Here is a 55,670-nt window from a genome sequence, read left to right on the forward strand (position 1 = left end):
ACATGCACAAAACGCCTCAAACTCATACCATCATGCATTTAGCTCAATCAAAACATGCACACAAGCTCCTAGGGGTCTCAAACTAACTTAAACCCCAACTACAACACACATACACAAGCATTTGCAAGTCACATTGTCCATAAACTCAAAAATCATCAAAGCTCACTAAAAACCTACACATGCATTTCTACCCATAGATCTTGCATAAAAATTATTTAAAACATACAATGAGCTTAAGATCGGCTCTTACCTCTTGAAGATCGAGAGAGAGACGACCTAAAACTCGAAGGTGGGAGAGATTGGATTCTTGAACCTCCAAGCTCCAAAACTTTGCTCAAAAGCTCAAATCTTCAAAACAAAGTTCAAACAAATGAAAAAATTGAAAGATCTTGAGGAAAAACATCAAAGATCGGTGAGGGACGGCGGAGAGCTCACCTTGGCAGAAAATGGGGAAAAACTCGACCATTTTCGGCTAAGGGACCCTTTTATAGTGGCTGGCCAGGCCACGTTCGGGGGCCGAATGTGCCTCCGCATGCATGTCATGTTCGGCGGCCGAACTTGAGGTTCGGCGGCCGAACCTGGACTTCCCTCCATTATGCTTTCGGGGGCCTAAAGCACACCCGCAACGCATGCATGTTCGGCGGCCGAACCTGAGCTTTTCTCCAAGGTTGTTTTTATTCAAAAACTCATTTTCTTTTCATTCAAAATCATCAAAACATTAAAAATTTTCATGAAAACATAGTTTTACCCCTTCTAGATGTCTCCGACATCCGAAATTCCACCAGACGGTAGGAATTCCGATACCGGAGTTTAGCCGGGTATTACACTTTGTATGGAAGGAAGTGCAGGTCGCCTGTCTGTTGGGAAGAAGTTGGAGAAAAGGCCTTAGCAGGGACTGAGCTAGTAGAGATCACCAGCAGTGTAATACCCGGCTAGACTCCGGTATCGGAATTCCTACCGTCCGGTGGAATCTCGGATGTCGGAGACCTCTAGAAGGGGTAAAACTATGTTTTCATGAAAATTTTTAATGTTTTTGATGATTTTGAATGAAAAGAAAATGAGTTTTTGGAATAAAAACAACCTTGGAGGAAAGCTCAGGTTCGGCCGCCGAACATGCATGCGTTGCGGGTGTGCTTTAGGCCCCCGAAAGCATAAGGGAGGGAAGTCCAGGTTCGGCCGCCGAACCTCAAGTTCGGCCGCCGAACCTCAAGTTCGGCCGCCGAACATGGCATACATGCGGAGGCACATTCGGCCCCCGAACGTGGCCTGGCCAGCCACTATAAAAGGGTCCCTTAGCCGAAAACGGGCGAGTTTTTCCCCATTTTCGGCCAAGGTGAGCTCTCTGCCGTCCCTCACCGATCTTTGATGTTTTTCCTCTAGATCTTTCAAGTTTTTCATTTGTTTTAACTTTGTTTTGAAGATTTGAGCTTTTGAGCAAAGTTTTGGAGCTTGGAGGTTCAAGAATCCAATCTCTCCCACCTTCGAGTTTTAGGTCGTCTCTCTCTCGATCTTCAAGAGGTAAGAGCCGATCTTAAGCTCATTGTATGTTTTAAATAAGTTTTATGCAAGATCTATGGGTAGAAATGCATGTGTAGGTTTTTAGTGAGCTTTGATGATTTTTGAGTTTATGGACAATGTGACTTGCAAATGCTTGTGTATGTGTGTTGTAGTTGGGGTTTAAGTTAGTTTGAGACCCCTAGGAGCTTGTGTGCATGTTTTGATTGAGCTAAATGCATGATGGTATGAGTTTGAGGCGTTTTGTGCATGTTTGAACCAAGTTTCTGCCCTTTGGGAGAAACCAGGTTCGGCAGCCGAAGGGACTTTCGGCCGCCGAACCCTCTTGTGGAAGAAGCCTTCGGCTGCCGAAGCTTGCCCCCGAAAGAGGACTTTCGCCTCTGTCTGGGAGTTTCGGCCGCCGAAGGTGCCGCCGAACCTGCCTGACTCTCGGCTCTGGAGGGACTTTCGGCCGCCAAACCTGCCGCCGAAAGTGCCCTGTCCAGGCCTCCTTTGCATGTTCTTCTATGGTTGTGTCATGATGTTTTAGGGGGTTTTTGGGAGATGTTTTTAGAGTTATGTTCTAGTTGTTTGGTCCCTCATTTGAGTCCACCTGTGTAGGTTCGGACCCGAGGAACCGAGGACCTCAGCAGTGAGTCAGCTGCTTCAGTTAGTGTCGGAGCTAGCCAGAGGTGAGTGGAATAACTCTTATGCTTTTAAATAAATAAATCAGTTTTGAGCATGTTCATGCATCACGGATGCCATGTGATATTTTAGGCTGTTTGCATTAGAAATCACGAATATGTTGCATTGCATAAAATGTTGTTGATGTGGATGAATGTTGAATGATCCATTAGCCCTCATATGTTATGACATGATGATATGATATGGAAGTCCAGATGTGGCCTGCACTATGCCCCTGGCACTATGTAAGAGAAAGACCGGACGTGGCCTGCACTACGCCCCCGGCACCATGGAATATGTATGTTATGTTATGTTATGTATAAGAGAAAGACCAGGTGTGGCCTGCACTACGCCCCTGGCATGATTGGATTATGTAGAGGGCTAAATGGTGACAAGTTCATCCTTGATATGATTAGTTGTGATGTGATGCATTCCATGATAGCATGTGTTTTAAATGCTTTATGATTCTGCTCACTGGGCTCTAGTAGCTCACCCCTCTCCCAAATTCCCCAGGTTTGCAGGTACGGGTTAGACAGAGAAGTCAAGAAGAGTAATGAAGTCTCATGTATGTAATAGTTAGAATGTGGACATGACAGACTGTATTATGATGTATAGATATGTAATGTATTGATATTGAGGGTAGAAGTGTGCTTGACCATAGTATGATGTAATCCCTTTTTGAAACATGATCTTAATGTTATTGATATCTATGTTTAGCCAACTCAACACTTATTATGCCACCCATTGGGGGCATTGATGAGATCCCACAGAGGGGTCAAGTTTATGATTATGTATTGTGCATGCACAGGTTGAGTTTGGCGTATGATAGAATGTATGAAAGGAAAAGTTTTAAATTTTTATGTATGTTGTTGATCATGTATGGGATTAAACAGGTTTACAGGTAACATGTCAGGCTTGCTACGGGTCCCGGCGGCCTTAAGCCGATCTGGATCCTAGCGCCGGTAGCGGTCCGATTTTCGGGTCGTTACAAGCAGAGTGGTGCCCATAATCAGAGAAAGGATCAAGACTGCTGCAAGCAGGCAAAAGAGTTATGCAGATATCCGCAGAAGGCAAGTAGAGTTTCAGGAGGGGGATTTGGTATTGCTCAAGGTGTCTCCGATGAAAGGGGTGATTCGGTTCGGGAAGAAAGGTAAGCTAGCTCCACGGTACATCGGACCCTTTGAGATCTTGCAGAAGATCGGGAATGTATCGTATAAGTTGGACTTACCTGCTTCTATGGAGAGAATCCATCCGGTTTTCCATGTTTCCATGTTAAGAAAGTTCGTGTCAGATCCGAGCAAGGTTTTTAGTGAGCCTGATGTGGAGATCCAAGAAGATCTCACCTATGTGGAGCAGCCAGTACGGATCCTAGACACCCAGATCAGAAAGTTGAGAAACAAGGAAATCCCGATGGTGAAAGTCCTTTGGAATCACCACAACATTGAGGAGTGTACCTGGGAGACACGGGAGTCCATGCTCCAGCAATATTCTCATCTCTTCTAAGGTGAGTGTTATGTGTTTTTGTTGTATATTCATGTTTTATGCCATGCTATGTTTGTTTGGTAAACATTCGGGGACGAATGTGTTTAAGGGGGGAGAATGTAATACCCGGCTAGACTCCGGTATCGGAATTCCTACCGTCCAGTGGAATCTCGGATGTCGGAAACCTCTAGAAGGGTAAAACCATGTTTTCATAAAATGTTTTAATGTATTTTATGGTTTTAAGCAAGAAAGGAAATGAGTTTTGTATGAAAATAACCTTGGAGGAAGACCCAGGTTCGGCCGCCGAACCTCAAGTTTGGCTGCCGAACATGCATGCATTTCGGGAGTGCTTTAGGCCCCCGAAGGCATAAGAGAGGGAAGTCCAGATTCGGCCGCCGAACCTTATGTTCGGCCGCCGAACATGGCATGCATGCGGAGGCACGTTAGGCCCCCGAAAGTGGCCTGGCCAGCCACCTATAAAGGGGTCCCCATGTCCGAACGGGTGAGCTTTTCTCCCCGTTTTCGGCCAAGGTGAGTTCTCCGCCGTCCCTCATCGATTTTGAGCTTCTTCCTTCGAATCTTCATGATTTTCTTATGAGTTTTCACTTGGTTTTTGAAGATTTCAAGCTTAGATCGAAGTTGTGAAGCTTGGAGACCTCAGGAACCCATCCTCCCCAAATCTCCAAGTTAGATCACACTCTCTCTCGATCTTCAAGAGGTAAGAGTCGATCTTGAGCTCATTCTATATTTAGACGAGTTTTATGAAAGTTAATGGGGGTAGAAATGCATGTTTAGGTTATTATTGAGTTTATGGGTTTATGTTGAGTTTTTGAGCAATGTGGGTTGTTTATGTATGTTTGATGTGTTGTAGTTGGGGTTTAGGATAGTTTGAGACCTCTAGATGCTTGTTGGCTTGAGTTTGCTTGTTGTAGAATAGGTAAATGCATGTTGAATGAGTTGGGAGGCTTTTGTGCATGTTAGAGGCTTAGTTTCTGCCCTTTGGAAGAACTCAGATTCGGCAGCCGAAGGCCCTTTCGGCCGCTGAACCTGCCTGTGGTAGCATGTATCGGCTGCCGAACCCTGCCCCCGAAAGTGGACTTTCGGCTCTAGAAGGGAGTTTCGACCGCCGAAGGTGCCGCCGAACATGCATGAGTTTCGTCTCTGGAGGGAACCTTCGGCCGCCGAAAGTGCATGACTTTCGTCTCTGGAGGGACTTTCGACCGCCGAACCTGCCGCCGAAAGTGCCCTGTCCAGCCTTTCTTTGTATGATTTCTATAATTGTTTTAAAGTGTTTTAGGGGGTTTTTGGGGAGTAATTTAGAGTCATGTTCATGAATGTTTGGTCCCTCATTTGAGTCCACCTGTGTAGGTTCGGACCCGAGGACCCCAGTAGTGAGTCAGCTGCTTCAGTGTCTTGTCAGAGCTAGCCAGAGGTGAGTGGAATAACTCTTTATGTTTCAAAGCAAATAATGAAAGTTTTAGCATGATTCACGCATCATGAATGCCATGAGATACATTAGGGTACTTGCATTAGAATTCACGAATATGTGCATTGCATATTATGTTGTTGATGTGGATGAATGTTGAATGATCCATTAGCCCTCATATGTTATGACATGATGATATGATATGGAAGTCCAGGCGTGCCTGCTCTACGCCCCTGGCACTATGTAAGAGAAAGTCCGGGCGTGCCTGCACTACGCCCCCGGCACTATTGGATATGTATGTTATGATATGGAAGTCCAGGCGTGCCTGCTCTACGCCCCTGGCATGATTAGATTGTATAGAGAGCTAAATGGTGACAAGTTCATCCGTGATGTGAATTGTTTGTGCTGTGACGCATTCCATGATATCACATGTTTTAAATACAATGTTTTATTATTCTGCTCACTGGGCTCTAGTAGCTCACCCCACTCCCTTAATCCCCCAGATTTGCAGGTACGGGATAGACCAGGAGGCCAGCTAGAGTAAAGTTATGGTCATATAATAGCTAGTGGTGGACATGATAAATATTGTAATGTAATGTATCGAATAGTTATGTAATGTAATGGTGTTATTGAGGATAGAATTGTGCTTGACCCTAGTATGTTGTTAATCCCCTTTGAGTACATGATTCTAATGATGTTTATGTAAACCAAACTTAAGTTATGATATGTTACCCCATTGGAGCAATTGATGAGGACTCCAGTATGGGGTTGATGTTTATGATTATGAATAGTGCATGCACAGGTTGAGTTTGGTGATTGAATGAAAAGAAAAGTTCAAAATTTTTATGTATGTGTTGATCATGTATGGGATTAAACAGGTTTACAGGATGAATGTTCGGATTGCTACGGGTCCCGGCGGCCTTAAGCTGATCTGGATCCTAGCGCCGGTAGCAGTCCGGTTTCCGGGTCGTTACAGCCAGCCTCTTCCAAGGCTCCCTCTGCTCCAAAGGAAGTTTCTAAGGAGCCTATCGCAGTTAACGAGTCGGCTGAGAGCAAATTTGAAACGACCCAAAAATCGGACCGCTACCGGCGCTAGGATCCAGATCGGCTTAAGGCCGCCGGGACCCGTAGCAAGCCTGACATGTAACCTGTAAACCTGTTTAATCCCATACATGATCGACAATCATACATAAAAATTAAAACTTTTCTTTCATACATTCTCTCATACACCAAACTCAACCTGTGCATGCACTGAACATAGACATAATCATAAACATTGACCCCTCTGTGGGATCTCATCAATGCCCCAATGGGCGATACAACATAAGTTGAGTTGGTTTATATAAACATCATAAGACATCTAAGATCATGTATTAAAAGGGGTAACAATACCCATAGAGTCAAGCACAACTTCTAATCCTCAATATCATTATACATAACGTGACTATTCAACTTTACATCATCTTACAATTTATCATGTTCACTTTCTATCTATTACAAACACATGACTTTACTCTTCTTGACTTCTCTGTCTAGCTCGTACCTGCAATCCTGGGGGATTAGGGAAAAGGGGTGAGCTACTAGAGCCCAGTGAGCAGAATAATGAAAAACAACATTTAAATTCTCATGCCATCATGTAATGCAACACATCACAACAAATCACATCTCGGATAGTATTGTCACCAATAGTCCTCTACATTTCAAAGTGCCGGGACGTAGAATGGGTACAACCGGTCTTTCTCTTAACATAACATATCATAACATTCCAATGTGCCAGGGACGTAGAATGGATACAACCTGGACTTTCTCTTACATAGTGCCAGGGACGTAGAATGGGTACAACCTGGACTTCCATACCATATCATGCCGTAACATCATCATACCATATGAGGACTAAAGGATCATCCAATAACCAATCCACATCAACATCATAAATGCAATGCAACATATTCGTGAATTCTAATGCAAACAACCTAATTCATCACATGGCATTCATGATGCATGAACATGCTAAAAACTTTATAATTTATTTGCTTTGAATCGTAAAGGTTTATTCTACTCACCTCTTGGCTAGCTCTGACAATGACTGAAGCAGCTGACTCACTACTGGGGTCCTCGGTTCCTCGGATCCGAACCTACACAGGTGGACTCAAATGAGGGACCAAACAACTAGAACATAACTCTAAAAACATCCCCCAAAAACCCCCTAAAACACCTCAAAACAATCATGCAAAAACATGCAAAGGAAGGCTGAACAAGGCAGGTTCGGCGGCACCTTCGGCGGCCGAAAGTCCCTCCAGAGCCGAAACCCAGGGCAGGTTCGGCGGTCGAAAGTCCCAGACAGAGACGAAAGTCTCTTTTCGGGGGCAGGCTTCGGCAGCCGAAAGGCTTGCCTCCCCAGCCATGTTCGGCGGCCGAAAGTCCTTCGGCTGCTGAACCTGGTTTCTGCCAAAGGGCAGAAACTTGGCTCCTCTATGCACATTTGCCTCCAAAACTTCCAATCATGCATAAACCGATTCTACAACACACATACTCAAGCATACAAGCTCCTAGGGGCTTCAAACCATCTAAAACCCCATCTACAACACATCAAACAACACAAATCCAACATCCATAGCCCATAAACCAACAAAAACCCAAAAACTCATAAAACCCTACACATGCATTTCTACTTCAAGAATCAACTTAAAACTTGTTAAAAACATATAGTGAGCTCAAGATCGGCCCTTACCTCTTGAAAATCGAGAGGAAAATGACCCTACCTCGAAGATGGGAGAGATTTGAGTTCTTGAACCTCAAAGCTCCAAAACTTGCTTTAAACTCGAAAATCTTCAAAACAAGATGAAAACTCATAAGAAAAACATGAAATCTCGAAGGGAGAAGCTCAAAACAGAGGAGGGGCGGTGGAGAACTCACCTTGGCCGAAAATGGGAAGAAAAGCTTGCCCGTTTCGGCCATGGGGTCCTTTTATAGGGCTGTCCTTACCACCTTTCGGCGGCCTAACGTGCCCCCACAGCGCATGCAAGTTCGGCGGCTGAACATGAGGTTCGGCGGCCGAACCTTGGCTGATTCAAACAAGGCTTTCGGAGGCCTAAAGCGCTCCCAAAACCTCCTCACGTTCGGCGGCCGAACACGACTTTCGGCGGCCGAACCTGGCAAAGTCTCCAAAGCTCTCTCCACTTAAAACTTGGATTTATTTTCACTTAAAACCATAAAATACATCAAAATATTTTATGAAAACATGGTTTTACCCTTCTAGAGGTCTCCGACATCCGAGATTCCGCCGGACGGTAGGAATTTCGGTATCGGAGTCTAGCCGGGTATTACAAAATTGGAAGAGGGAACCAGCTCTGCTCTCTTAGATGTCCCACCCATTAAAGCTGTGGGCGGTATTACCATCAAAGGCAAGCCCGCTAAACGCGCCTCGACTTCAGAACCCTCATGGGCAGCCCCTTCTCCTCCCATTGATAAGGGAAAAAAAGTGATAGAGTACTTATTGTCTATCCCGGACAACGAGCTGTTGAACGCGACCGAGGTGACCACTGAGTTGATGCCAGCTTTCGTGGCTGAGATGCTGCGCAGTAAGATGTTTTGGGGGGGTCCAGATGCTTCTGACCCTCATTTTCTGGCTCTTATTAGTCATCTGACCTATGCCATCAAACAGCAAGCAGCTTTTAGCTCGCGCTCTCTAGAGGATCTTGGGACAGTATGAGGGAGATATTCCTCATGGTAAGTTGTTTGTCTTTTTTGAAAGTGTTTTTGAGTTTCTAGTTTTCCTGACTTTATTTTTTCTTTTCTATGGCAGTCTGTTGGCATATTTATGGAGATCGATGCTCGAAATCAATCTCTCCAGAGCTCAATGGACCAATTTATTGCGAAGGTGCATCAGGACAAGAATCTGGTTGCTATAGGTGAAGCTCATGGGCACATTATCGTGTTCCAGGGGCAAATTGAAGACCTCACCAAGCAGTTAGGGGAGATGAGGGAGGAGGTTTCCAAGTCATCCCAATGGGTCTCTGATCAAGCCAAATTTAAACCCATTTTTATGTTGTTATTAATGTTAATTTACATATTTTCTACCTAAATTTATGGTTTTGATCTTATTTTGCAGAAAATGGTGTAAAAAGGTAATTTGGTGAAAATGGCCTTAAAACTGCCTAAAAGAGAATAAAAGATATCAAGCTTGGTTTGCCTAAGTTGTTTGCCCAAACCAAGTTACAGCTGAAATGAAAGAGGGATGAGGAAAGCACATACTTGCTGTTTGACCAGATTGTTTGCCCAAGCAAATTGGGCAAACAGACCCACAGGACAGAGGCAGAGCGCAGACAGCACCCAAAACAGACTGTTTGACCAAATTGTTTGCCCACACAACCCAGGCAAACAGGGCCTGCGACAGCAGATAGCAGAGATACGGAAAAACTTAAATTTCAATTTTTCAATAAGTCTTTTCCTTCCCAAACACGTGAGGACAGCTCAGCAAATTTTCAAGACACCTCAGCACTCAATCCCACATATCTAGGAAGCCAAATCTCAGGAAGATTCAATTACCTCCAAAGATTTCAACTCCAAATAGGAAAAGAATTCCAACAAATCAAGGGAATTTATGGCAGCCTATTCAGCTATAAAAGGATAGCAAACTAGCAAGAAAAGGAGGATCTATCATCATCGAAGATCAACATCAGCAGCCGCGCGCCCTAGCCGGCTCTTCCTCTTCTTCTTCTTGCTTTCTTTCTTTTATTTTTATTTTATTTTTAGTCATAAGTGGTTGAAATCCTTTTTCTAGTTGAAGATTAGGTGAAACTTATTAGGAAATCTAGAGATTTACTGCAACCCAAACACACAGCGAAAAAATTAAAAATCTTTGTTTTCCTTCCCGAGATCTGTGTGCTTCGTTTATTTCAAAAAGAAGGATACGAGACTAACCTGTTAGACTCGACGAGAGGATACTATTGTGGACTGATGGTACTGCTTTTTCAACGAACACCCTCTATGGTATCCACACTAACGTCTTCTATCCTTCTAGAGTGCTAGCTCTCTCAAGATGGATAAAATATGTGCTCCCGATCTACAACTCAAAACGAATTCTCAAAAAACGTTACTTCCACTTTCCAGAAGCGATTTTTATTCGTTTTTAGTCTTTTATTTTTCCACAACTGTTTTCGTAAAAAAGTTGTGTTCATAACCTACTATCACGATCTCGCAGATACTCAAATATCTTATGTGATAAAATTGTGTTCATAACCAACTATCATAATCTCGCAAATACTCAAATATCTTATGTAATAGAGTCTTTTATCTGTAACAGTTACAGATAGACTGCAGATCTTTTTAAATATTATTATCTTATAATAATAAATAATTAATATTAATAATAACACTTTATTATTATTAATTATATTAATGGGCTTTGGGCTTTTAGCCCATTAATATGACATAGCATATCAACAACGTTCTTTTGTGTGTGATCCAATAGGCTCACATTAATCCTCACACCCAACTACTCAAAAATATTCATACTCACTCAACATACATAAGGGACATAGAAACTAGGTTATTCCCCAACAACCAACAACAAAAACACAAAAGGGAACATTTATCATCAAGACTAACACAAACCCTAAAACTCATAGATCTAACCATTTCATGCATTATTAACCCTTAACCCTCTCTTAAAACTTATTTAAAACATAGGAAAAGCAAAGATCTATACTTATCTCTTGGAGATCTAAAGGTGACAGCAACCCCAACGTGGAGATGAGGTAAAACGGTCGCCGGAGGTCTCCAAGGTTTAAAAACTTGGATTCAAGTTCAAATCTTCAAAAACGAGGGAAAACTCATGAATTTTCTAAGAGATTTGGAGGAAAAACATCAAAACCATAAAAGGGAGGGCAAGGACTCACCTCTGCCCGAAAATGGAGAGAAAAGCTCTCTCATTTTCGGATTAAAGGCCTCTTATAGGTGGCTGGAAGGACCACCTTCGGCAGCCGAATAGGAACCTCCTTCGGCAGCCTGAAGTAGCCTCCCTTCGGAGGCCGAACTTGAAGGTTCGGCGGCTGAACCTGAGGTTTTCCTTCAACACTCTTTTCTTTCTTTTTAACATAAAACTCTATGAGAAAAAGTTTCAAATTCATTTTATGAAATCCTTATTTTAACCTTCTAAAAGATTCCAGCCTCGAAATTCCGAATTCCAACGGGGATTCTGTCGAAAGGTTGGAATTCCGACGCTGAAATTTAGCCGGGTATTACATTATCTATTAACTGAGAAGCAAACATCAAAATATAAAAAATTACGAAAAAATTCCATACGAGAACTAAGAATTTTTGTTTCCATAAAAAATAAAATGTCTGGCTTGTAACTAGGAACTAAATTCTTCAATACTGTAATGACCCAGGAACCGGATCGCTACCGGCGCTAGGGTTCAGATCGACTTAAGATCGCCGGAGCCCGCAGCAAGCCTACTATATATCCTGATAAAATCTCATACATGATCGTATGATATAACAAAAACTTAAACATTTCCTGAACCAAGGCGCGACCTGTGCATGTATCAAACTGAAAAACATAAACCCATACTAGAGCATTTGATGTCCTCATCAAATGCTCTAGTATGGTAAACATCACATGCCTCAAGCTTATTTCGAACATAACTCATAAATAAAACTTTTACATAAGGATCATAAAAATAGGGATTACAAGACAACCACTAGGGCAAAGCACAATTCTAAAACCATAACAAATAATACATGTCCACATCTATACTATTACAAAGGACTATACCAGCAACTCAACCGGCTTCCCTGAACTAACTTTGATCGTGCAAACCCAGGGTTAGGGGAAAGGGATAAACTACAAGAACCTAGTGAGCAAAACGTAAAAACAGTTTAATAAACATATGGTCATATGAAATGCATCACAACACAAGTAATTCACATCAAGATGGATTTGTCACCAGTAACCCTCTACAAATTCCAATAGTGCCCGGCCCACGACGAGTGCTCCTCAGGACTTCCTCTTAAACATAACATAACATAAAAAAATCCATAGTGCCAGGGGTGTAGAATGGGCCTCGACCTGGAATTTCTCTTACATATTGCCAGGAGCGTAGAATGGGCCTCGACCTGGACTTCCGTATACGTCATAATACATCATACTCGAGGGCTAGTGGGTCATCCAACATCCATCCACAACAACAGTAAATTATGCAATGCATCATATTCGTAAAATCTAATGCAAACAACCTAATACATATACATGACAATTGTGATGCATGAGCATGCTTAAAAGGCTTGATTACTTAAAACAATAAATTAGTTTAGTTCTACTTACCTCTAGCCGACGCTCGCCTAACACTGACGCAGCTATCTCACTGCAGGCCTCTACGGTCTCCCAAGTCCGATCCTCTTAAGGACAAAGGGTACACAGCAACAATAACTTGGAGGGAAAGGAGGAAATCGTTTTCCAATGGTTCTCTAAGAGGTACAACTTGAAGTTTCAACTTGAATCTTCAAAAACAAAGTAGAAACTTGTGAATTCTTCAAGGATTTGAAGCACAAAACGGGAAGAACATCAAGAATAGAAAATGGCTTACCTCCGCCTGAAGATGGAGAAAAATTCTCTTGATTTTCGGGCTGGAGGCTATTTATAGGTGGCTGGAAGACCACCTTCGGCGGCTGAACCTTTTAGTCTCACTAAAACTCAAATTTTCACCTTATGAAAGCTCCATTTGACCCTTCCAAATATTTCGGTATCGAGATTTTGAATTTCGATGGAGATTCGATCGAAAAGTGAGAATTCCGACGCCAGAATTTAGCCGGGTATTACAAATACAATAACTGTCTGAGAATTGCCGTCATAAATCTGCCAAAGAGATCTGCATATTCTGAAAATTGATTGGATTGTATGTAAAAAAATATTCACACCATATAGAAATCATAAGTGACGATCGGAATATCTCTGGAACTCTTAATAGAAACAACATCTTTTTCATTGACAGTCAATTGACACAGATCGTCTTCCATGGGAATGAGAAAAAAAAAAGTTAAATTTAAGAAAGAGAAAAAGATGAGAGTATCGAGTCACACAAAAATACTACAGAAGAAAACTTACGTAAAAATTTACTTAAATTATATAATAATTATTTATTAATAAAAATAAAACACTCAACCAATTTAATATTACGCTACTCATTCGATGTAAATTTTGAGTATTGAAATTTTAAATTTCATTAAATTGAAAGGTGAGAATATGTTTATAAAAATATCATTTTTCAGAGTTCACAAAATTGAGTTATTTATTTTTACAATTTAATTTTAATTTAATATCTTTTTAAGTATCTCGATAGGTTATATATTTTGTTATTACTTTATTTTTTAAATTTAACGGTGGATACAAACATAAAATTTTATTTAGTTATGGCAGTTCAGTTAAGTAATTTAAAGTTTTTAAAAAATTAAAACTTATTTATGCTTAATTAGTATTTTTTTAATTTTTTATAAATCTAAGATTTTTTTTAATTGAAAAAATAATTTACTTAAATAATTAAGTTATTTTAAAGTAACAAAGCTACCGGAGGAAAAAAAAATCTTTTTTTAGAGAATAAAAAAAAATTACTTATTTTTTTAAATGAAAATTGAAAATTAAAAATTAAAAATTAAAAATTGAAAGAGTAAAATATAAGATCTCTCAAATTTACTTAAATATATTTATTATCGGATTAAGTTTGTAAGTTCTAAAAAAAATTACTTTGAAATACTATTTAAATTTATTTTATTATTTTAATATTCTATAACTAAATTTAATATTTAATAATCTAATTAAATTCTATATTACTAATATATATTTAAAATTATTTTAATTAATAATAATCCTAAATAAAGATCGAATATTTTTAAATATTTCGAATCTATTAATCTTAATAAAATAAAAAATAAAATTTAATAGTATAATAGCTTGAATTTAAAAATTTATATTTATTGCAGATTCAAATTTTATATATTAAATATTTATTTTTTAAATTTATTTATATAAATAATTAATTTAATATAAAAATAATTATTTTTTAATAATATTTATAAATTTTGTATATATTTTTATTTTAAAATTAAGATATTTTTTAAAATATTAATTTTTAAAATGAAATTATTAATAAAAATTTTCTTTAAATAAATTATTAATAAAAATATAAAAATTTAAACGAGTTTAAAATTTATTTAAATAATAATAATAATTAAATTTAAGTTCAAATAATTTAAAATGAATTTGGACGGATTTATATATTAATTAATTTAAATGTAGATTAAAAAAAAATCGCAACACTGTGACCCTTGATCAATATGTTGAGGCAGTTTTGACATTTAGAATTCCCTCTAAGTGTGAAGACCAGACGCTACCAAACTGTGCGATGCTTGCTGTTCCTGAGTCGGATGGTAGCGTCTGGTCTTTCTTTTACGAATCACGAAGAACAAACTTAAAAAAGAAAAAAGATTTAAACAGTTAAAAGTAATATTGTAGGGTCTGGTCTTTCTTTTGTTGACTGTTGAATTGCTTTTTGCATGATGTTAATTCGCATTGAACACTTTTTTTTCCTTCACAATAATATCTAAGCGAGCTTTAAAAAACATAATTTGTCATATTGTGTTGTTTCTCGGGATGAGAAATCCATGCATGGTGCCTTTTCTGTTTTTCTGCCTCATGGCTATGAGATTGCAAAAATTGTCTGGTATATCGCCATAAGCTTTGGTTGGAAATCTTCATCTTAATGGGGTATTATTAAAGATTACGGGCCCAGAAGACAATCAGATCCTTTACAAATTCCAAACTTCATGATGGGCTCCCAATAGGCTGTATTGAAACCAATACTTGAGAACCGAGCAGGCATAAGTCTTTGGTGCTCCATGAAGCTTTTCAAGAGAGGTCCTCCGGAGTCGGAAGTCCTGGGGGAATGGGATTTGGTCAGAAAGCCTAAATTTAGCTATACTCCATGCATAATTTTAGAGGTATTTGGGCTTCAGAATGTAGCAACTTGAAACTATATGCACGACCATCCATTCTCTGTGTAAATATAGGCTTTTTTTTTTTACTATTTTATTACCAGATTTTAAAAATAGGAGTGGATGTCAATGCCAGAAATTCAAGGAACTTGGATAACCATCCAATAATCTTGAGGTTGACAAAGAAACGTTCTTTCGTCCACCGTTATGGCTGGGAGTTCGTTGGCCTCCCAAATATATATATATTCAATCCATTTCGCCATCTTTCAATTGTAATCTCACCTCTGTTCTTTTGTTATCTCAACGCTATAGGCAGCGTTGGGTGTCTCCCAACTTGGCTTAGTCAATAGTCTTGCTTTGTTTATAACAAAAATGAAGATCGCCAGCTCATTCTCTCCACTCTATGTTCTCCTCTTCTCTTCCCTTTGGCATCTCTCTTTATCTTTATCTGATTTTGAAGTCTCCGCAATTGCTCATCGCCAACTCTTGTCTCTTAAACAAAATGATGACTTGACCCATGACTTTGAATATTCCATAAAACTTAATATTACCTTCGCAAATAACAGGCTTAAAAGAGCATACATTGCTCTTCAAGCATGGAAAAAGGCCATATATTCTGATCCATTCAATTCTACAACAAATTGGGTGGGTTGTGATGTTTGTGCTTACAATGGTGTCTTTTGTGCCGAGGCTCTTGATGTTCCTAAGCAAACAGTCGTTGCTGGGATTGACCTTAACCATGATGACATTGCTGGCTTTCTTCCTGTAGAGTTGGGCCTATTGACAGAGATTTCATTATTCCATATCAACTCCAATCGTTTTTGTGGCATTATTCCCAAAAGCTTCTCCAAGTTAGCCCTTCTGTATGAACTAGATGTTAGCAACAATCGATTTGTTGGCTCATTCCCAACAGTTGTTTTATCGTTGCCTTCACTCAGGTACCTTGACCTTCGGTACAACAATTTTGAAGGTAAATTGCCAGATGGGCTTTTTCGGAAGGAACTTGATGCTTTGTTCTTGAATAACAACAGATTCACATCAACCATTCCTGAAACTCTGGGTTCATCTCCTGCTTCTGTTGTGGTGGTCGCCAATAACAACCTCACTGGCTGCATTCCATGCAGCATAGGAAATATGGCTAATACATTAAATGAAATAATATTTTTAAATAACAATCTTTCGGGTTGTTTACCATCTGAGATTGGAAAGCTTGGGAAACTAACAGTTCTTGACGTTTCTTCAAATACATTTACTGGGGCATTGCCCAAGTCTTTCAAAGATCTTGGAAAGTTGGAGGTATTTGATGTTTCACACAACATATTAACAGGTTTTGTTCCTGAGAGCATTTGTGGCTTGCCTAACCTGGAGAACTTCACATTTTCATATAATTACTTCAATGGAGAGGCACCAGTATGCCAGAAACCAAGTAGGAAGGACTTTATTCGGGATGATACAGGTAATTGTTTACCTGACAGACAGAAACAAAAGCCCCAAAAAACTTGTCATCCAATTGTAAGCAAACCAGTCGATTGCAGCAAGGCAAAGTGTGGAGGACCATCATTGGGACATTCTCCAGCAACCAAGCTACATCCGCACCCTTCACCAATACACAAGAAATCACAACATCAAGATCATCATCATCACCATCACCACCACCATCAAAGTCACCACCGTCACCACCACCATCAAGATCACCACCGTCCACCTCTAAGTCACATCCAGTCACAACCACCATCAAGCTCACCACCAACCACACCTAAGGCGCAACTACCAACACCAATGCAGGTTTCTAGTCCACCCATAACAGTAACAACACCTCCGGCGCCAACACCAAGTAGTGATCCTCACGAAGAGGCTCCCTATGGTCACATGAAATCTCCACCCCCAGCAGTCCACTCTCCACCACAAGCAATACAATCCCCACCATCCGCTGCCCAGTCTCCACCGCTCCAAACACAATCCTCATCTCCTCTTCAATCCCCACCATCTAGCCAATCTCTGCCAAGTGCAGCACAACCTATATCATCTCAAACACCTTCAACACAATCTCCATCTCCTGTTCAATCCCAACCATCTAGTCAATCTCCACTAAGTCCAGCACAACCTACATCATCTCCAACACCTTCAACACAATCTCCATCTCCTGTTCAATCCCCGCCATCTAGCCAATCTCCACCAAGTTCAGCGCAACCTGTGTCATCTCCAACACCTTCAACCCAATCCCCATATCCTATCCAATCCGCACAAACTGGACAATCCCAACCAAGCCAAGCACAACCAGTCTCATCTCCAACACCTTCAACACAATCCCCATCTCCCGTCCAATCCTCACCATCTAGCCCATGTCCACCAAGTCCAGCACAAGCTGTGTCATCTCCAACACCTTCAACACAATCCTCATCTCCTGGCCAATCCTCACCATCTAGCCCATCTCCACCAAGTCCAGCACAACCTGTGTCATCTCCAACACCTTCAACACAATCCACATCTTCTGCCCAATCCCCACCATCTAGCGAATCTCCACCAAGTCCAGCGCAACCTGTCTCATCTCCAACACCATCAACACAATCTCCATCTCCTATCCAATCCCCACCAAGTCTAACACAACCTGCATCATCTCCAACACCTTCAACACAATTTCCATCTCCTGTCCAATCCGCACAAACTGGACAATCCCCGCCAAGCCAAGCACAACCTATCTCATCTCCTATAACTTCAACACAATCTCCATCATCCGCACAATCCCTACCATCGGAAGAATCTACACCAAGCCCAACACAACCTCAATCATCTCCAACACCTGCAACACAATCTCCACCAAGCCAAGAACAACCTACATCATCTCCAACACCTTCAACACAATCCCCACCATCTAGCGAATCTCCACCAAGTCCAGCGCAACCTGTGTCATCTCCAACACCTTCAACCCAATCCCCATCTCCTGTCCAATCCCCACCATCTAGCGAATCTCCACCAAGTCCAGCGGAACCTGTGTCATCTCCAACACCTTCAACCCAATCCCCATCTCCTGTCCAATCCCCACCATCTAGCCAATCTCCACCAAGTCCAACGCAAACGGTGTCATCTCCAACACCTTCAACACAATCCCCATCTCCTGTCCAATCCTCACCATCTAGCCAATCTCCAGCAAGTCCAGCGCAACCGGTGTCATCTCCAACACCTTCAACACAATCCCCATCTCCTGTTCAATCCCCACCATCTAGCCAATCTCCACCAAGTTCAGCACAGCCTGCGTCATCTCCAACACCTTCAATACAATCCCCATCTCCTGTCCAATCCCCACCATCTAGCCAATCTCTACCAAGTCCAGCGCAACCTGTGTCATCTCCAACACCTTCTACACAATCCCCATCTCCTGTCCAATCCCCACCATCTAGCGAATCTCCACCAAGTCCAGCGCAACCTGTGTCATCTCCAATACCTTCAACACAATCCCCATCTCCTGTCCAATCCGCACAAACTGGACAATCCCCACCAAGCCAAGCACAACCTATCTCATCTCCTGCAACTTCAATACAATCTCCATCGTCCGCACAATCCCCACCATCAGAAGAATCTACACCAAGCCCAACACAACCTACATCATCTCCCACACCTGCAACACAATCTTCATCGCCAATACAATCTCCATCCAGCACAGCACAACCAGTCTCATCTCCAATTCCTTCAACACAATCTCCATCTTCCGTCCAATCCTCACCATCTAGCCCATCTCCACCAAGTCCAGCACAACCTATGTCATCTCCTACACCTTCAACACAATCCCCATCTCCTGTCCAATCCGCACAAACGGGCCAATCTCCACCAAGCCAAGCACAACCTGTCTCATCTCCTATAGCTTCAATACAATCTCCATCGTCCGCCCAATCCTTACCATCTAAAGAATCTACACCAAGCCCAGTACAACCTACATCATCTCCCACACCTGCAACACAATCTTCATCGCCTGTACAATCTCCACCAAGCCCAGCGCAACCAGTCTCATCTCCAATTCCTTCAACACAATCCCCATCTCCTGTCCAATCCTCACCATCTAGCCAATCTCCAGCAAGTCCAGCGCAACCTTTGTCATCTCCAACACCTTCAACACAATCCCCATCTCCTGTCCAATCCTCACCATCTAGCGACTCTCCACCAAGTCCAGCGCAACCTGTGTCATCTCCAACACCTTCTACACAATCCCCATCTCCTGTCCAATCCCCACCATCTAGCGAATCTCCACCAAGTCCAGCGCAACCTGTGTCATCTCCAACACCTTCAACCCAATCCCCATCTCCTGTCCAATCCCCACCATCTAGCGAATCTCCACCAAGTCCAGCACAACCTGTGTCATCTCCAACACCTTCAACCCAATCCCCATCTCCTGTCCAATCCCCACCATCTAGCGAATCTCCAGCAAGTCCAGCGCAACCTGTGTCATCTCCAACATCTTCAACACAATCCCCATCTCCTGTCCAATCCCCACCATCTAGCGAATCTCCACCAAGTCCAGCAGAACCTGTATCATCTCCAACACCTTCAACCCAATCCCCATCTCCTGTCCAATCCCCACCATCTAGCGAATCTCCACCAAGTCCAACGCAACCTGTGACGTCTCTAACACCTTCAACACAATCCCCATCTCCTGTCCAATCCCCACCATCTAGCCAATCTCCACCAAGTCCAACGCAAACTGTGTCATCTCCAACACCTTCAACACAATCCCCATCTCCTGTCCAATCCTCACCATCTAGCCAATCTCCAGCAAGTCCAGCGCAACCTGTGTCATCTCCAACACCTTCAACACAATCCCCATCTCCTGTCCAATCCTCACCATCTAGCGAATCTCCACCAAGTCCAGCGCAACCTGTGTCATCTCCAACACCTTCTACACAATCCCCATCTCCTGTCCAATCCCCACCATCTAGCGAATCTCCACCAAGTCCAGCGCAACCTGTGTCATCTCCAACACCTTCAACCCAATCCCCATCTCCTGTCCAATCCCCACCATCTAGCGAATCTCCACCAAGTCCAGCACAACCTGTGTCATCTCCAACACCTTCAACCCAATCCCCATCTCCTGTCCAATCCCCACCATCTAGCGAATCTCCAGCAAGTCCAGCGCAACCTGTGTCATCTCCAACATCTTCAACACAATCCCCATCTCCTGTCCAATCCCCACCATCTAGCGAATCTCCACCAAGTCCAGCAGAACCTGTATCATCTCCAACACCTTCAACCCAATCCCCATCTCCTGTCCAATCCCCACCATCTAGTGAATCTCCACCAAGTCCAACGCAACCTGTGACATCTCCAACACCTTCAACACAATCCCCATCTCCTGTCCAATCCCCACCATCTAGCCAATCTCCACCAAGTCCAACGCAAACTGTGTCATCTCCAACACCTTCAACACAATCCCCATCTCCTGTCCAATCCTCACCATCTAGCCAATCTCCAGCAAGTCCAGCGCAACCTGTGTCATCTCCAACACCTTCAACACAATCCCCATCTCCTGTCCAATCCTCACCATCTAGCGAATCTCCACCAAGTCCAGCGCAACCTGTGTCATCTCCAACACCTTCTACACAATCCCCATCTCCTGTCCAATCCCCACCATCTAGCGAATCTCCACCAAGTCCAGCGCAACCTGTGTCATCTCCAACACCTTCAACCCAATCCCCATCTCCTGTCCAATCCCCACCATCTAGCGAATCTCCACCAAGTCCAGCACAACCTGTGTCATCTCCAACACCTTCAACCCAATCCCCATCTCCTGTCCAATCCCCACCATCTAGCGAATCTCCACCAAGTCCAGCGGAACCTGTGTCATCTCCAACACCTTCAACCCAATCCCCATATCCTGTCCAATCCCCACCATCTAGCCAATCTCCACCAAGTCCAACGCAAACGGTGTCATCTCCAACACCTTCAACACAATCCCCATCTCCTGTCCAATCCTCACCATCTAGCCAATCTCCAGCAAGTCCAGCGCAACCGGTGTCATCTCCAACACCTTCAACACAATCCCCATCTCCTGTCCAATCCTCACCATCTAGCGAATCTCCATCAAGTCCAGCGCAACCTGTGTCATCTCCAACACCTTCTACACAATCCCCATCTCCTGTCCAATCCCCACCATCTAGCGAATCTCCACTAAGTCCAGCGCAACCTGTGTCATCTCCAACACCTTCAACCCAATCCCCATCTCCTGTCCAATCCCCACCATCTAGCGAATCTCCACCAAGTCCAGCGGAACCTGTGTCATCTCCAACACCTTCAACCCAATCCCCATCTCCTGTCCAATCCCCACCATCTAGCCAATCTCCACCAAGTCCAACGCAAACTGTGTCATCTCCAACACCTTCAACACAATCCCCATCTCCTGTCCAATCCTCACCATCTAGCCAATCTCCAGCAAGTCCACCGCAACCTGTGTCATCTCCAACACCTTCAACACAATCCCCATCTCCTGTCCAATCCTCACCATCTAGCGAATCTCCACCAAGTCTAGCGCAACCTGTGTCATCTCCAACACCTTCTACACAATCCCCATCTCCTGTCCAATCCCCACTATCTAGCGAATCTCCACCAAGTCCAGCGCAACCTGTGTCATCTCCAACATCTTCAACACAATCCCCATCTCCTGTCCAATCCTCACCATCTAGCCAATCTCCAGCAAGTCCAGCGCAACCTGTGTCATCTCCAACACCTTCAACACAATCCCCATCTCCTGTCCAATCCTCACCATCTAGCGAATCTGCATCAAGTCCAGTGCAACCTTTGTCATCTCCAACACCTTCTACACAATCCCCATCTCCTGTCCAATCCTCACCATCTAGCCAATCTCCAACAAGTCCAGCGCAACCTGTGTCATCTCCAACACCCTCAACACAATCCCCATCTCCTGTCCAATCTTCACCATCTGGCCAATCTCCACCAAGTCCAGCGCAACCTGTGTCATCTCCAACACCTTTATTACAATCTCCATCTCCTGTCCAATCCCCACCATCTAGCCAATCTCCATCAAGTCCAGCACAGCCGGTTTTATCTCCTACACCTTCAACACAATCCCCATCTCCTGTCCAATCCGCACAAACTGGCCAATCTACACCAAGCCAAGCACAACCTGTCTCATCTCCTATTACTTCAATACAATCTCCATCGTCCGCCCAATCCCTACCATCTGAAGAATCTACACCAAGCCCAGCACCACCTACATCATCTCCCACACCTTCAACACAATCTTCATCGCCTGTACAATCTCCGCCAAGCCCAGCGCAACCAGTCTCATCTCCAATTCCTTCAACACAATCTCAATCTCCTGTCCAATCCCCACAATCTAGCCAATCTCCACCAAGTCCATCGCAACCTGTGTCATCTGCAACACCTTCTACACAATCCCCATCTCCTATCCAATCTCCACCATCTAGCGAATCTCCACTAACTCCAGCACAACATGTGTCGTCTCCAACACCTTCAACACAATCCCCACAAACTAGCCAATCTCCATCAAGTCCAACGCAACCTATGTCATCTCCCATGCCTTCAACACAATCTCCATCGCCTGTTCAATCCCCACCATCTAGCGAATCTCCACCAACTTCAGAACAACCTGTTTTGTCTCCAACACCTCCAATACAATCTCCATCGTCGGTCCAATCCCCACCATCTAGCGAATCTCCACCAACTCCAGCACAACCTGTGTCGTCTCCAACACCTTCAACACAATCCCCATCTCCTGTCCAATCCCCACAAACTAGCCAATCTCCATCAAGCCAAGATCAACCTGTCTCATCTCCCCCGCCTTCAATACAATCTCAATCGCCTGTCCAATCCCAACCATCGGAAGAATCTGCTCCAAGCCAAGCACAATCTACATCATCTCCCGCACCTTCAACACATTCCCCATCACCTGCGCAATCCCTACCACTTAGCCAATCCCCAGCAAGCCTAGAGCAACCTACATCATCTCCCACACCTTCAACACAATCTCCATCGCCTGTACAATCCCCACCAAGCCAACCAGAACCAGTCTCATCTCCAATGCCTGCAATACAATCTCCATCGCCTGTCCAATCCCCACCATCTAGCGAATCTCCACCAACTCCAACACAACCTGTCTCATCTCCCCCGCCTTTAATACAATCGCAATCGCCTGTCCAATCCCAACCATCCGAAGAATCTACTCCAAGCCAAGAACAACCTACATCATCTCCCACACCTTCAACACAATCTCTCTCGCATGTGCAATCCCTGCCACTTAGCCAATCTCCAGCAAGCCTAGAGCAACCTACATCATCTCCCACACCTGCAACACAGTCTCCATCATCTGTCAAATCCCCACAATCTAGCGAATCTCCACCAACTCCAGTACAACCTGTGTCATCTCCAACACCTTCTACACAATCCCCATCTCCTGTCCAATCCCCACCATCTAGCGAATCTCTACCAAGTCGAGCGCAACCTGTGTCATCTCCAACACCTTCAACACAATCCCCATCTCCTGTCCAATCCTCACCATCTAGCCAATCTCCAGCAAGTCCAGCGCAACCTATGTCATCTCCAACACATTCAACACAATCCCCATCTCCTGTCCAATCCTCACCATCTAGCCCATGTCCACCAAGTCCAGCACAACCTGTGTCATCTCCAACACCTTCAACACAATCCCCATCTCCCGTCCAATCCCCACCATCTAGCGAATCTCCACCAAGTCCAGCGCAACCTATGTCATCTCCAACACCTTCAACACAATCCCCATCTCCTGTCCAATCCTCACCATCTAGCCCATGTCCACCAAGTCCAGCACAACCTGTGTCATCTCCAACACCTTCAACACAATCCCCATCTCCCGTCCAATCCCCACCATCTAGCGAATCTCCACCAAGTCCAGCGCAACCTGTGTCATCTCCAACACCTTCAACACAATCCCCATCTCCTGTCCAATCCTCACCATCTAGCCCATGTCCACCAAGTCCAGCACAACCTGTGTCATCTCCAACACCTTCTACACAATCCCCATCTCCGGTCCAATCCCCACCATCTAGCGAATCTCCACCAAGTCCAGCGCAACCTGTGACATCTCCAACACCTTCAACACAATCCCCATCTCCTGTCCAATCCACACCATCTAGCCCATGTCCACCAAGTCCAGCACAACCTGTGTCATCTCCAACACCTTCAACACAATCCCCATCTCCCGTCCAATCCTCACCATCTGGCCCATGTCCACCAGGTCCAGCACAACCTGTGTCATCTCCAACACCTTCTACACAATCCCCATCTTCGGTCCAGTCCCCACCATCTAGCGAATCTCCACCAAGTCCAGCGCAACCTGTGACATCTCCAACACCTTCAACACAATCCCCAACACCTTCAACACAATCCCCATCTCCTGTCCAATCCTCACCATCTAGCCCATGTCCACCAAGTCCAGCACAACCTGTGTCATCTCCAACACCTTCAACACAATCCCCATCTCCCGTCCAATCCTCACCATCTAGCCCATGTCCACCAAGTCCAGCACAAGCTGTGTCATCTCCAACACCTTCAACACAATCCCCATCTCCTGTCCAATCCTCACCATCTAGCCCATCTCCACCAAGTCCAGCACAACCTGTGTTATCTCCAACACCTTCAACACAATCCCCATCTCCTGTCCAATCCACACCATCTAGCGAATCTCCACCAAGTCCAGCGCAACCTGTGTCATCTCCAACACCTTCAACGCAATCCCCATCTCCTGTCCAATCCTCACCATCTAGCCAATCTCCAGCAAGTCCAGCGCAACCTGTGTCATCTCCAACACCTTCAACCCAATCCCAATCTCCTGTCCAATCCTCACCATCTAGCGAATCTCCACCAAGTGCAGCGCAACCTGTGTCATCTCCAACACCTTCTACACAATCCCCATCTCCTGTCCAATCCTCACCATCTAGCCCATGTCCACCAAGCCCAGCACAACCTGTGTCATCTCCAACACCTTCAACACAATCCCCATCTCCTGTCCAATCCTCACCATCTAGCCAATCTCCAGCAAGTCCATCACAACCTGTGTCATCTCCAACACCTTCAACACAATCGCCATCTCCTGTCCAATCCTCACCATCTAGCGAATCTCCACCAAGTCCAGCGCAACCTGTGTCATCTCCAACACCTTCTACACAATCCCCATCTCCTGTCCAATCCCAACCATCTAGCGAATCTCCACCAAGTCCAGTGCAACCTCTGACATCTCCAACACCTTCAACACAATCCCCATCTTCTGTCCAATCCTCACCATCTAGCCCATCTCCACCAAGTCCAGCACAACCTGTGTCATCTCCAACACTTTCAACACAATCCCCATCTCCTGTCCAATCCTCACCATCTAGCGAATCTCCACCAAGTCCAGCGCAACCTGTGTCATCTCCAACACCTTCTACACAATCCCCATCTCCTGTCCAATCCCCACCATCTAGCGAATCTCCACCAAGTCCAGCGCAACCTGTGTCATCTCCAACACCTTCAACCCAATCCCCATCTCCTGTCCAATCCCCACCATCTAGCGAATCTCCACCAAGTCCAGCGCAACCTGTGTCATCTCCAACACCTTCAACTCAATCCCCATCTCCTGTCCAATCCCCACCATCTAGCGAATCTCCACCAAGTCCAGCGGAACCTGTGTCATCTCCAACACCTTCAACCCAATCCCCATCTCCTGTACAATCCCCACCATCTAGCCAATCTCCACCAAGTCCAACGCAAACGGTGTCATCTCCAACACCTTCAACACAATCCCCATCTCCTGTCCAATCCTCACCATCTAGCCAATCTCCAGCAAGTCCAGCGCAACCGGTGTCATCTCCAACACCTTCAACACAATCCCCATCTCCTGTCCAATCCTCACCATCTAGCGAATCTCCACCAAGTCCAGCGCAACCTGTGTCATCTCCAACACCTTCTACACAATCCCCATCTCCTGTCCAATCCCCACCATCTAGCGAATCTCCACCAAGTCCAGCGCAACCTGTGTCATCTCCAACACCTTCAACCCAATCCCCATCTCCTGTCCAATCCCCACCATCTAGCGAATCTCCACCAAGTCCAGCGGAACCTGTGTCATCTCCAACACCTTCAACCCAATCCCCATCTCCTGTCCAATCCCCACCATCTAGCGAATCTCCACCAAGTCCAATGCAACCTGCGTTGTCTCCAACACCTTCAACACAATCCCCATCTCCTGTCCAATCCTCACCATCTAGCAAATCTCGACCAAGTCCAGCGCAACCTGTGTCATCTCCAATACCTTCTACACAATCCCCATCTCCTGTCCAATCCCCACCATCTAGCGAATCTCCACCAATTCCAGCGCAACCTGTGACATCTCCAACACCTTCAACACAATCTCCATCTCCTGTCCAATCCTCACCATCTAGCCCATCTCCACCAAGTCCAGCACAGCCTGTGTCATCTCCAACACCTTCAACACAATCCCCATCTCCTGTCCAATCCCCAAAAAGTATCCAATCTCCATCAAGTCTAGCGCAACCTGTGTCATCTCCTACACCTTCAACACAATCCCCATCTCCTGTCCAATCCTCACCATCTAGCCCATCTCCACCAAGTCCAGCACAGCCTGTGTCATCTCCAACACCTTCAACACAATCCCCATCTCCTGTCCAATCCCCACAAAGTATCCAATCTCCATCAAGTCTAGCGCAACCTGTGTCATCTCCTACACCTTCAACACAATCCCCATCTCCTGTCCAATCCCCACCATCTAGCGAATCTCCACCAAGTCCAGCACAACCTGTGTCATCTCCAACACCTTCAACACAATCCCCATCTCCTGTCCAATCCTCACCATCTAGCCCGTCTCCACCAAGTCCAGCACAACCTATGTCATCTCCAACACCTTCAACACAATCCTTATCTCCTATCCAATCAGCACAAACTGGCCAATCTCCACCAAGCCAAGCACAACCTGTGTCATCTCCAACACCTTCAACACAATCCCCATCTCCTGTCGAATCTCCACTATCTAGCGAATCTCCATCAAGTTCAGCACAACCTGTGTCATCTCCTACACCTTCAACACAATCCCCATCTCCTACCCAATCTGCACAAACTGGCCAATCTCCACCCAGCCCAGCACAACCAGTCTCATCTCCAATTCCTTCAACACAATCCCCATCTCCTGTCCAATCCCCACCATCTAGCCAATCTCCACCAAGTCCAACACAACTTGTGTCATCTCCAACGCCTTCAACACAATCCCCATCTCCTGTCCAATCCCCACCATCTAGCCAATCTCCACCAAGTCCAACGCAACTTGTATCATCTCCAACACCTTCAACACAATCCCAATCTCCTGTCCAATCCCCACCATCTAGCCAATCTCCACCAAGTCCAGCGCAACCTGTGTCGTCTCCTACACCTTCAACACAATCCGCATCTCCTGTCGAATCCGCACAAACTGGCCAATCTCCACCAAGCCAAGCACAACCTGCATCATCTTCCTCGCCATCAACACATTCTCCATCACCACCACTAGTCCAATCTCCACAGCCAACAATGCAATCCCCCTCACCTCCTGTCCAATCTCCACCACCATCTATGCCCTCCTCTCCTGTAATTGAGTCACCACCACCTCTAACAGACTCGTCGCCACCTTCCCCAACTCAGTCACTCCCTCCTCCTGCTGAATCTACCCCATCCTTCAATGTCATACTTCCACCTAACATTGGCTTCCAATACGCGTCACCACCACCACCAATTTTTCCAGGATACTAATTGTAATTTTATTTATTCTTTCCAAAATTCCTTACATTTATGCTTGTAACATGGTTGTTGTTATTTCTTTTTATTAAAAATAATTCATTTTGACAAAGGTGGATTTCCTTTGTTTGAAAATAAAAGATAAAAGCATTCTTGTTAGTTATATTTTGTTGGCAGTATATATTTTTAATTACCAAATTTAATTCCAATGTCATTAATATCATATTTTCCTTGATATATTTTACCGATTATTTTTTAAAAGAAAAAAAAAATTACTGGCATGAGATAGAGAATTCATATTTAAGAGGTTCTAACTGTTTTCCATGAAACTATTAGGAGATACAGTTTAGCTCCAGCCGTACTTTTGCGTTATGTGCATATAGATACAGAATTAGCAGGTTACGGCATTCTTGCTGGAACTGAATTTTGTAATATATTAATCACGCGCGCATGGACTTAATTTTCTTTGTACGAAATGTAGGGACTGGGACAAAACCCATGGCCAGGGCTCTATAAAAGTTGTTAAGGTGAGAATTTTCAATGTTTATAGTCTCTGTCCCCTTGATGACGACACTCGACCAGTTTTGCATTGCAAAGGAAGAAATATTGAAATGATATACCAGCAGCTCTTCTGATGATCAGTCAGGCTGCACTGCCAAAGCCACTTGAATTGACAATAGGTGGCAAACGACAAAGCCAACAAAAGGCTCAATAAGTCACACCGCCCAAACCGGCTTGAGCGCCATATTTCTCACACACCCATGTCCTTAACAGGTGCAATTGCGTGATAGATTGGTCTAGGAAATTTCATGTCAAACATGCGTTGTTGAATCTGAATCCATCGCAGAAGAAAAAAAAAACGCCCACATGCACAAGCTAAATTTAGAGCGATAAGATAGCGACCCTCCACCTGAGTGAAAGGGAAGCATTTGGGAGTGGACTCTTATCATAAATTCAAAGAAATATGCCCCCTAAACTATGCTATAGACAAATCTCGTTGATTGAGAAGGGAGCAAGGGATTGATCTCCTTGATTTGCTTGGTTTGAGTGGGAAAGGGATTGGAAGACCGTCGATTCGCAGAATTTGTACCTAACTGAGTCTGAGAGAGTGTTTGTCTGACCGAAATTCGGCTCACTACTTCATGTAGAGTTGCAGACTGCAGATTGTAGGCTTGAGCAGCTGGCGTGTCTGCTTAGTTACAAGCATTACCTATTCTAAACTGCCACGTTTACAATCGCTTTGTACATGTTCAATTCAATGAAATTTCTTAGGACCGACTGAACCCTTGTCCCTTCTTCGTCCTCCATGTCCAGTGAAAGGACAGGTGTGGCACCGGCTGTAAACAAATCTCTCAGGACACTGTACTAGTTTGTGACTAACATAAATATAAAATAAGGACACAAATACAAATAATCACATTATATAATTTTTATTTTATATTAAAATTTTCAAATGAAATAGTACTAACTAAAATCCCCATTTTAAAAAAAAATACAAAGTAAATATTAATTGACTCTCTTTTTATTACCATTTAAAATTAAATGACCTATTTATCAAAAAGATTTATTTGAAGTTAAAAGGAATTTAAAATCTTAAGTGAACATTATTAATAATACTAGTCATTTACTTTTGAGTGAGTCTAATAAACTCGATTTTATTTAGAAATAAATTTAAATAATTATGTTGATCATTTATATTAAATTATTTATAATTAATTAAAATTTATAAAATAGGTATGCAAATCAATATATAAATAATTTATATTATTTGTAAAACTCCTTCTCTTATAGCTTCAAGCACTCTATTATCTTACTCTAATTATTTGTATAACTTTTTTCAAAATTCATTTTATTATTTTTCTTTTTCTTTTCTTTCTTAATTATCTCACTTTTTAATGATAAATTAATAAAATATCATTATTAAAATTAAATTAATTAAATTAAATAAAAATAATAATTTAATTGAATTAAACAACATTTTATTATGATTTAGTGATTAAAATATTTTTTAATTACCATTAAAAATCTTTAAAACAATATGTGGAAGCGGACAAGGAGGCTTGCCCACTCACAAGCCTGCTCAGTCAACAAATCCATATGGAAACACTTGTACTGAATCATTCCCAACACGACACAGCAACCTTCAAGTTACCCAGCGGAGCCAAGGCACGTGTCGAGCGGTCTAAAATCAAGCAAGACAGAAACCCACCGCCCATTTTAAAATACAAAAAATTTCATCTATTTATTTATATACTCACTCTTAACACAAAATAAAGCTCGCTTCTCTTCTCTTCTCTTCTCTTCTCCCAAACCTTTCTCTCTCGAAATCCACAAAATGCCATCGGAATCCACCAGCGAAATGCGACATCAAACCAACCTGGGCTCACTTCCACCGCCTAAGTTGGCTGAGCCACTCCCTTGCCCAAGGTGCCAGTCTACAAACACTAAGTTCTGCTACTACAACAACTACAATCTCTCTCAACCTCGCCATTTCTGCAAGTCATGCCGCCGCTACTGGACCCACGGTGGTACACTACGGAACGTCCCCGTTGGCGGTGGCACTCGGAAGAACTTCAAACGCTCTCGCTCCTCCTCTTCTTCCAACTCCTCTTCTTCCACTAATACCTCAACTTCCACAGTGTCCGCTGTGATTCATGAGCCTGAACCCTTGTCCGTGCTTGCTAATCTTGACTCGGCGTTACCCTTGTTGAAGGTCGAGACCTCTGATAATCTGAAACTGAATGAGAACTTCCCTGTAAACGAGAATGAAAACTTCATCTCGCTGCTCAACTCGCAGCAAGGACAAGGGTTCATGGGGATGGTCGGGTACGGACCGGGTTATGGATACGGATTATACGAATTAGGGCATGGGGCGTTTGGGGTTAAAGGGTCTTGGCCATTACCTGGAGTGGGGTATATGAATGGAGATGGTAGTTCTGGGTGCGACACGTGGCCTGTGGGTGATGTTGAAGGAGGAGGAGGGTTGGTGGATGAAGATTGCTTTTCTTGGCCTGGTCTTGCAATTTCCACAGCAGGAAAAATTTTTAAGTGATTGGCTTTTTTTTGCCCATATCGAGGCAAAGGTTTTTTTTTGAACGCTTTTCTCTTTATGGGAGATGCTTTGGATGTTTCGTTTCAGCTTTTTTATTAATTGGGGGTTCTGTTTCAGTTTCAATTGTCCTTTTCTTTTTGGTTCGTATAGATAGGATATGGTATAGAATATGACTGAGATCAAAAGTCGCCTGCTTAGATAGTGACTTCTGTTCTAATGGCTCTGTAAGGCTTTTTGGGTCTGATCTTGAACACATCCATGGAATGCAAGAAGAAGAAAAAAACACACTTTCTGGTGGGTTTTGTTGCTCATATTGTTCACGGAATGGATGTTTTCACTTTACATCTGGCATTTATTTCATTTTGAAGCCAAGCTAATCCAACCCTTTAATCATCAGCTTTGGTCACCGGTAAAGGTCTCCATTTCCATGGATTTTATTCCTTTTTTAAAGGAAAAGCAAATCAATAATTTTGAAAGGAGTAAAATTGTAGCACAAAATAGTAATATTTGCTTGATGTTTTTGTTTTTCTTCAGTTGTGTAATTCTAGGTTAATGTGGACAAGTAACAGAAGAAGCAGATAATTTTCGATTTTCGAAGAGCGTCGGGGACTGTGGGCTCGACTCGTCCATCGAGATCTCAGTGGCTGTTTTTATCTTCTGGATTGATGTTCGGATGCATTTAGCCCATTCTCAATACATCTGTAGACTTCCAAAAAAAAAAAAAAAAATCTGAAGAAGCCTACGTGTTCGTTTGATTGCTTCAAATCTAACTGGATTGGACGTCGTATTGCACTTCCTTCTCCCTTTCTTATTTTTTTCCTATATCCAATTTTATATTTATTTTTATTGAGAGATTAATACCTGTTTTTACAAATTCAGTTTAATTTTAGTGAGTTTAAGATATTTTAAATGTAAAATTTAATTATAATCTAATGAATCATTGCTGCGTGCTTAAGCCAAATTTCATTTATACAAAACCCTAATAACACTCTAATCATGCAATTCAGGAAGCAAAGCATATGTTGGTCCTTAGAATGATTTTTTATTTTTTAACTCACATGTAACTGCATTACTTAACTGTTCAATTACACTGTAGAAAGACTAGCCATTAACCAATTAAAACAATTTTTAAATAAAATTTAGCTATTTTATAAACAATTCATATGTACGACGGTTAAAAACATGAAATATTTAGTATTTAAAATTGCTTTTATAGATTTTGTTAGTTGTTATTTGCTTTGATCATGATTTTACTTTTTGATTCATGTGATTACGATTAGATCAACCATTATGGATTAACATGGTTAATTTTTTGCTAAACCAACGTAAAATTAAGACAAAACCAGTGATATTAATTTATGAGAAATTAAAATTATAATTAGTTAAAATTTTAATGTTTATGAGATTAAGATGGCTTATTAATATATTTCCTAAAAAAATATTTATAAATATATAAATATATAATTTTTTGAACTCACATATTTAAACCGATAGCAAATGCATAGAGTTTCAGATTCTAATCCTCCAATTTCCAATTTCCATTTTAAAAAAAATATATATATAATTTTTATAATTTAAACTAAATACCCTCTAAACATTTATTTGAGTCCATTTCATCCATGTTAGAATAAAAAAAGTCCAAACAAGCCATTCACAGTTCAAGTTATATAATATTGACTGGGTTATCCCTGTTATACAGGCAAGGCCCACGAACCCCTTCAGCAAGTGCATTTTCCTTTTGCAGAAACAGTTAATTGCTGCGATTGTAATAACTCGAACATGTGGATTTTGAATAGCTAATAATTTATAAAAAAATAATTTTCAGGAAAATAGTATTCTTCTTATGCATTAAAAAAAAATCATTAACTCTTACAAATCTCAATGACAACTCCAACACCATTTCGCTAAGACAATAGATAGTGTTGAATAAAGATAATCCCCAAGGAAAAAGAGGTTATGTAAACACATGCATACGAGGAGAGTTTGATTTCTCAAGCAATCACATAGACAACATACAAAATGAATTAATCTACAGAATTCAAAAGCTTGCTGCTTCTTAATTTGGTGGCTTGAAGAACTTTAATCTCAGACCATTGTTCACTATACTCCAAACTCCTCCAATTGAAAAGGCCAAGCTAAATGCAATGCCCAACCAACCCAGGATCCAGTTGAAATACCAATTGAAGCTGTACTTAGTAGGTCTTTTAATGAGAACCCACATGAAGCAAGGGTATGCAAATGTAACCGGAAGGGTAAGTCCCCCCAATAGACCAGCTAAACTAGATAGGAAAGGAAATGCAACACCTATGAAGAAAGAGAAGAATCCGCAGAAAACCCGAAATCCTGACCGAACCCAGATTGAGCATGGGCGGTTGGTACGGCTGATGTAGCCAGCTTCAAAACTGTCAAAAACAGGCATCGAGTATATCTGGAAACTGCTTAAGCAATTGAACACAACCAGCAGACAAGTCAATGCAAGAAGTCCTCGAGGAATATCATGGCTGTGGAAACCATATAAAGCATTGAGAATTCCTCCTGAAGGCATCTGAAATAAGAGAAGGAACACAATCAATAACAAAGAGGAGAAACCTAACTTGTCACATGTAAATCAAGCAATGACTCCAATATAAGGAATTGAAGAAAGCAACTGAAAGTGTATGAACATGAATCATGAGTTTAACCTATTGAGTCAATTATATTCACTTATTTCTTGATTATTTAGATGCAAAAGTGATGGCATATATCCTCCAACCACCGAGGTAAATCAAATACATATTTAATTCAACAAAAATGAAGGTGTACCAACTTCCAAATGACATGAAACCTTGCAAGTATTATTAAGTAAGATCAAGATGAAGGTTATTATGAATAATGAGAAATGCTTTAACCCTCATTAATGCTTAATGCTCTCCCTTCTTTTATAGTATCGCTCCAGCAATACAAAATTATAAGATGGTAGCATAACTGTTGGAATGCAATACTTAAGAGGACTCCCTTCCCACTCTAACTGCTGTCATCTAGCATTCCTTAATAGAACTACATATTTAGAAAACAAGGATTGTTCTATCAAATTACATTACAACCTGTGTAAAATTCTACCCTATAACAAATTAACTGATGCTTTGATGTTTCTGTAGCATCACTGTCTTCTGGCTGCCTTGATGTTTTTTAGTTAGTCATATAGTATTTGTCAGAGAGAATAAAGTGCTAGGGTACTTACAAGATTTCCATAAGCCCAAAAGCCTCCAATTGCAACAGGGAAAAGGCACATGGCAATGAAGAAATAAGCAACTTTGGCTCCTTTCCACATGGGTACATGAGCTGGGTGCTTAAAGGTTGATGGCATTGTCGACTAAAAAAAACCCACATTAAATGAAAAAAGTAAGGCACCAAAATTTTGATAATTTTTCTCCTTTTTCTATGCAGAGAATAAGAACTGTCATTTGAAACTCCAACATTGGCTACCTGAATCTCCAGGGCCAGATTATGCCCTCTGAAAGCGAAGGCTATAATTCCAAGCGCATTCAATACTGAAAAGACAGAAGCAGTAGAGGATGGCAAAGAAAGGGGTTCGTAGGAGATTGAAGGTGGCCTTTGTTGACTAACGGATAGCACCCACACCATGGTGGAATATGTTATAGCTGTTATGGCACCAATAAGGGAAAGTCCTGCAATTGAATTAAGGTTTGGGAGCTGCGACAATACAATACACAGAGAAGTGAATACCAGGTACCATTCAACAGTTGTTAGGGGATTCGATGAACAGAGGGGCCCACAAACTATTTGGAAGAAGAGCTTCATCGTCTCCCCTCCTATAAGAATCAAAGCTGTTGCAGTTCCAGCTGACAAATACACAGTTGGAAAGAGAGACAGCCAGACACCTAACCTTTCCCCTGCAAACAAATAAAACAGAAGCTATTTACCTGCAAAGGTCTATGAATTGTTAAAAAGGTCATAATAGATGCATACTTCTAGATTTATTTAGGCTTCAGATTCATCAAAGGAATACATATATTCAAACAGAAGGGACATGCATAGCTGATTATAAGGTGATTTCAGGAGCAAAGGACATGCTCATTGGAGCTATTTCATTGTTTTTAAGTATATATTATGGCATTCGTTATCAAGCAGGTAATGTACCATAACTTTCAAAAGAAAAAGTGGGTGTTAACTCGTATCCTCACCAAATGCAGCTTCTGCGAGCTCGACGTATCTGTTATACCTCTTCCCAGGAACAGCTTCATGTAGCTGAACTAAAACCCACAAAGTATAAAGTTGCCAGCAATAGGCTATGGTCAAGGACAGTATTCCCCAACTCCTGCGGAAAACACCATAGGCAACAAGTGAACTCCAAATTCCTCCTAAGCACAGTGGATACTTTCTCTTTTCTGGATTGTGAGATTTGCACAAGTACTAATAAAATGATAAGAAAATAACAGCTAAACTTCATTCCTTAACATTGTGGTTTTGCTCTCTTTCTCTTACAATTAGTATCCTTCCATTCTCTAGTACCAGAAAGATGTCCAAGTGTGGCTATTTGCTATCTTAACTAGGGAAGGAAATATTCAATTTCAGTCCACTTGTTCTTTCTGGAAGCTACAAAAAGTAAGGCCATTTTCAGTGGATCCTAGTTAAGATACATGATTGCAATTGGGTGGATAACTTGGCATTTTCCAAAAAGACTACCTAGCATCCAGTCCAATCACATTCTATGTGGAAGAGAAATATGAAAGGAGGGTGTCCGGTTTTGACATGGCAATTGAAATGGAAAAATCAAACAGTCAAAATATCACCAGTAATTAATCAGTAAGCATCAATTCAATGTCAAAGGCTGTAACTCTATAAAGTGCTCATGCGTTGCCATCCAAGAGCAGCAGGATTGTGTAATTTGAATTATGATCATCAATGGATGGAAAAAGCTAAACTAAGTAATAAATAGTAATCAATTAGAAAAGAGACCCTCTGTACTGTATGAATCGAGCCGAAAGTAAAGACAGAAATACGAGGGCCCCACCAAGAGGGGACAACCTTCTCTAGAATAATTCCACTTTGTATAAAAGCGAAAAAGATGAAACGAATGAAGTGACGTTCTTCAAGGATAGTTTCGATTTCTATAATCAAACCAGCGAGCAAATTTGGTTGAACCGTAAAAGATAAAAAGATCACCGGGTATAGACCCACATCTCATGAACTTTAGTCAGATTCTCCTCACTATTTGAGAGAGGCACTGGCATAGACACCGTCACTTTTTGGCCAATAACTGAATATACAATAACAGTGCAGAGGACAGGATAAATAATTAGCTGAAAACCCCACTGGGAGAAATGAAACAGGAAAGAGAACCCCGTCAGACATGTTAAAATGATGGGATGAGATTTTACCAAAAAGAAAAAGAGACAACTGGAGAAGATACCGACAACAAAGTAAATCAGAGCTTAAAGAAAAGGTTAATAATAATAATAATATTATTATTATTATTATTAAACTAGTGAGGAAAATTAGTAAGCAAATTATGAAATTAAAAGCAAAAACTTCTGAACACAATAACTAGAAACCCATACCCATATCAATTAGTGCATTTTCAGGATAGTAGTTATAGCTAACAAATCTAGTCTGCAAGAGAGTATGACTGAAGCTACCCAGCAAACATCTATGCTGAAAAAAAAGAAAAAGAAGAAGAAGAGCAGCGACAAGCATTTTCTGCTAAGCTAAACTTAGAAAGAAAATAATGCAGAAGCTATTCGGAAAGAGAAAAATAGCATACCAGCCAAGGAAAGCAAAGGCAACAGGCAAAACTAGGGCCTGAAACCCAACACCAGCATTTAGATTATGAAACGCCGCGTAGTGAGCGTTGCCATTGCGAGATTCAGTAATAGGTAGCCAAGCATCTTGTGGGTTGAGCTTGGTGAGATGCCCCATCTCCTCCAAATATCCCTTCATGTTAATCAAAACCCTCTTCATCGGCGTCCCTATAGGACTCAAAAACCTCGGCGATATGAACGACGTCGGCGTCCACGCCGTCGACGATTTCGCTTCCTTGGAAGGAGGCCTCGGTGATCGTTGACCTGAAGGCGTTAGAACCTCCGGCGTAGAGGCACGCGGGGTCGCCGGAATGGATATAAGCTCCGTCTCTGGCCTTTCATCCATATCTCTTTGCGCCCTCTCTCTGTATCACTACCAACTCAAATCCCTCTGAACTAAAAAGTGAGTACGTGAAGGAAGAAATAATTAAGAAATGGACTTCGTTTGCATTTTCACTCGTTGGTTTCTGGTTATTGACGGTAGGAAGAAAGGAAGAACTCAGTGACTAAACACAGAAGAAGATTGTGAAATTGGTGCAGCAGTGACCATGCACACTCAGGATCACGACCGTTGATCCTGCATGAGCTTTGGACCACAATGATTTATATCATGGGAGCCAATAGACGGAAAAAAGAATGAGCTGAGCTGAGCTCAGTCGTGTGAAGTTGGAACTACTTTTGTTTTTGACTGATGCGTCCGTTACTTGGGTGACGTGCAGTACATATAGGAGAGAAGGCAGTGATCATATGATGGATAGTACATGAGAGATTATAGTGTGACCCAGAGTGTTGGTGTGAAAGAGTACACCAATACTTTCCATCAGGCTTTTGATGTTTGTGGGGCCTTCGGTTTTGCCTCCGCATTTCCCGCTTTTCTTCAGCGATCTAGCGTGCTGAAAACGGTGGGCCATTGGAATTGTACGGTCCCACAGGCATGGATTGGCGTGCGGCGGTAACTTTGAAAAAGAGAACGAAATGCTACAGTTGGGTCGCGTGGGATGCCGAAACGATGAATATTAGACAGAGTTCGTTAACGTGGCGCAGGCTCACAGCTTGGACACGAACGTTGTGAGCGACACCTTAATTAGGCGTGCAAACGTTCAAGCATATGATTATTTGGTTAATGAAATTGGATTATTAGTAAATCCACAATGATTATTAGAATTTAGCAGGAGCTCCTTAGATTTAAAAAATAAATTTTAAGCAAATGAACCACAGCACTAGGGCTTTATCCGCCGAAAGTTGAGCTCTTCAGTGTTGTTCTCTTTTTCATTCATTTGGGTCCTAAACCACCTAATATCATATATGTTCCCCCTTCAGTATAGTTTGCGTACGTTATTCCTTTTGACGAGAGAAGCAATATACAATTTTTCCATTCTTGCAAAATCCAGTTATTTCTGAACATGGAAAAACTACCATGTGTCTTCCGTTTCGGCTTTTCGAAGATGAGATTAAACTCGGCCTTAAGGAGACCAAGACAAGAGAAATTGATCACAATTCATTTTCCTTTTTTTATCCGGAGAAATTATAAAATACATCTGTAATGGCAACTACAGCCGCAATTCATTTATATTTAAATATGTACATTGAAAATTAAAAAAATGTCAGTTTTTATTTTATTTTATCTTTTATTAATTATTTTCACATTTCATAATTTTTATTTATTTTTCAAAATTATATTAAAATTATCATCCACTCTCTTATTTTAAACTATAATAATATATAAATTATTTATTATAATCTTATTTTATTTTTAAAAAGATTTTTAAATATTTTTAAGATTTAATATATTTAATATAAATATAATAAAAAATAATAATAAATATAATTATAAAAATAAAATAAATAAAAATTATAAAATGAAAGAATATTATTATATTATTATTAAATTATTATATAGAGAAAAGTTTTTTATTCTTATAAAACAGATTAAAAGCCCAATTCATGGAAAATAAAAAAACAAACATATGCCTCAACATGTGAAATCGAAAACAGTTGCGAGCCCAAAAAGTTATAGGCCCAATTGTCTTGTCAATGATGATTGAGGGAAAGATTAATCAGTCTCTGCAAATCTGAAAGTACTCTTATCTGTTTTTATTATATGTTTTCTTTGTTCTTTTTTTAAATAAGTGCCATTTTATAATTTTAATATTTTATGTTTTACTTTACTTTAAATAAATAAAGCATTAATAAAATTTATTTTATTTATATAAACACTTTAATTGAAGAGTAATATAGTTATTTTTATTTCTATTTTATTAAAATATTTATTATTTTTCAAATTTATGTGAAAAAACTTAAATTAAAAAGAAAACAAAGAAAGTACCATGTTTTATAAAATCTGTGAAATAATTTAAATTTATAATTTACTTATTTATGTGAACTGAATATAAATATTCAAGTTCATATAAAAATTTCACAACTATGAAAATAGAATATTATTTATTCATTTTGTAATGAGATATAAAACGGACAAAATAAATTAGATATACTAATTTAAATATATTAAATTTTAAAAAATTAATATGTTTATAATTAAAAATAAATGAAATTTAATCTGAATTAGTTTTAATATTACTACTGTTTTAGTATTTAAATACTTCTAAGTCTGAATTCCAGAAAATTCTTTCTAGTCCAATTTATACCTTTCAAATCAGTTAGTCTTGTTCTGTTTACTCAGATCAAAGTGAAACGATAATACAAGTTTTGGTTATTTATCCGTTTGTCCGTGATTGTTGAAGGATAACTGAATCTAGTTGGCTTTTTTCCACGTGCAGTCATTTAGTGATTGGTTTGTTCGGATATACAATTCAGTTTATGTTTTTATTTTACACATGGTTCTTATGGTAGTTTGGACTTTATGAGATAATAAAAATGTTATGGTATGAAAGCAGAAAATGTGTCAACCTCATATTGTGATTAGGCGTTCAAAATCTATTTTTCAAGATTGAGAGGCGGCTACAAATTGCAGGGAATTGATTGTTAATGCTCCGATTTGCGTCTAATAAAAAAGGCCACATATTTAAAGTTTTAAGTGAAATATTGATACTGCATTATTTCTATATCAGGCTATTAGGCTATGGGAATGTTGAAGTTTTAAGATAAATGTTGATGGTACATTATTCGTACGTCGAGCTATCAGGCTATGGGAATGAATTGTATTTTAAGGGGATGGAATTGTGAGTTTATTGCAGTACATCAATAACGAATTCTTGGTAATTTTGATACTTTTACGGCTGAGATTATGACTTTTATAAAAGTTTTAAACTGACTAAAGGATGATGGTTGATCATCGGTTATTGTGGAGTATCATTTGGTAGTATTTTTTTTTATCGTAACTCTTTTATTTCGGAAATGATTTATATTTCTATTAACTTTATTTGTAAGTCTGCTAACAGTGTAACTCATGCGCTTACTCGAGCTAGCCATAGTATTTCGGATCTGGTTGAGATTTTTTCTTCATATCCTGATTGTATTTATGAGTTGATCATTCTTAAATTTTAATAAAATTTACATTTTTATTAGCATAGTATTTCAGCCTGAGGATTTTTTCAGGTATCTTAATTGTATTTTTGAGTTGATCATTCTAATATTTTAATAAAGTTTATGTTTTTATCCAAAAAAATAAATGAAAAAATTTAAAAATATCTGGTATTCAATAATGTGGAAAGAAAAATGATATGTTCCAAATTATTGTTTAACACTTTCAACTGAACTAATCGAAAATGTAGTAATTAATAATTAATTAAAAATAAAAAAATAACAATTAATATAATAAATGTTTCTCCATAGTAGAAAATATTAATTAGTAACTTATATTTTACTTTTTATAATTTTTATTTATTTTATTTTTCACACATATTAAATATTTTTTATTAATTTTTAATTATATTAATTTTAAAAATATTAAATCTATTAAATATTAGGTGATATTTTTAATATTTATTTAAAAAATAATAATTAACAAGAGTTTTTATAAAAATAAAATAATAATAATAATAATTAATTTATATATTATAATAATAAAAAAGTAAATAATAATTTTAAAATAATTAAAAATTAAAAGTATGATAAAGATGGATGACTTGTTCATCCCTCCAATATTTCACCTTGAGTTTCAACCAACAAAATTAATATATCCATAAATGAACCTCCCCTCCCTGTCCCACTGGACCACCTCTCTCTCCTCTTTCACATTTTTCAAAAGTACAAGATAGATTCCATGAATCCTTTGATTTTCAACTCTTACCTATTAACTCAATTGACTCATTCACTGCTTCTATTTTTTGCTGACGTTTCCACTTTCCACAACTCACAAGTGGCTCTCCTGAATTATCAAAATCGAATCATAAATTTAAAAATATAAAAATAGGAATATTATTATTTATTTTATAATTGTAAAATTATATTATTATTATTAAATTAATTCTGTATCATCAGAGTATCTGAAAAATCCTATTAGATAATCCATCATCTGTGTTTTTTTAAAATTAAATTGATATATAAAAAATTGGCAGACCGTGACCATCTAGCAAACCAACTCTGTCTTCATGCTGATGCAAGCGCTTCCGTCACTCGCTGCATCCCGGAGAATGGAAGCTACTCGTCTCCTCGCACGTTTTAACAACAAAGGTGTCACTGTCTTTTTTTATCATTTCAGATTATTTTTTCAAACATAGGTTTTTTCATTTTTTTTATTTTACATATTTATGCTTTTAGTGTTTTTTATTAAAAATAAAATACACATTAAATTTAAATATAAAACTGAATTATTATTAAAATTATGGTAATTTTATAATATAAAACAAACGAAATTATCTTAAATGTCATTGGGCTGGACGTTTGACGCTGCCATTTCACATCCTAGCCTGAAGGGGTGAGCCGTCGCAAGGAAAGTTGTAAGAAGCCAATTTCGTGGGACCACAAGCAAATTCAATTAAAATCTGAAATCGATCGAAATTGCAAATTATTTTTAACAATCCAATGGCAAAATGAATTTCAATGTTAAAAATGAAAACAATGGGCCATTCAAAATATTTTCTTCTAGCTGGGATAACAGAGTAAGGATTTGAATTTGAGTTTTTAAATGAATTATATATTTCTAATTATTGAATAAGTCAAGTTAAGATTATTTAAAATAATGAACAAACCGAAAGAAAAATTCATAAAATCTGATTAAATTATACCAAAAATCATTAAAATTTAATCAAACTCTACAAACCTGAAGTGGAATAATTCATAAATATAAAGTTGAAAAGAAACACAACTGTGAACATGTCAAACGCGGGCAATTTCGTAAATACGGAAAGAAACAAGTCTACTTTCGCTACTCTGCTACAGCGCCTGTATTAAACCCAAAACTCTCCCCGAATCCTAGCGTTTTTGTCTTTGTAGATCCGAGCGTAGCGTCCTAACCTGAGTTCTTTTCACTCTCTCTCTCAGAGACCAAAGAGCTCAGGAACCCTCTCCCATTTCCCACCTCATAATCAATCCCCTAATTCATTCATTGTAAATCATTTTAATCGCGACCGATTTTGACCCTAATCTAGTTCAAAGTTTCAATTCCTTCATTCCTTCCCCGATTCTCTGATTTCTTCAATAGAAATGGCATTTATTTGCTTCTAGGGTTTCCTAGATCTTCTCCCTCACTTTCCGAAGCAACTATTTACCAGATCGTTATCAAGCTTTTCAGAATTGCTGATATGGCTGTTCGTGTTACCTTAACCTACTCTGGACATGTCGCCCAAAACATCGCTTCCTGCGCCGGTATACGGGCTGGAAATTTTCGCTCCTTCCACGCGTGCTGGGTTCGTTCACGAATTTTCGCTTCCCCTACTGTGCAAAACTCGGATCTCGAACCCCCTGCACCGCGGACGCGGGATTTCCAGTCCGGTTGCCGGCGCACGAACCAGAAGCTGAATTCCTGGAATAAGAGTTCGGTTTCGAATTATGGTACCGTTTCTGGAGAGATTTTCGGTGATAACTGTAGGAACCCTATTGCTGTCGGGTTGGTCTCGCTGATGAAGTCAACGGCTGGGATTTCAGCTTCTTCATCATGCACGGGCATTTTAGGAATTTCGCCACTTAAAGCCTCCTCGATCCTTCCTTTTATCCAAGGATCAAGGTGGCTTCCTTGTAATGAGTCGGCTTCTGAGCCGAAGAGTAGCGACGTGGATAAAGGTGGGACAGTAAGTTGTGTAAGCAATGATTGCAATACTGTGACGTTGAAGGTTAGCGGGAAAGAGTTTGCCAAGAGTGGAAGCTGGTTAACTAAGGTGTTCAGTTTTTGTTCCGAGGATGCCAAGGCCATTTTTACGGCTGCCGCTGTTAGCTTGTTGTTCCGGTCGGCTTTGGCGGAGCCAAGATCCATTCCTTCAAATTCCATGTGCCCTACTCTGGACGTGGGTGATCGCATTCTCGCAGAGAAGGTAAAAATTCTTGCTCTTCAGCTTAATTCAGAATTCATATTTGCTATGAACTATATGGTGCTTATCTATCGAGGATCAAATCTATCTTATTTCAATCAAGGACGTTTTAACATTATATTGTAGTTCTTGGGTTGGGCAGTTGTTTATGGATTCTCTTCTTTTTTTTTTTTTTTTTTTTTTAAAAAAAAAAAATAATAAAGAATTGGACTAGCATGGTATTGTGTTTGGAAGATTGGAGAAGAAATCTACGTATTGATGTAAAAGAATTTCTAAACTTACTGTTATGCTATAATTTTAATTCTTAATCCTTGTTCTTTATTTATTCTTTTTCTTCAATCATGTTAAACATCTTTGATTCTAGAGCAGCTGCAAAATTTCAAGCAGCTGATAGCTATTTAAAGTTCTGACCCCTTGGATAATAACTGATATAACTGTGCATTGTTTTATGGAATAATATTAACCCCTTAGAATAATATTTTCTTTCATGATGTTTGGTTCAATATTGAAAATGAGGGTAACTATTAACCCATTAACAAAATGAGAGGTTAAAATTTAATCCATTTAATCATTCCCGATGTTGCACTAGATGGAGGTAGTGCAATGAGTTAAAATACCAGACATTTAACTATTACCCCTGTAATATATAATCTTCTTTAACCTCGTACCAAACATACCTTTTGTGTCATAAGTTTATTTTGTTTTCCACTGATGCTTTTGAATTGTAATAATGTGGACTTTTATTGAGAAACTGGTGCTAGATGATTGCCAGCACTTTGAATTGTTATCTGTAGGAGATTATATTGATGGTAAAGGTTCTTGTTATATGCTGGACCAAGCCAAAAGAAATACAAACTGCAATATAGTGTTGGAAGCATGAAACTCTGTTTATCTTGTAAATGATATGATTCCCCCTCTTTTGGTATGTTAGGTTTCATATGTTTTCAGGAAGCCTGAAGTTTCAGATATAGTGATATTCAGGGCACCTCCAATCTTGCAGGTATTCTTTGTAATGAGCTTTTCAGCTGAACATGATTAAGAGTTTACTCTTTCCAAGATTTCAGTTACCGATAGTTTCCTTGTTTGCAATGTGTAGGAAATCGGTTATAGTTCTGGTGATGTATTTATAAAAAGAATTGTGGCGACTGCTGGAGACATTGTTGAAGTAATGTTCTATTTCTTCTATTGATTATACTTGTTTTCTTTGTTGACACTTGTTATTTACATGATTCCTTTGTCTTCCATTGGCACGTTCTTGGTTTGAAAAGAATATTTTACATTCTTCATGAACGAATGTCATTATGTGTGGGCATTGTTTTTTGGCCACTGTGTTTTGCAGGTTCATGAGGGCAAGTTATATGTGAATGGAGTTGTTCAAGATGAGGATTTCATTCTAGAGCCACTTGCTTATGAGATGGAACCAGTGGTAATGCATTATGCTCTCCATTCATCATTTCATGTTTGTCAATTCATTATTGTATTTTGTACCTTGTTATTATTGTATTCCAATTACCTGCATTATATTGATTAGAAAATTGTTTTGTTTGCTTATGCAGCTTATACCAGAAGATTATGTCTTTGTTATGGGAGACAATCGCAATAACAGTTTTGACTCCCACAACTGGTAATTCGAGAGTCTGTAATCCCCTTGATCAATTTGTTGTTTCAGATTATCTTGCATTCTAACATTTAGTGGTTCACCTTATTTTCAGGGGTCCACTTCCTGTTGAGAACATTGTTGGTAGGTCAGTGTTTCGCTATTGGCCTCCCTCCAAAGTATCCACCACCATATATGGTTCATATGCAGAGAAGAATACTGCATCAATATCTTGATGCATTGCCCTTTGCTTGCTGAGGGAGGATGTCAGATAACTTATTCATCCAGATGGTGATTTGATAAAAGCATTTAGGAATCTTTTGATTCATAAAGGATCAATCAGGAATGTGTTTTTCATCATGGTCGTCAATCAGTTTCTGCGTTTCTGGATGGCCTGTGTCACCAGAGCATTCTTTACTGAAACCACCTTTCCAAGATCTTGCAAACGAGAAATTGGGAGGAGAAAAGAAAAGGGAACAAGCAGGACATTTCTAGTTCTTTATCATGTTTTATTTGTTCATTAGTGTTGGGAAGTTGAGATGCGCCTACATGCTGTAGATTTGAAGTATGAAGAACTACAGGCTGTACGCTTGTAGTTCTTATCTGGAAGTTTATTGCATTGGGCCCCTTTGTGCTCGTACGTTGTTCATTGCCTTGGTTGAGGAGTGGAGGAAGCTTGTGATAAATGATGTAGGTGGCGTGTTATTCTTTAAGGATCTGCGACTTGATGCCATTGGTAGGCGGAAGGGGAAACTCGTTCTTATTGTAGCTCTCAGCCAGGTGTCTTTGGACTTCGACTATGTGGCCTCCTTTATCAGGATCTCCATGAGCTTGTAACTGATTCCCAGTCGTGTGGAATTTGTTTTGTTCGATAAATAAAATCAAAATGTATCCTGAATTGTTAATCGAAAACTTGTACTATTCACTTTTGTTGTCAGTAAACCATAAACTATTCACTCTTGTTTTTCTTGGGTGGTTAACTCTGGAATTAAAGAGTGGAAAATTGGATTACTATCTGCTCAGCTATGCATCGCAGGCCTTGAAATTGTATTTGGATATGGATTATTCTTACACTTAGGGACGGGAATTAACTCGAAACTATTAAAAGCTAAACTAAGTCCTTCTGCAAAGGGGGGAATGCAGTTCTTTATGAAACACTTCTATTACTTTATGGAGAATGGAGTCCATTCGCAGAGTTACATTCTGTAGGCTGTTCACCTGTAAGGGAGACGTAAATAAAATATTAATGGAATCGCAAAGACTGCAATTGAAATAGAGAATAATTCCATTGGCGGCGGAAATAGCTCCTAATGATGAACCCCTCATATGCTCCTTGGTGCACGTGGCAGATCACAGAGATTTGGGGCTACACTCGTCTTTTTAACGACTATCAATTCCAAAATGAATGCAGTTGAGAAAATATGAGATCCCCAACTCCATTAATTACACGCTACTTAGGTCGCTTACGCTGAATCCATGGCTATAATTCGTCGTCGTTTACCCTTCTCTTCCTCATCGTCCTGTTCTTCCAATTTCATGCCCTACCATTTGCCATAGCATTCGCCCTTCTCCACCCCAACGATACCCACGTCCTCCAGGTGCGTTCCTCAATTTTATCCTCTTTTTCTTTGCATGTCCCAATAACTCTTATTGGATTATCAATTCGATTTTCCCATTACAGGATGTTCTCAAAGAGATATTCAAAACGCAGAATTGGGATTCTGATGGAATTACGTCTTCCAAATTGAAAGTGAGCAAGGTTAGATTTGGTACTGCTCAGAGATACGAGTTCCGGATCCGATTCGGGATGAATGACTTGGTTCTCAAATTCCCGGACGAAATTGCTTCTTGGAACAAGTTCAACGAAGAAAGGGATGATTTTGGAGACTTCGTTAGGGAGGTTGGTTACTCGGCTGTACTTGACACCTTCAGAGTGGACGGTCCATTTGATTTGCTTGTCGCTGGCCAAGACGAGCTCTCCTTGTTGTTGCCGGTAAATCCTATTGCTTTCTCTGCTTCTCCATATGACTTTTTGTGTAGTTTCAATTTGTATCCGATAATTTCGTTACCCATTGAATTGTATGGATGGATAATATTAGTTGTGTAATTGGTGATCTGGTGCTTCCTTTCGTTAAAATTTAAGAAATTCCAATTCTTTCAGATCTAGACTTGTAACTAACCCCTAGAACCTCTTTCTATTAGTATCCATTTTCCTGGAAGATGTTTGGCTTGAAAGTAACTTTATTTTTATGTGAAAATAACTAATCTCTGTGTTGTCGTTTATATATTACTGGGTCCAGCTTGCATTTTTCTCTTATTTAGTGTCATGGTAGGATTGACTAGTGAGTGATAACTTTTGCTGGAGCTGCTTCCTTTTGCTCTGGTTTTGGGTTTGAGAATCTTCTGGTTTTCATCCTCGAGCATTTCTTGATATCAAAATGATATTTCTTTGTATAGGATATTGAACATCATAACTCTTAGCTGAATGCTTACACATGGAAAATGAAGGCATTCTAATACAGTATTATTGTATCAGAAGTTACTGTGCAGAAATGAGCGTACATATCATACATTCAGTTCAATTGCGATGCTTTACACTTTCTTCATTTCTTCTATTTATGGTGATATGACCTTTTTTGGAAGTTATGATTCGGATATTACATCACCACTCCTTTTGGAATTAAAGGAAATATGGTCATTTTAATGCTTTTAAGACTTGGTTTATATATTGCAATCAACATCCATTCCTTAGGAACTCAAGTGTCTTATGATTTTCATAATACATGTCTATCTGTGGTGTGTGGTTTTTTGATTCAGTTTCTCATTGTTTGTTTTGCTTGCTATCAGCTGAATGTGTCGCACAGCCGTTTGAAAAGAATACTAGTGGGTGAAGGCATCACTGTAGAAGTTAAAGGAGCTCAAGAACTCTCTCTTTTTGACACTTTTGACCATAGTTTCACAGAAAATAGGAGTTTTAAGATTAGCAAGGGGAGGACTGGCTTCTGCTCCTTTGGGCAGTCGTTGTGCATGCCATTACTTCCTATACGCATTATTGGGTCAGCATCGCTTATTGCATACAGGACTAGGAATTATGATTCACCAGTTGAAACAACTTTATTGTCTGAAAAGATGATTGAATTACTACCTGAAAAATGCTATATTAGTAATGCGTATAAGAGCAAAGCTAGGCTCAATCATCCCTTTAGTTTGAAGATCAATATGCTAGGCAAACTATTGAGGAGCTTTCTTGGTAACAGATTGGGGCAAAAGTGGGTTTCAGGCTCTCTTAGAGCAAATGTTAAAGCAGCAACGATCATTCATTTTCAGTTGGAGATAATAAAGAGTATTGCGAGGAATGGAACTTCACATGATGTGCTGGAAGACTGGAAAACAAGGCCTACAGTTGAACGGGTTTGGTTTGAAGTAATGGCAAGAATTGAAGCTCAGAAGCTGAGGCTTGTAATGCTTAAGAAGGTCAGACCTTTTATATCAGTAGATTCAGTTTCATGGAGTAATTTAATGTCTAATATCTCATTTACAAAATTCCCATCTATTCTGGTACCTCCCGAGACCCTAACGCTGGATGTAAAATGGTAGGACGAAACTCTTGTAAATAGTTTTGATTGTCATTTATGTGCTGTCCCTGTCCCTTTCTTAATGATGTTGTACATAATGTTAAAAAGATTACCGTTATACAAGAGGAAGTATTACCTTGCTTTTGTTTCCTCTTCTACTATTGGCATTAATCTACTTGCTTGACTAACTTTCAACAATGCTCTCCCCAAACAACACAATCCTGCAAAAAAATCTTAATGGTTGTATTACTCATGGTTGGACTGTAACGACTTTATTTTGAGAAATCTTAAGATAATGGTTTATTATTCATGCTGGATCTCAAGTTTAATGGTCAACATTATACAACAACGGTGCACAATATATATATTTTTCTCTTATTTTCTCGTAGTTATATATGTTTTTATCATACTTTAAAAAAGGACTTTAAGTGTAGGCCAATACAACAACATAGAAACAAACAACCTTGGGAAGAAAAACTATTGGAATTTTACTGTTTTGCTCTAACATTTTTAAACTTGTATCAATTCGACCTTTCCCTTGGCATCACCTTCGCCAGAACTTTCTACTTTCTTCACTTCCACCTTCTTATATCTATACCAAGATGCACATACCAAGTAAAATACAAAATTCACCACGCTTGCCCCTGCCAATAACCAATAGAAGTAGTTTAACTTGTCTCTGTTCAAATTGTCACTAGCTAACCATCCACCACTAGCTTTGTTCACTATCTCCACGACCGCTGAGCTCAGGAAGTACCCAAAAGCTAAGGAGCACCATGAGATGGCTGTGCTTAATGATTTCATCCCAGCCGAGCTTTCTGCGTAGAAAAATTCTAACAGACCAACCAAAGTAAACATATCAGCTGCTCCAAAAATGGCATATTGGAACCCCAACCAAAACACACTCATTGGCAAAGGCTCTGTAGAGTCTACCATATTGTGTTCATTTGCTACTGATTTGCGGTGTGTTTCCACAATGCCAGAAACTGCCATGGAGATTGCTGAAAGCACTAGCCCTACTCCAATACGTTGAAGGTATCGAATTCCGGTTGGGATTCCTGTGATCTTCCGAACCAATGGAACAAAAATGCGATCATATATGGGGATCAGAAAAAACATGAAAAGCAGAGGTATCACTGGAATTGAGGGGCCAGGGATGTGGAAGCCAATAAAACTTGTGTCCATTGTGGTGCTCTGTTGGATTGTAAAAGTCTGGAGTTGAGCCAAACATGTGTTCATAAAGACTGTGCTAAGTATAATTGGTAACATGCGAAGTAGGATTTTTGTTTCTTCAACTTGTGTAACTGTGCATAGTCTCCAGGGTCCAGGGGCCATCGATGTTGATGCGCCATTATTGGTCCGTACAATTGCTGCCCTGTCAAGAAACCTGAAATTTGGGAATAGTAATCAGGCTTAGCCTACGCTATTGATAACGAAGCACTTGAAATAAACTTTATAATACCTGAATTGATCAGTTCTTTCCAGGATTTCTTCTTGCTTGTCATGAATTTCATGTAATTCATCTGTCTTCTCTGGTATTGGAAGGTTTCGGTTCCGTATTGCGGCTGCAAATACCTGTGCAAAGCGAAGGATGGGGCTTCCTTTGGGCACATTAATTCGATACAAGGACTTCCCCATGGACAAGAAGAGTACAGCTAACAAGACAGCAACAGTACACACAGCAAATGACCATTCCCAACCTCGGTTGGTGCTTATCCAGACAAGAAAAGTGACGCCAATTATAGCACCAGCAGTGAGGCTAAACAAGAACCAGTTGAAAAAACTAGACAAATGAACTGCTTCTTTAGGGTCATTTTCATCGAACTGGTCAGCACCTAAGGCTGACAACGCAGATTTAACCCCACTGGTACCAAATGCAACAAGGTAAAGTCCAGTGAAAAGCATTGCCTCTTGGCTACCATTTGCTGCTTCGCATTGGTGCTTCTCAACAACTTTGCATGGTATCGGTCTTAGTTGATGGAAATGTGCTTGAACTGTTAGGATGCCATAGCCCTGAAAATGCCTTAATTTAGTGGTAAAAACAATTGTCATAATTTTAAAAAGTAATTTATACACAGACAAAACGGTGACGTCGTGGGGTGACATGCAGAAAATATCTTGGTTTAATGTATTATGTACATGTCCATATGCGATAATCAATTGGCAATATTCAGTTCATTGTCAACTCATCGGACGGACACAGACAATAATTTTCATTAAGAAAACGTTGGCCATATGCTGTGCTCTTCTCCCAAGAATTGCAAGTCTTTTATGGATTTATTGTGAATTTTAAAATGTAATTAATTATATAATATATATTTTAAATTGAAGTCTATACATAATTTTCCTGTTGATATCATCAAGAGCTAATCTCTGTAACTAATTCAATTACATACTGAACTAATCAAAAGATTAGATTATACCCATTTTTATACAATCTTTTGTTTGATTCACTCGTCTAAAATTAAAGTTGAAAGTACATCATACTCATAGTATTAGGACTAATTCCAATACAATTGAATCATTATTCATTGTTTTTGTTCTATATTCGTAAAAGGGTATATTTATTTTATTATTATTTTAAAAATCAGATCATTAGATACATTTTTTTTTACATTAGAAAGTATTATATGTTACTTTAAGACTAAATTTTACTAAGCAATAATTCTTCTCATTTTATTGAAGTAACTAGCAAGGCTTTAAAAATAACACCAATCCACAAGCTGTAATTAACACAGAAGGTGCCGTATCAGTGCAGCTGTGAGCCTGTGATTTAGAAAAGGCAAGACATGAACATACCAATAATTCTATGCATCCAAACAAGACGCAAGTCTTGAATCTCGATATGAAGGTGTCTGAGATGAAGCCTCCAAACAGTGTTAATAGAAAGGAAGTTCCCATGAAGTTGGTAAGCGAGGTGGCTGATTTCGTTAAACTGAAGTTCATATACCCATTAAAATAAGTAACAAGACTTATGGCATTGGAGACGAATGCCATGTTCTCCAGTCCCTCCATAGCTGCAAAAATTCATCAAAAACCAGTCCTAAATTCATCAATATACATGCAGGAAAAAGACATGAATGATATTATACTTGTTTCAATTAGAGCTAAATGAATAAAGAAAGAAAACTTTGAGCCGAGTACCATAAACGAAAAGTGCAGCTCTATTTCCACCAAGCCTCCTTTCTTGGTTGACTCCGACTCCGGTTTTAACATCTCTGCAGATGCCCTGGTGTTGGAGCATATACAACATAAATTTATTAGTGAAAGGTTCATTTAATAGTAGAGTTTTGAGTAGAAAGGAAACTTGTTCGATCGACGGAGAAAGGTGGGGGTACGGGCACCACCTTTCTTCCGTGGTACGAAGAACACGAGATTCAGAAATGGGATTTTACCATTTTGTTGAGAGAGGGAGAAGAAAACCTTCCAATCTTGGTTTTTTGAGTCTACAATAACTAGTATATATGGTTAACAACAAGGAAACATACGAGTATATATAGAGACATACTGCTGAGAAAAACAGAAGGAATCAAATGGCATCTACTCGTTTGAGAGACTTTCTCTCTCTCTCTCTTTCTCTTTATCGTTCTAGTCAACTTGTAATCTTTCTTTTATTTTTTACCTTTTCATTTTCATTTTTAATGTTCATATAAAGAATAAAGCAGATTTGTTAAATGCAGTTATTTTATATCTCACCAACTAATAAATTAGCCAAATTCTTTTGCAGACCGTAGGCATGCAGTAACTAAATTAAAACAATTTAGTGACCGTAACAATAAATCTAAGGAGATGCTGATATAGACAGAACCTTAGACCTTTCAAGACTACAGGATGCACTTTTCACTAGACTAAATTTTGGAGTGCGACACCCTCATTTTTATAATTATTTATTTTTATTTAAAACATTAACTTTCTCTCACCTATGTTAAAGCTTGTTAATTTTTATTTATTATATAGATATTCCTAACCTCACTCTCTCCCTCTTTTGTCTCCTTTCCTACCAAAAGCCATTAGCCACCTCCATCTCTCTACTAACTCCTCCACCCAAAAAATTGTTATCCTTCAAATTAGCTGCCACGTCTATAAATTCTAGGGATGTGCGACACTTATTTCTGTGAAGATTGAAAGAGAATTGCTCAAAAGGGTCAAAGAGAATTGTTCAAAAGGGTCATTGTCCGTTAATTATTATTCCTGTATACACTGATCGAGATTCAACCGCATGAGTTTAAGGCATAACAAAATCAGTCAGTGTGGTAAGATTTTTCGATAGACTGAATTTGGCAGAATGTAAATTTATTGGAATCTGTTTAAGTGCCGTATAGACGCAGTGCTCTAAAGCATTTGTGACGTGATATCAGAATATAATTCTAGTTACTTCTTTTTCGATAAAAAATTTCATTAATAAATACTATTAATTGTTTTAAAAATACAAAATCTACATCAAATCTAACAACCCAATCAAATTCAAGATTTACATCTCCCACTTTTATTCACAATTTAATCACAATCATATTCTAAATTTTAAAATTCTTCGTTAACTTTAAATTCATAAAATACATTATTACGTATATAAGTGAAGGTTGATTTAAAAAAAAAATTAAATAGTTCTTCCCTTTACAATTTTTAACAGATTCTAATCATATTCGAGAAGAGTTAAATGGTAATTAGAAAAATCACCATATATTTTAGACTTTAAGCAAAGTATTTTAACACTAATTATAAAATTATTGTCTTAATATCTCTAAAATAACAGTTTAATAACAATTTAAATTTATTAAAAAAAATTAATTTTTATCATATATAATAATAATTTTAATAAAAAATTTATTTTATATTTAATAAAATTATAATTTTAATCATATTTTTTATCTAATTTTAAAAAATAAATAAACAACTATTTTATACTCAACTACGAAGGCAGATGTAATAGATCCCAAACCATTGTTATTAACTTATGGTTATAATTAAAATATATAAAATAATAATTTATAACTATTGCTTAGACCTTTATTTATAGTAGTGAGTGGAGTTTGAATAAGTATTTAACTATCAAAATTATAAAATTTATTACATTGAAGTAGGATAAATATCTAAAATTAATGTTTGATGAATTTTGTATTATAAAAAAGAAAAATTAAAGAATTCATTAGAAGGTATAAATACCAAAAATAGAAAAAAAAAACTATAGAATGTAGAGAACAATATACATAAATCTGTAAAGCGTATTGCTCAGATCTCTGAAATATTTAGAATAAAAGAAGTACGTAGAAACCAAACCTGAAATTGTTTTAAATTACTAATTGGTAGTTTAATATATAAAATTAAATTTAAATATATATAATTAGCAAAATCGTGCTTAAGTGACGTCTAAGACATTCAAAATTCTCTTAATAATAACAAAATTATTGCCCCTAAAGTCCAACATGCATGTGTATTGTTTTCTATAAGCTCCTTCTCCTCCTCAAGAACATGTTATGATGCATGGTTTGCCACTTCTAGTTTCAACGAGAAAGTCTTGATAATTTCATGTGGAGGAGTTGATGTCATGTCCTCCCAATATTTTCACTTTTAATAATATTTTCCTTTTCGTTTACTTCACATCTATTGGTCCATTTCTTTTTTCCTGTTGCTACACTGTGAAATAAAATAAGTTGAACTTATGAGACGTAGGACTATAAATTGGTAAAAATTGCAGGTAGGTCTAAGGCTAGCTGTCAATTAAAATATTTATTTTCTTTCTTAATTATTTTATAAACTTTGGTTTGAAATTCATGTATGTGAAATATAAATTAGAGGAATTCATTAATTGGTAGGGATCGGCTGAGGATGGACGAAAAATTAACAATGGTAACAATGACGTTGGATATAGACTATAAAGCAGCCGCCGAAAATATAAAAAATGAATATTATAATTATTTTTTTTTAAAAAAAAAAGATTGATTATGCATGCAAAAGACTAAAAGAAGGAGGGTTTTAGCAAAGTCATAAAAGCTAGAAGACGTGGAAAAGATTAAAGAATTATAAATTTATTGGTTAAAGTGCTTGTCAATAGCTTGATGAAATCCAAGATGTAGGTCACAGGAAAGAGACTTGATAAAAATTTATAAACTTTCAGAAACATGGAATTCAACGTGCAGGGCATTGAAAATTAAGGACCTCAAACGTTGGCATGAAAAATTGGAGGAAAAGAAAAGAAAAATAAGAGGAGGAAATTAAGTTGGCAGTTTGTTGTTGTTGGGTTATAATAAACATATATATATAAAGGTTGTTAGATGCTTTCTTCCTTCTAAATGGTTATCTGTGTGCTTCAGATTGTAGATCATATTTTGTATAAAAGATTTTCATAGTTAATTTGCAGTTAAAAGGAAAAAAAAAAAAAGGGAAAATCATTGCAGAAGCCCAACATGTTAGAAATACAGATGTAGTGCTAAGACCCCAAATAAGAAAAATACAATCCAAAGCCCAAATCCAGTCCAGAGAAAAAACAAGCCCAAGACCTTGTAGCTGATCATGCATTCTTGTTACTGGAATGAAATGGTGTTGTTCATTGGCAAAGTGATTGATCCTCACTGGGCAATTAAGCCTCAGTACTGGAGAGGTAGATTGAAAAAAAATAAGATAAGGTTACACTGTTAATTAATTTATTGTTTTTTGCTTAATGCATGCACCCATTTCGGGAAAACCCAAAAAGTTTCTGATTTTTGTAATTGTCCAGAATTACAAGACTCTGAGGCACATGGAATTACTATTTTCGTCACCTTTTCAAAATTATATTGTTAATTCTGTTATTCGACACACTAAAACACAACTAAAAAAAATAAGAAATTGAAGATAAAACTACACACGTCAACTATTGTAAACTCCATCACCAAGGGTAAAAGAGTTCAACCGCTGTCGTATGACTCAAAACCTACGATTAAACAAAAAAGGAGGAGAATAAATATTAAAGAAAGAGAAACTTTTTCTCAATTCCTTATTCATTAATTTAAAATATTTTCTTTTAAGTTTCAAAGGGAAAGTTAAAGAAACTAATCAATTCAAAATACTCTTTTTAAAAAATTTGTCCAAATAATATGATTAAAATTTTCTTTTTTTCTCTTTTTTTTCATATTTTCTTGCACAATTAAACATTTTTTTTTGTTAAACACAATTAAAATTTACTTGAAGAGGAAGTGGTGCAGGGGTGTATCTTGGCCCCCTTCCTCTCCTCTCCTCTCAAAATGGGCGGTGGCGCAGTGCCAGCTCCTCCGTTTTGAATCGAAATTATAGTTCAGATCACATGTGATCTGCAAATATAAAATACAATAAGTTGAAACTTTGAGCATATATAATCTTTAAAAAATGATTTAAAAATATTTATTTATACTGCAAAAAATTAATTT

The 55,670-nt window shown here is 39.4% G+C and overlaps 7 protein-coding genes across 8 annotated transcripts; 3 read left to right on the forward strand and 4 right to left on the reverse strand.

Moving 5' to 3' along the window:
- Window positions 1-15,448: 15,448 nt before the first annotated feature.
- Window positions 15,449-21,184, forward strand: LOC110608250 (proline-rich protein 36-like; the record flags this gene model as incomplete). The annotated part of the gene is made up of 1 exon (XM_043953505.1): window positions 15,449-21,184. A coding segment is annotated over exon 1 (5,736 nt), but the record flags the coding sequence as incomplete, so codon positions are not given.
- LOC122722512 (uncharacterized PE-PGRS family protein PE_PGRS20-like) lies at window positions 21,183-22,620 on the reverse strand. The gene is made up of 3 exons (XM_043953506.1): window positions 22,449-22,620; window positions 21,274-22,379; window positions 21,183-21,200 (listed from the first exon to the last, which is right to left on the reverse strand). The coding sequence occupies exons 1-3, from the start codon at window positions 22,618-22,620 to the stop codon at window positions 21,183-21,185; spliced, it is 1,296 nt and encodes a 431-aa protein (XP_043809441.1).
- Window positions 22,621-22,647: 27 nt separating this feature from the next.
- LOC122722513 (uncharacterized PE-PGRS family protein PE_PGRS54-like) lies at window positions 22,648-28,584 on the reverse strand. Its single transcript, XM_043953507.1, has 5 exons — window positions 28,561-28,584; window positions 27,792-27,849; window positions 25,740-27,689; window positions 22,905-25,652; window positions 22,648-22,817 (listed from the first exon to the last, which is right to left on the reverse strand). The coding sequence occupies exons 1-5, from the start codon at window positions 28,582-28,584 to the stop codon at window positions 22,648-22,650; spliced, it is 4,950 nt and encodes a 1,649-aa protein (XP_043809442.1).
- Window positions 28,585-30,112: 1,528 nt separating this feature from the next.
- On the forward strand, window positions 30,113-31,708 carry LOC110606942 (dof zinc finger protein DOF1.6). Its single transcript, XM_021745958.2, has 2 exons — window positions 30,113-31,299; window positions 31,425-31,708. The coding sequence occupies exon 1, from the start codon at window positions 30,174-30,176 to the stop codon at window positions 30,888-30,890; it is 717 nt and encodes a 238-aa protein (XP_021601650.2). The 5' UTR covers window positions 30,113-30,173; the 3' UTR covers window positions 30,891-31,299; window positions 31,425-31,708.
- A 964-nt stretch (window positions 31,709-32,672) lies between these two features.
- LOC110606091 (lysine histidine transporter-like 8) lies at window positions 32,673-37,401 on the reverse strand. The gene is made up of 5 exons (XM_021744842.2): window positions 36,655-37,401; window positions 35,075-35,208; window positions 34,356-34,783; window positions 34,111-34,242; window positions 32,673-33,435 (listed from the first exon to the last, which is right to left on the reverse strand). Exons 1-5 carry the CDS (start codon window positions 37,035-37,037, stop codon window positions 32,947-32,949), a joined length of 1,566 nt encoding a protein of 521 aa, XP_021600534.1. The 5' UTR covers window positions 37,038-37,401; the 3' UTR covers window positions 32,673-32,946.
- A 4,649-nt stretch (window positions 37,402-42,050) lies between these two features.
- On the forward strand, window positions 42,051-48,446 carry LOC110606843. Its single transcript, XM_043953508.1, has 11 exons — window positions 42,051-43,119; window positions 44,048-44,116; window positions 44,213-44,281; window positions 44,456-44,542; window positions 44,673-44,740; window positions 44,829-44,943; window positions 45,047-45,207; window positions 45,310-45,493; window positions 46,189-46,311; window positions 46,395-46,706; window positions 47,561-48,446. The coding sequence occupies exons 1-11, from the start codon at window positions 42,394-42,396 to the stop codon at window positions 48,308-48,310; spliced, it is 2,664 nt and encodes an 887-aa protein (XP_043809443.1). The 5' UTR covers window positions 42,051-42,393; the 3' UTR covers window positions 48,311-48,446.
- A 55-nt stretch (window positions 48,447-48,501) lies between these two features.
- Window positions 48,502-51,879, reverse strand: LOC110606345 (protein NRT1/ PTR FAMILY 4.5). Of its 2 annotated transcripts, XM_021745105.2 has the most exons (5): window positions 51,684-51,878; window positions 51,433-51,517; window positions 51,088-51,305; window positions 49,751-50,301; window positions 48,502-49,675 (listed from the first exon to the last, which is right to left on the reverse strand). In XM_021745105.2, the coding sequence occupies exons 1-5, from the start codon at window positions 51,684-51,686 to the stop codon at window positions 48,799-48,801; spliced, it is 1,734 nt and encodes a 577-aa protein (XP_021600797.1). In that variant the 5' UTR covers window positions 51,687-51,878; the 3' UTR covers window positions 48,502-48,798. The 2 variants fall into 2 exon arrangements, with proteins under 2 accessions (XP_021600797.1, XP_021600796.1); XM_021745104.2 differs by having other exon boundaries at window positions 51,433-51,879.
- Between the last annotated feature and the right edge of the window lie 3,791 nt (window positions 51,880-55,670).

The sequence above is a fragment of the Manihot esculenta genome, chromosome 18 (assembly GCF_001659605.2).
Source record: "Manihot esculenta cultivar AM560-2 chromosome 18, M.esculenta_v8, whole genome shotgun sequence".
Taxonomy (NCBI): domain Eukaryota; kingdom Viridiplantae; phylum Streptophyta; class Magnoliopsida; order Malpighiales; family Euphorbiaceae; genus Manihot; species Manihot esculenta.

Bases quoted from the DNA above. Each gene is read 5' to 3' on its own strand.
- LOC110606345 (XM_021745104.2), bottom strand. From the start codon at position 51,541: ATGTTGTATATGCTCCAACACCAGGGCATCTGCAGAGATGTTAAAACC. The intron at 51,306-51,432 runs GTACTCGGCTCA...GAATTTTTGCAG, and splicing joins AGCTGCACTTTTCGTTTATG to CTATGGAGGGACTGGAGAAC. The intron at 50,302-51,087 runs GTATGTTCATGT...AGGCATTTTCAG, and splicing joins TTGGATGCATAGAATTATTG to GGCTATGGCATCCTAACAGT.
- LOC122722512 (XM_043953506.1), bottom strand. From the start codon at position 22,620: ATGGGAGATGACATAGGTTGCGTTGGACTTGATGGAGATTGGCTAGTT. The intron at 22,380-22,448 runs GTTGCGATGGAC...ATTGTGTTGAAG, and splicing joins AGGTGTTGCAGATGACACAG to GAATTGGAGATGAGACTGGT.
- LOC110606091 (XM_021744842.2), bottom strand. From the start codon at position 37,037: ATGGATGAAAGGCCAGAGACGGAGCTTATATCCATTCCGGCGACCCCG. The intron at 35,209-36,654 runs GTATGCTATTTT...TGTTTTCCGCAG, and splicing joins GCCTTTGCTTTCCTTGGCTG to GAGTTGGGGAATACTGTCCT. The intron at 33,436-34,110 runs GTAAGTACCCTA...CTCTTATTTCAG, and splicing joins TTTGGGCTTATGGAAATCTT to ATGCCTTCAGGAGGAATTCT.
- LOC110606942 (XM_021745958.2), top strand. From the start codon at position 30,174: ATGCCATCGGAATCCACCAGCGAAATGCGACATCAAACCAACCTGGGC.
- LOC110606843 (XM_043953508.1), top strand. From the start codon at position 42,394: ATGGCTGTTCGTGTTACCTTAACCTACTCTGGACATGTCGCCCAAAAC. The intron at 43,120-44,047 runs GTAAAAATTCTT...TTGGTATGTTAG, and splicing joins ATCGCATTCTCGCAGAGAAG to GTTTCATATGTTTTCAGGAA. The intron at 44,741-44,828 runs GTAATTCGAGAG...CCTTATTTTCAG, and splicing joins AGTTTTGACTCCCACAACTG to GGGTCCACTTCCTGTTGAGA.
- LOC122722513 (XM_043953507.1), bottom strand. From the start codon at position 28,584: ATGGCGCTCAAGCCGGTTTGGGCG. The intron at 27,690-27,791 runs GTATGACATTGA...ACTCAATTACAG, and splicing joins GAAGCCAATGTTAGGTGGAA to GAGAGGAGGGCATAGATGGT. The intron at 22,818-22,904 runs GCGATTGAGATT...GGGATTGGACAG, and splicing joins CGATGGTTGGGATTGGACAG to GAGATGGGGATTGTGTTGAA.